The 65,120-nt window shown below is 43.5% G+C and overlaps 3 protein-coding genes across 3 annotated transcripts; all 3 read right to left on the bottom strand.

Moving 5' to 3' along the window:
• Positions 1–8,844: 8,844 nt before the first annotated feature.
• LOC134396958 (vomeronasal type-2 receptor 26-like) lies at positions 8,845–20,743 on the bottom strand. The gene is made up of 6 exons (XM_063123571.1): positions 20,625–20,743; positions 18,019–18,310; positions 16,098–16,931; positions 15,381–15,608; positions 10,626–10,752; positions 8,845–9,749 (listed from the first exon to the last, which is right to left on the bottom strand). The coding sequence occupies exons 1-6, from the start codon at positions 20,741–20,743 to the stop codon at positions 8,845–8,847; spliced, it is 2,505 nt and encodes an 834-aa protein (XP_062979641.1).
• A 5,979-nt stretch (positions 20,744–26,722) lies between these two features.
• LOC134396957 (vomeronasal type-2 receptor 26-like) lies at positions 26,723–39,349 on the bottom strand. The gene is made up of 6 exons (XM_063123570.1): positions 39,150–39,349; positions 35,039–35,330; positions 32,030–32,869; positions 29,960–30,187; positions 28,651–28,777; positions 26,723–27,627 (listed from the first exon to the last, which is right to left on the bottom strand). The coding sequence occupies exons 1-6, from the start codon at positions 39,347–39,349 to the stop codon at positions 26,723–26,725; spliced, it is 2,592 nt and encodes an 863-aa protein (XP_062979640.1).
• Positions 39,350–42,841: 3,492 nt separating this feature from the next.
• On the bottom strand, positions 42,842–50,474 carry LOC134396885 (uncharacterized). The gene is made up of 4 exons (XM_063123489.1): positions 50,412–50,474; positions 48,193–48,594; positions 43,460–43,581; positions 42,842–43,088 (listed from the first exon to the last, which is right to left on the bottom strand). Exons 1-4 carry the CDS (start codon positions 50,443–50,445, stop codon positions 43,002–43,004), a joined length of 645 nt encoding a protein of 214 aa, XP_062979559.1. The 5' UTR covers positions 50,446–50,474; the 3' UTR covers positions 42,842–43,001.
• Between the last annotated feature and the right edge of the window lie 14,646 nt (positions 50,475–65,120).

Genomic DNA, 65,120 nt, shown 5'->3' with positions numbered 1-65,120 from the left:
GAGAGCTTGTGCAGCGATGAGCATAGCAGATATGATCTGTACACACTGTCATCAGCAGTCCTGGGAATGACACAATAAAGATGGAAAGGAAGAGTAGGGAAGAGGGACCAGCAAGGGGGTGATAAACTAACTCCTTATTGTGCTTATAAATCCAGCTCCATGACCTGCTGAAGTTTGTTGCTAAGAATCTTGTGCCTGAAATTGCTTTCCCCCCTCATCCCTCCCAACCCCCTTTCCTTTTATGTTATGTCTTTTGGTTTTTAAGCCTGCAGGAAGAGACTGCTTGGTTTCTGATCTTTGTAAGCTGGAGCCTTTATGGTTGAAGAACAGGGTGAAAATGCTTTAAATAAGTAAAATGCTGGCCCACCGGCTCCTGTAGCTCAGAGACTGATGAAGGCCTTTGCTAGACCTACCGCATATTCCAGGATGGAGGAGGGGTGATCTCGCGTTGTGAATAACGCGAGATCCCGCCCTCGTTTACACGTCAGGCGAGGCCACCTCAACAAGAGAGCCGTTGCGCCCGGCATTAAAAAAAAACTTTTAAAGGGTCGACTGCGCACGAGCGGACAAGTGACAAACAGTACGTGTGTGTTTTTTTAAAAAATTGATTCCCCTGCTCCCCCCACCCTGCCCCCGATGCGTGGCTCCCGGCTCTGCACGTGTAATCGCACAGAGCTGGGAAAGGCCACGGAAATGGGCCACAGGCTCGCGTTCTCGGGCTCAGCCTGAGACCGCGGCAAAAAGTGGGGCCAAAGGGGTATTATTATTATTATTATTATTATTATTATTATTATTATTTATTTATTTATTTATTTATTTATTTATTTATTTATATAGCACCATCAATGTACATGGTGCTGTACAGATTACACAGTAAATAGCAAGACCCTGCCGGCTATGGAGGGTTGATCCTTGCCTGAGCCTGGGATCCCCTGTGCATCACCTGGATGCACAGGGACGATCCCGGCTATCAGCCCGGGATATAGCCAGGGCCAGATCTACACATCGTTGCGAAGGCGCCTTTTTTAAAGACGTACCTAAAAGAAGCGCCTCTTTCTTTACTGTGTGTACTGTGAGCTAGGCAGCACCGCCTGCGGAAGAATCTCTACCCCATTCAAAGGCGCTGCTCGGGCCGCTTCCCCCTCACGTGTTCTTCCATTCGAATAATCCCCCCTCCCACCCGCCGGCTCTTCTGGCGCGTCCCGGCGGCGGAGCCTCCCGCTGAACACTTTTCTCCCTCGGTGTGTTTGTATTTGCGTTTGCGTGTGTGTGTGCGAGCACACACCGAAGAGAGTCCCGGGGAGATGACACCACGGGGGAGAGCGAGAGGCAGGAACTGAACTCGTCCGCCGCGCGCACGCAAACGCAAATACAAACACACCGAGGGAGAAAAGTGTTTTGCAGGAGGAGCCGCTGCCGCCGGGACGCACCAGAAGAGCCGGCGGGTGGGAGGGGGGATTATTTGAATGGAAGAACACGCGAGGGGGAAGCGGCCAGAGTCTTTGAATGGGGTAGAGATTCTTCCGCAGGCGGTGCTGCCTAGCTCACAGTACACACAGTAAAGAAAGAGGCGCTTCTTTTAGGTACGTCTTTTAAAAAGGCGCCTTCGCAACGACGTGTAGATCTGGCCCTGGTCTAGCAAAGGCCAAAGTGAAGGAGAATACAGAGCCAGGGCTCCATTTAATGTTCATAGGCATTGTGCAGATCTCAAATGGTTGCAATAAACATCCTTTATCAATCTGTTCCATGATGAACTTCCATCCGTAAAGGCATACCCTCCCTGTACTCTGCACATCGTTAGACTAACAGTTTGAAAGGGGCACATTATTGCGCTTTTTCCTGTGACCAAGCTCTTTCTTGAGTTCTAGTTTTGTTTACTTTCCATATAAGCCAAATCTGGCGAGTAAGCATACAGGTTAAATTTGATCTTATTGAGGGTTATCGAGCCCACATCTGTCACCACCGGGAAGTTGTTGTTTAACACCCACATCAGCTATTAGTAAGAATTTGCTGGAGGCCAAAAAAAGAGGGGGCTTTCCAAAATAAGAACGCTCATTCTGCGGTTTGACCTTCTTTAAAAGGATTTGGTACCCAGTGGGAAATCAAGTGATTTTCAGGTCCACCATCCAGCATGATGGGATGATGTGGCCATCTTGAGGCAAAACATCATTCTTTTTTTTTTTTTTACAACTATCCCACATATTAAACAATAAATCCTTGATTTGGGGGTTGGATCCAGACTTATTAGGCCCATTGAAATCAATAGGACAATAAGTCACAACCAATTTCAACCCCATTGGTTTCAATGGGTCTACTCCAACCATGTCTACGTTGGAAATTGGATCAACTTAAAATCAGAAAAAAATGCTGATTACATCTTTTCTGAAATCTACATAACTATTTCTCAGCTCCTTGAAATTGTAATGTTTTTATTCCTCTTTGGGTTTATTCTACGCACGTCATGTTTATTTTGGAATACACTTTGCTTTTATAATTGTTAATAAAATGGGACGTATAAAAGAAGTTCCTGGACTGTTGTTTATCATTATGATTTATATAGTGCCATCAATCACAAGATGCTTTCCAAAGCTTAATAAGTTAGGTACCTGCCCTGGAAGGCCTACAATCTATAATTCAATGTGGGGAAGGCAGAATAGGCAGGGGGGTAAACAAGGTAAGAACTGTTATTAGACTAAAATCCACACATGTATTCAAAACATGCCACATGGCACTTTGTGGTGCATTTTCTACATGGCACTGCTACACAAGGGAAGTAAAGGCCCAATCTTATGCATATTTAGACAGAAAGAAGTACTACAACTCCCAACATTCTGGATAGGGAATGCTGGGTGTCGTAGGACTTTTTTGTGTCTAAAGATGCATAGGATTGTCCCCTAAGTAGTCCTGTTTAGAGAGGCACATCCTCAGTGTTATTTTCATGGGCCTGCTCTTCCAGGCCAGCATTTTGCAATGTGGTGCCCTCCAGATGTTTTGGACTTCAGCTCCAATCACCCTCAGGCAGCATGGCCCCTGGTCAGGAGTTGTAGTCAGCAAAGCATCTGGAGAGCATCAGGTTGGGAAAGGCTGTTCTAGGGTCAGAGCTGGCCCAAGAGATTTTGCTGCCTGAGGCAGAGCAGCAAATGGTGGCCCTCACCCACCCAAGTCAAGGTACATAGGATGCAAAGCCAGGCAGGTTATTTGGACACAGGAGGCAGAAAATCCCACAAGCTCCATTCCTCATCTTTAGCAGTAAAAACACAACATTTACAAACTGAATAGCTAACCATTTGCTTCTCTTTTAAATCTGCTGCCTGAAGTGGCTGCCTCACTCTGCCTCATGGAAGACTGTCTGGGGTCTCTCAGATCAATCTCTTCGGCTTTGGAACACCCTCATATAGGAGTATTCTTCATGTCCCAAACTCTCAACTGCAGAAACAGAGCAGGTCCCTAAAACCAAGGGAATGTTCTTCTGTCTCATGGGCCGTTTCTACACCTGCCTTTTTCCCCAGTGATTGTCCCGGGATCATCTCTGTGCATGCAAATGACACACAGGGGATCCCCGGAGCAGGCAGGGATGATCCCTCCATTTTCCTGGGATAATCTTTAGGTGTAGAAAGTGCCAAGGATTAAGCATCAGCTCCGTATTCCAGTGATAAAACAAGAGCCAAGAATGGATCCTCTTTCAGATAGTTTTGTTTTTGGAAAAGTGAAGAGTTGAGTGTCAGTATCTCCAACCAAAAATACTACCAGTCTCTCCAAATACTCCTGATGAACCTGGAACCTCCTGGGGTTTGCACAGTATCACAAGGACAAATTCCTCCAAGGATGAGAGATTGCCTGGTATTGCCCATCAATATACGGCACTCCTCAACACCTCCCATCCAGGTGAAAGAACAATTGGCCCATTTCTGTTTGCAAACTCCCTAACAATTCCTTCTCCCCACCACTCTCCCCCTTCCACCACTTCTACTACCAAGCAAATTCTCCCTGAGGTAAAGCCCTCATGGCTTAAGATGCTGGCCAAAATATTATATCTTATAGCACCACTGTAAGCCTGTTGTTTCAGGCTTTTCCATTTCACACTTCTCAGATCATCAGATATGTTTGGATCCAGTGTCAGGCAGGATCTACACTACTGCTTTATGACAGTTTTGAAGTGCACTGACAAAAGTTGGGGCCCAAGACACATTCCATCTGCCATTTCCAAACCGCTTTCTAAATGTTACATCCTGCTTGGTGTAAATCTCGCCTCAGGTTTGCTGTCAAGAAGAGAGAGTGAAATAAAGAAAGGATCGGAATCTATTGTGTAGTACTTTTATTAGGAAAAGGAAATAATAATATTTATTAACAACAATGCTAGTGCACCGTGTCCTGCTTGTGGTTCCCTGTCAACAGCTGGTTGGCCACTGTAAACAGAGTGCTGGACTAGATGGACCCTTGGTCTGATCCAGCAGGGCTCTTCTTACGTTCTTATGTTCCTATGCTTTGAAAAAATACGTATTTGGTGTTGGAGGTCAGGCCCAAAATCAAATCACAGTTTTCAAAAATGAACCACCCAGAGAGCGGTTTTGTGAATTAACCAGAGAGCTTCGGATATTGGGTGGTATAGAAATGTAATAAATATGTCAATATTATTCTAATATAAGATACATAATATGATTAAAATCTATTGTGACTGCATAAAAGTACAGTCATACCGAGTTGGTCTCTGTGGGAACTTGTAAAGTTTCCAGTATTAAAAGGCTAGATATCAAATACTTTAGTTTCTACTTCTCCCCCCAGCTGGGAGTTTCGACTCAAACGTTCACTACTGATTTTGTTCACACTTCTTTCATCTTAACTGCTACATCGCCAATCATTATGGTGATCAGTGTGAGTTTCACTATGTCTGGACTCATTATACTTAAATGCCATAGAGGAAGAGCCCGCCCGCCCTTTCTTTCTTTCTTTCTTTCTTTCCTCCCTCCCTCCCTCCCTTTCTGGCTTCCAGAGTCCTATCAGTGGTCTCCATCCATCCCAGAATGCCTCCAGCTTAACGCCAAAGCAAGGTCACACAGTGGAAGGACCATGGTGACCTCACTTCAAAGGAAAAAGTCAGGGTAAGTCCCCAACTTTTTAAAATGCGGAGCTTGAGGGAAAAACCCATGGTGGCTGCGAGTTGGTGACTGTGTCGTATAACCGACGCAGCACCAGTGCGCAACCACCACAGGGCAAATAAGCCATATAGAGAGCCTCTTGGGATATGAAGTGGTACAGATTATGGAGGTGAAGTCCTACATATTTTGTCCCCCTTTGGGTTTATTTATTCATTATTTATTTATTTATTTATTACATTTTTATCCTGCCCAATAGCCGAAGCTCTCTGGGCAGTTCACAAAAATTAAAAACAGGAAGAGCATAAAAACAACCAACAAAAAACAACCATCTAAAAACACAAATACAAAATACAATATAAAAAGCGCAACCAGGATATGTTCCCAAATTTATCAGTGCGGAAGACTATTATTTTAAGTCAACAACTCTATGCATGCTTACCTGAGAGAAATACTGCTGAATTCTCTGGGATTTCTTTCAGAGTAAACATGCTTAGGATCACATTACAATTATGTTTTAATATTTAATTTATACTTATGACAAGATTCATGAGGCTTGTGCATCTGCCCTTTTCTAACCACCTAAAGGTCTTTCATCTTTATTCCACAGTGATACAAGTCTGAGTAGCATCAAACATAGCTGTGGTAAACCTACCTGTCAAGTTGGTTTATGTGGCTTGAGCCGCAAAAGCCAACTTAAGAACAGAAGAACTTATGCTATCAAATCAGACTGAAACACCCACACCCACACCTGTCTAATGAAGAGCCATTGTGAGGATTTGTGCATACAGGTATTATCTGTAAAGCTAAACAGCTGCAGAACCAAAATCGTCTTACATCTGCATCTGATGAATGGAGGGGAACTGAGAGTGAAGACGACATGAAAGGCAGCTAATGTGTGTATGGTTTAATTGGATCTATATTTGAACTATTTGGCTGGAATCTCAGCCTTAATGCATCCTTCCCTGGCCAACTAGTGGAATGGATTGCAGCTGGGACAACTTTATTGCACCCCTTCATATTTCCTCATTATTAACCTCTAGGTGGTGCTGTGCTATAGTAGAATAACACAATTACACAAGTAGAAAAAAAATCTTTTGCTTTCACAAATAATACTGTTTTCCGCCCCGCCCCCCAAAAAACTATGTGAAAGCGCTGTTTAAAAACAGAAGTGAAACTAGAGTGTCATGATGTTATCTAAAGAACATATAAACAAGCATGAGTAAGGAATGTTTAGCACACAATACAAACTCCAAGTGTCAGGGACTTGGCCAAAACTATTTCCTCTTAGAGGAAATAGGTGACAAGTGCACAAAGCCCTAGAAAAGTGAATGTGTGTGTGTGTGTGTGTGTGCTCACTTCGGATAGATATTGTCTTCCCTTCTTTGTTGCTATGTGACTGTGCACTGGGAACCGGCCCAATCAAACTACCTTGCCTTAGAATAAATCCCTCCCCTCATCCTTTCCCTGCTTTCTATGTTTACCCTAAGCCTTTCTTTTTCCTTCCCCTATTTACCTAATCCCATCCTGCTCAACCTCTTACCCTGACAGAACATCCCAACTGCAAGCTGAACAGTCAGCACATATCTGCTAGGGGTGTGCAAAGTGAGTCTTCTCCGCCTTGAAATTTGAGCCAGAGCTCCATTCAGGTGATTCTCTGCCCCAATTTCAGAGAGGCTCCCCTTACTCTGCTCCATCAGATTACCCGTCGAAGAATCACCCCTTTTCAGATAACCAGTCTAGGCAGTGGAAATTAATCACAGCTCCCTCATTTTAAAAAATAAAGAGATACAACTTCGCTCAGTGATAGCTCTTAAGGAGGGCTTTAGCACCACCAAGGTTGAATCAGATCCATTTATGCCTTGATTTTTTTCAGCCTTCTCCAAATTGGTGCCCTCCAGATCTATTGGATGGAGCCCCCGCCCCTGCACAGGAAGCCCAGCCACTGAAATAAAGAGCTTGCCTGTGCCTGACTCATGTGTAGAAGCTTTCTCACTCACCATGCAAGCCAACCCAGCAGCACTTTCACACTGTGGAAATGTGGGTGATTGACTTCTATGAGTCTGAGCCAAAACACATTCCCTCTCTCCCTCCCCTCCCCATGGCCAGAATCAGCAACTAGTTAGTGTTTCCCACTCCCTTGAACACTGCAATTGGAGGGGGACACAGACACGGACAGCACTGTGGCAATTCTTAATTGGTTAGCCACAGGTCAATATCAAAGCTACCCTTCACCCCACTCAGTGTCTTCCAAATAGGGAGATATTCAATTTAGACACACACACACACACACACACACACACACACACACACACACACACACACCAGGATCATTTCAGAGACTTTAGAAGCTCCAATTGGGCATGTCTCTGCTCTGATATTAATCAATGGGTTTGGAAGTGGCCAATCTCTGCTCTGAAAGATCGAATGCTCTGCACATGTTTGCGGTTACCCAATAATTCTGGGGTGGAGTGCACACCTCTAATATCTGCCTTTCAGCTTTGCAATGAGCCTTTGTGAAAATCCATCAAATTTCCCCACAATCCAAGCTCTCATTGCAGGGTTCAGTGATTTATTGATACATATACATTGCAATTGTTCTTTCCCACAGTAATAATTGTATATTTTAAGTTTTTGCTTATGGTTAATGAAGAGTCCCCATTCTATACAGATGCTTAGGTGCATGTGGATTGTTTTGGGTTCCCCTTTTTGCCAAACACATACTATTGTCATTAGGGGTGTTCACTCCACCCTGGAATTAGGTGGTAATTCACAGAGCATTTGATCTTCCATAGTGGAGATTGGCTACTTCCAAACCCATTGACTAATATCAGAATGGAGACATGCCCAACTGGAGCTTCTAAAGTCTCCAAACTTATCCTGCGCTCTCTCTCTCTCTCTCTCTCTCTCTCTCTCTCTCTCTCTCTCTCTCTCTCTCTGTGTGTGTGTGTGTGTGTAAATTGAATATCTCTATATTTGGAAGATGCTGAGTGGGGCAAGGGGTGGCTTTGATATTGACTTCTGTGGCTAACCAATTAGGAATTGCCACAGTGCTGTCTGTGACCATGTTCCCCTCCAATCACAGTGCTCAGGGGAATGGGAAACACTAACTGGCTTCTGATTCTGGCCAAGTGCGTTTCCGCTTGGACTCATAGGAGTCAATCACCCACATTTCCACAGTGTGAAAGTGCTGCTGGGCTGGCTGGCATGGTGCTGGAGAAAGCTTCTACACCTGAGTCAGGCACAGGCAGGCCCTTTATTTCAGTGGCTGGGCTTCCAGTGTGGGGGAGGGTGGCTCCAGCCAATAGATCTGGAGGACACCAGATTGGAGAAGGCTAGAGTGGGGTTTTTTAAAATATATTCCTAAAAAAATTAAGGCATGAAAGACTCTGATTCAAACTTGTCATAGCTAAAGCTGTCCTTAGGAGCTATCACCTTGCCATGTTTCATCTCTTTATCCATAAAAATTACACAGATGTAAGCATTTTTCAATTTCCATTTTTAAAAATCCTAAAAACCAATGCACAAACAAAACTGATTCAAACTTGACAGGGCTAAAGCCCTCCTACCACTGAGTGAAGTTGCATCTCTTTATCTTTAAAAATGAGGGAACTGTAAGCATTTGATTAATTTCCATTGACTAGAGTGGTTCTGAAAAGATTCAGATGGAACGGATCATTATCATCATGGCTTCAAACCATGTCCATGTTATTGCTACAGGCATATTTTGCAGAGAATATCACAGGACCAGCTATTTTTTCCTTTTCATCATGAGGTGCTCCTTCGTATTCAGATGTGGCCTCAATACAATTATGTAGCATTTGGGAAGGAAGGTGCAACCCAGTAACCCAGCACTGGAAGCCACGATAGAGAAGACCTGCACAGCTACCACGTATTTCCCTTTGGTGCTCAGGTAGGTTGGCACAAAGGACACCCAAACACTGCAAAAGACCAGCATGCTGAAGGTGATCAATTTGGCTTCATTGAATGCCCCGGGCAGCTTCCTGGCTAGGAAAGCCACCATAAAAGAAACGGCAGCCAGAAAGCCCATGTAGCCAAGGGCACAGTAAAACATGGTGACAGAGCCTTCATTGCACTGCAATACGATCTGTCCAATCTGGGAATCCATGTCAAATTCTGGGAAGGGAGGAGCAATTCCTAACCAGACGCTGCAGATGCCAAACTGAATCATGGAACCGAAAAGGACGATGACGTTTGCTAAACTCTTCCCCACCCATTTCGTGATGCTATTGCCTGGCTTCGTGGCCATGAATGCCAGCACCACGGTGGCCGTTTTTGCCAGCACCGAAGAAACGGCGACTGAGAAGATGATGCTGAAGGCAGTTTGGCGGAGAAGGCAGGTCACCTTTCGAGGCTGGCCGATGAAGAGGAAGCAGGACAGAAAGGAAAGCAGGAGGGAGACGAGGAGGATGTAGGTGAGGTTGCGGTTGTTGGCTTTGACAACTGGGGTGTCTTGGTGCTTAAGGAAGGTTCCTAAAACAAAACCTGTGGTTAGGCACAAGAAGAGAGCAAAGAAGACCAAGGTGATCCCCAGAGGTTCTCCATGAGACAGGAAGACTATAATCTTGGGGATACATTGATCTTTGCCATTGTTTGAGTATTGGTCTTCAGGGCACTCGAGACAATGATCTGCATCTGAAAGAAACAATGATTTCAGTGGCTCAGACTTCAATAATAAGGTTCCACCATTAGAAGTTTTACCTTCTAATAAAATGTCCCCTATTTAGCTAATAACACAAAACTTGGCACCCATAATGTACCTGATAAATTCTACAGTTGTGCAAACTTTCAAAGTGGTCTGATCAAAATTGCCTCAGCACTAAAACTATGTTCAAAATTGACCCATTTGTACTTTTTAACCAAGCAGCAGCTCGGCATATCATATATATTTATTTCAAATTTTGGTGAAAACGACAGATGTTGTTGATGTGCCTTTCATTGGTTTGGTGAATTTCTGAACAGGAGTTCAAGGTTAATAAGTTTTTTTCTGCCTCATGAAAGCCTGTGGCAACAACTGCTGGCAAAGTTCCGTCGGGCGTGCTCAGTTTCAATCTGAAGCTAGAACGCGGCCTGTACTACAGTGTTCTGAGAGGAATTCCAGTGTTCCTGTCTGCATTCTGCCAGAGGGGATTGGCTCCCTACCCACCACCCACCCACCCATTCTAGAGTCCTGATCCATATGAGGCCCCATGGACTTATTTTTTTAGTAAACAAAAGGGGGGAACCTAGCTAGATTGTAGCATGCCATTCAACCCTAAAAGAATTTGGGAGGGCTGGGGATGAAATCCACAGGGGTAGAGAGCAAAAGGCTCAGGGACTCACACCGCTTTTATGAATTCAGGAATATAGTACAAGGGCCCTCATGCTTGCTCTTATTTTCTGTGTGGTGGGAAAAGGCCATAATATGACCACACTTGGTGCAAAATTGCTTTCTCAGACCTAGCATCATGACTTTCGCAGTGAACCTGCTCATCTTTCCCCAGCTCTTGCCGTTTCTTTGCAGCTACCTACCGTCATGGGTAGAAACTGTCCCTTCCACGCATGGGTCACAAACATAGCAGCAAATTGGCTGTCCTTCTTGAACCACCTTTCTGTATCCAGGTGCGCAGCGCATCAAACAGACAGAATGGGGCCTTGTCTAAAGGTCATCAAGAAAACAAATAGGAATTGAGGAGTTTGTACCTGGTCTGTACAAATGGACGATGAAGGAACTACATCAGTGGTTCCCAAAGTAGGCGGTACTGCCCCCTGGGGGGGGGGATTGCATAGGGGGGCATTAAGGGGCAGCAGGGGGGCGCTCGAGGTGGTCTTTTCTGAGAAGCGCCTCTCCAGAAGGTCTTAAAACCCAGGGACATTTTTATGGGAGAAGGTAGTTTGGTCCCAAGCCATATAGGGAAAGAATCCATGCATGTATTAATACCGTTTAAGAAGAGTCCTTTTAACGGTGAATTGAAATGTTTCAAAAGCACAAAAATGCTAATCAAGAGACATACCCTGCTTGGTGTGCCCTGCTATACTGCACTATGGAGAGTGGTTCAGAAGCTCCTGGTTGCATTTCCAACATCATATTTGGTGGAATGTGGTTTTAGTGTGGTCTGCCTACTTCTCTCCAAGCAAAGAAATCGACTCCAGATTACTAAACGCGGTGATTTAAGACTTTAAACTAGACATTATCATGCTCATCCATCACATTAAGAATTTACAGAATAGTGAGGTACTCTACCCTAGTTACTAAATGTGATATCTAATATTCTTGCTAAATTACTATCAGACTTTGAAAAGATGATATCACTGGATCAAGTTAAATTGAATAAACTAAAAAAATGTAATTAGGTTTTGAATAAATATTCAATTAATTGTTACTGGTTTGAATGTTATTGTTATTATCTTCCTTAGTGGGTCATTGAAAACCACTATTCTGAATAAAGATTTTTATAGTGTAGGGTAGGGGGCACTGGGCATGAGTTTGTGGAACCAAGGGGGCGGTTACCTGAAAAAGTTTGGGAACCACTGAACTACATCATTCTGTGCTGATGGCTTCTATGGCTTGCAGAATGACTGACATTTCTCCTCCTCTCCCTGTCAGCCCACTCTCCTTTTCTATTGTGTTCAAAACGCTTCTCTCAGAGGCATAGCCATGTTAGTCTGTTTCAGCAAAAGCCACAAGTCCTGTTACTCCTTAAAGACTAACAAATTTAAAGGCTTCTTTCAACAAAAGGTAGCCTCCACCCTACAGCCTTCTCCGTTTTCTATAGTGTGCGCACTCCGATCTGGTTTCATTTTGAACTGGATTTGATCTTCTTAGTGGCCACACACGAAAGTTTGCAAATGTTTTACATGACATTGTCAACGATTAGGATGTCTCCTGCAGTATTCCCTGGAAATTCTGCTATGAAAAGAACCACTTTTAAAGTGGCAACATCCTGAAAAAAGCAGCATCTTTCACTAGATGGCACTGTCTCGTTGAAGTGAATGGAGGGGAAGTATTCAATACAATTTAATTCAATTCAAATCACGTGGTCGCCCCTCTGCACCCATGTAATGTAGCCCATAACCATTGTGCCAAAAAGCAGGAAGCACAAAAGCCCTGGGGAAGCAACACCATTTCCCTTTAATGTAGAGACTCCCTGAGACAGTTTGGTACAGCCTTCCCTAGTGTTCCTGTGGCAATGCCCATGGACAGGGCTTCTGTACTGTTTCTTTCCTTGTCAACCCAGGCTCTTTGAGATGCCTAGGTTGGACATCCAGTGGTAAAAGGTTGCACTCCTCCTGAAGGAGCAGGTTCGTAGCTTGGGGGTTCTCCTAGAACCATCTCTGTCACTTGAGGCTCAGGTGGCCTCGGTGGCATGGAGTGCTTTCTACCAACTCCGGTTGGTGGCCCAGCTACGCCCCTATCTGGACAGTCGTCCATACTCTGGTAACCTCCAAATTAGATTACTGCGATGCCCTCTACATGGGGCAGCCTTTGAAGATGGTTCGGAAGCTGCAGTTTGTGCAAAATGCAGTGGCCAGATTGATAACTGGAACCAGGAGGTTCGAACATAAAACACTGATTCTGGCCTGCTTGCATTGGCTGCCTATACATTTCTGAGCCCAATTCAAGGTGCTGGTTTTAACCTATAAAGCCCTACACGGCTTGGGACCACAAAACCTGATGGAACGCCTCTCCCGACATGAACCTACCCGTACACTGCGCTCAACATCTAAGGTCCTCCTCCGAGTACCTACTCCGAGGGAAGCTCGGAGGATGGCAACAAGGGAGAGGGCCTTCTCGGTGGTGGCATTAAACAATGCTAAGTTTTTTTGTTTTGTTTTTAACAGACCTTAGAACTGTTGTTTTAAAATGGATACCGCTGTTTTTATACTATTGTTTTTATGTTTTTGTATACTTTTTAATGCTCACTGTTTTTAATGGTATATAAATGTAATAAAATAAATAAATAAATAAATAAATGATAGGCTATCTCTGTCTAACTACCGACCTGTCTCTTTGTTGCCGTTTGTTTCAAAGATCCTGGAGCGTGCGGTCTATTCTAGCTGTCTTGACTTTCTTTCTAGTAACTCTGCTTTGGATCCCTTTCAATCTGGATTCCGTCCTCTGCATTCCACCGAAACAGCCCTTACTAAGATCACCAATGATCTCCTTACTGCCAAGTCTAAAGGCCATTATTCCGTTCTTATTCTCCTTGATCTAACTGCAGCCTTTGACACGGTTGATTATGATCTTCTCTTAGATTCCCTTCATGACCTTGGATTTTGTGGCTCTGTCTATAACTGGTTTGCCTCCTATCTAGCGGGTCGCTCTTTCAGCATGTTGGCTAATGGCAACTCGTCTTCCTCCTTTCCCCTTTCAGTAGGGGTTCCGCAAGGCTCGGTACTTGGCCCGTTGTTGTTTTCCTTATACATGTTGCCCTTGGGCAAGCTTATTCAATCTCATGGCCTCCAATATCATCTGTACGCCGATGATACACAACTATATCTGTCATCTCCGGAACTTTCTCCTGATGTTCACGATCGTATCTCGGCATGTCTTTCAGATATCTCAGCTTGGCTGCTTCATCGTCGTTTGAAACTTAATATGGCAAAGACTGAATTGCTTGTTTTTCCTCCTAAACCTTCTCCTCATCTCTCATTCTCTCTTACTGTCAATGACGGTCAAGGAAGCTTGTAGCCTTGGCTTTATATTTGACTCCTCGCTCTCCTTTATTCTTCATATTGAGGCAGTAGCTAAATCCTGTCGTTTTTTCCTGTATAATATTGCCAGGATTCGATCATTTTTGTCTGTCTCTTCTGCCAAGACGCTTGTTCATGCACTGGTTATTTCTCGGTTGGACTACTGCAACCTTCTTCTCTCTGGCCTTCCTTCTTCTCACATCAGTCCGTTGGTTTCTGTTCACCACTCTGCCGCAAAGATCATCTTCTTGGCTCGCCGCTCTGACCATGTTACTCCGCTTCTGAAATCTCTTCATTGGCTTCCAATTCACTTCAGAATCCAATATAAACTTCTCCTGTTAACCTTCAAAGCTTTTCACGGTCTAGCTCCTTCCTATCTCTCCTCTCTCATCTCACACTATTGCCCCGCTCATGCTCTTCGCTCCTCTGATGCCATGTTTCTCGCCTGCCCAAGGGCCTCTACTTCCCTTGCTCGGCTTCGTCCATTTTCTTCTGCTGCCCCTTACGCCTGGAACGCTCTTCCAGAACATTTGAGAACTACAAGTTCAATCGCAGCTTTTAAAGCTCAACTAAAAACTTTTCTTTTTCCTAAAGCTTTTAAAACTTAATGTTGTGTGGACTTTATACTGTTAGTTTTACCCTACCCTGTGCCTGCTTACCCTACCCTGTGCCTGTTTGCATTCTCTTCCCCTCCTTATTGTTTTACTATGATTTTATTAGATTGTAAGCCTATGCGGCAGGGTCTTGCTATTTACTGTTTTACTCTGTACAGCACCATGTACATTGATGGTGCTATATAAATAAATAAATAAATAAATAAATAAATAATAATAATAATAATAATAATAATAATAATAATAAAAGAGTCCAGGGGGAAAAAACAAATGGAAAAACTAGGAGTCCTATAATTTGGAAAGAGTGCCATTTGATATCTAGAATCTCTACATCTCTTTTTATTATTGCAATTGCACCTCTGGATCAGCCTGAGCAAAGCATTTAACACTCATCTCAAACCTTTATTTTCCACTCATAAGTGTTAGGAGCTCTGATTTATTCTTTCTGAATTACAATTTCTCTACCAAGTTACTTTCCCCAAGTTACATTTTCATTTCTTGCTTGGGTTTAATAAATATCCCATTGTTTGAAGAATCTTGTACATGTGTGTAATACTTGCCTTGCGTATGGGTGTAATATTTGCCAAGACATGCTTTTGCCAGAGGTTAATATATCCTTTAACAAAGAATGTAGGTCTGTCTCTCCCTCCCTCCCTCCCTCTCTCTCTCTCTCTCTCCTGACAATGGTCATCCTACAAGCCTAATTGAAATGGAACTAGAAAATTCATTTAATCCAAGAGTCTCTGGTTCAAATCAGCTACTACCAATTCTCACGCTTTGCCCAGAAAGGGGATTTTATTTATTTATTTTATTTTATTTATTACATTTTTATACCACCCAATAGCCGAAGCTCTCATACAGGTGAATTTTAGCCATTCACCTGTAATTATTCAGATCTTCCAGGTCCAATGACGCTTTCTGTAGGACCCTCTTAGTTACTACCATACATGATCTTGTAAAATATGAATACGTTTCCCACCTGGTTAAACCACTTGGGCCACACAATGGCCTCTTCATGAATGGTCATCTCTACACCAGAGGAAGCTTGGATTTGTAGATTCCCAACTTTGACTCTTATAGCAGACTTGTTAGGAAATATGACCAAATTCACAATATCATAGTCAGCCACCAACTTCCCATCCTCATCAAAATACACTTCATTCATGGTAGTACTGTTAAAGCGGATGTTTTTCAGAAAAGGGTGAAGCTAGAGAGAGAGAATATCAATATTTGCAAAATGGGTAAATTAATTAGGTATGTTGCTTCTTCTTTTCCAAATGTAGCAGCTTAACACATTTTGAAGGAAAATAATTAATCCACCTGCTCCCTGCTTTCATAAGACCATTACGTCCAGAGTCTAAAATTACTTAACAGCACCACTGGGTAAATCTTCTGGATTAGCAGGAATGATTGAATGATCCAGGGAATCACACCTAGTGGAGAGATGTGGTGGAATGACCAACCCTCAGTGAAGACTGATTGGAAAGTTCAAAGGACAGAACAGAGGAACTTATCAAGCAATAGCAGAGAAGCACCTCTGTGAATGGGTAGTTGAGGGTCAGATCTCAAAAACTGATTGAGAAATTCCTAGACTCCGAGTGAAATGAAATTGTGCCTGATATGACCAAGAACAACAACGTCTACCGTTCATTTCGGTTGTGATTTCAATGGATCTCTCTTTCTCTCTCTCTCTTACCTCCCATGGTTGTGTTGTATTCAGAAGTCTGCCTACGCCTGAAGGAAACATGCGGCTAGATAAGGCTGTGATCATGGCATGGAAGGCATGTGCCACAACATAGACGGTGTTGTAAATGTTGTAGCTCTCAGCAGTCATTACTTTGTTCACCCAACCTGGGGGAAGGCCCTCTAGCATCCCTCTATCTTTGCATCTTTTCCAGATCTTCCTTGACAATCCATGGTGGGAATCGTAGCAGTCAAATGTTTCTGACAAAAGCTTTTCAAAGGAATGTTCATCTTGGGTCAAGAAAAGTTCCTGGAAGTTTGATTTCATGTTTGTTTGGATGATGAAGGACAATGCTCCATGGAAGAACTTGATATCCCAGTATCCAAAAGATGTGCTCAAGGTGAAACCCCACAAAGCTGTGGAGATCCAAACCTTCCCTGAGGAGGCATAGTTTTCTTCTTCAATTTGAAATAGCACATGAGGCAACAGAAGCATTGAGTCAGAATCCCCATAATGAATAAGCACATTGGCTTTCCTCTGTGTAAGGGTTGCAATAAAATATAAAAAATCATCATAGAAAGTGCGGAAGTTGTCATTAGATATTAATGGAACCTCTTGGGTGAAGGCGATGCAAATACCACTGTCTAAGACCATTTCCTCCATGGTTCTCACAAACCGATCGCCACCATCATTTTTTGGAGCAATGAGACCAACCCAAGTCCACTGAAAATGCAGGAGCAACTTAACTATTCCCATGTACTGAGGAGTGTCCTGTGGGCTCATCCGGTAAGTAGAGGGGAACTGAGTTTTAATGCTCAGAATATGGTTGACTATGCCGTATGTGAGCTAGTAAGGAAAGAAACCAATGCTTAGTGCTTTTATTTATATTTTAAATCCACCCAATTCACCTTGGAGACCAGTTCAGGAGCTCATGCCAAGGTGCAAAGAAGCCAGGTGTGGGTGAGACCATCCATCCCTAAATTAACCAGGTCTGCCACTGATACCAGTAACACATAGATGAAGGCATCCCTGCTAAGCTATGTTGTGCTGCTTCCAACACTTGACCAATCCATTCGTGGCAGCCTTCTTTCATTTCCAAGAATATATTCCACTATCCATAGATATCTCATAACACATACATACAGAACTAGTCTCACAAACAAGATACACTACATTCGTATCAATTCTACCCACAACAACGCATATTCCGCAACACATCTATCTTACTTCCTGGCAGTGGGCAGGGATGCATGAGGGAGAGACCATAGGATACTTTGGATCCTGGCCTCTCCTCTCCAAACTCAACTGTCCCACCCCCTTTTCACCCTCCCCAAAGCTGTCCAAGATTGTTGGGTTTAGCGACCTGAAAAGTAAGTGCTACAGTTCTTTCTACAATGTCTGCAAGAGGACAGGGTGAAGAATCAGTTCTGAGAGTTGCCTTCTCGAGGTCCTAGGAATGACTATGGCCTTGCAAGGGGGGACTGTGAAATGTCCAATTGTCGCTGGGACATTCTCCCAGGGACCATAGGTTTGCTCTCATACATTTAAAACTTAAAAACAGTTTTAAAATTGTGGGGGTTATAACAATGGGCACTATTAGGGCGACCATATGGAAAGGAGGACAGGGCTCCTGTATCTTTAACAGTTGTATGGAAAAGGGAATTTCAGGAGGTGTCATTTGTATGCATGCAGCACCTGGTGAAATTTCCTCTTCATCACTACAGTTAAAGCTGCAGAAACCCTGCCCTCTTGACCAGATACAGAAGAGGGCAGGGCTCCTGCAGCTTTAACTGTTGGGATGAAGAGGGAATTTCACCAGGTGCTGCATGCATACAAATGACACCTCCTGAAATTCCATTTTCAATACAACTGTTAAAGATACAGGATTCCTGTACTCCTTTCCATATTGTCACTCTACCACTGCCATATTTACCTGAGGGATCTTGTAAATAGTTAACATGGTTGCCATCTGAAAAAAGGTTTCAAAGTCCCCTCCTTGAATAACAGCCAAGAGCTTTTCTTGACTTCCACACTGGAAATTAGGGACCATCCAATATGCAGAAGAGAGCAGGTCTATTGTGGCTTCATAGACTATCCTGAAGCTGAAACAATTTTCATAGATGTTGTAGCCAAGGGTAATATTGGGTAAGAGTTGTGGGTTTCGATTGATCTCATTAACAGCAAGCAAGATGGCCAGGGCATGCTGGTAGTTCCTCTCCAACAACCTGGAAGGAAAATTATGTGGAATATCACCCAACTAAAAAGGCAATGTCAACTTCCTTCTTCTTGAACTAAAATGCCACTGGCACGTAGATTGCCAGTGCATTGAGTACTTGGAGAACAGACCTATAAACAGTTGATCAGGTACCTTTCTTAACAGATCATGGAAATGCTGTGGACATAATATATCTTGACTTCAGCAAAGCATTTGATAAAGTGCTCCATGCTATTCTGATCAGTTAGCTAGTTAAATGTGGGCTGGATGGCACTACAGCTAGCTTGATCCATAGTTGGATGGAGAACTGCACTCAGAGAGTGCTCATCAATGGCTCCTCATCAAACTGGAGAGAGATATCATGTGGAGTGCTGCAGGATTCACTCCTGGGCCCTGTACTCTTCCACAATTTCATTATTGATTTGGAGGAAGAAGTGGGGAGAATGCATATCAAATTTGCAGATGACACAAAATCGGGTGAGGTAGCTAGTATCTTAGAAGGCAGAAACAACATTCTAAATGATCTTGGCAAGTTAGAAAACTTGGCAAAGAATAAAAGAAATAAATTTAACAGAGACAAATTCAAAATTCTTGATTCAGAAAAAAGAAATCAAATGCACAGGGATACAAAGAGGGATGCCTGACTTGACAATAATACATGGGGGGAAACCCTATAGAAATAGATTTTCAAAATCATGGAAAGTAATAGTTCCACTCACTGCTGATCAGAACTCACCTTGAATACAGTGCTCAGTTCTGGACATGACACATTCAAAAGAATTCAGATAAATTGGAACGAGTTCAGAAAAGGGGAGCAAACATGATCAGGGGACTAGAAACTAAGTCCGACGAGGAGATTAAAGGAACTGAATATGTTTATCCTTGAGAAGAGAAGACTGAATATGAAATATGATAGCAAGTACCTAAACGGTGTCACACAGATGAGGGCTGCAACCTTTTCTCCATCAACTAGGACTGTAGGACATAGAGGCTTAAGTTACAGGAAGGCAGATTTCATTTGAATACCATGAAAAACATCCTTACAGTTGGAGCAATCAAACAGTGGAACCAACTGCCTAGGGAGGTGATGGGTTCTCTGTTGATGGAGGTATTCATGCGAAGACTAGACAGACATCTGTCTGCGAAGCTTTATACTGGATTCTTGTACTAAGCAGGGTTTTGCTATAACAGCATGTTAAACGTCTAAAAGGATAAGGAAAGGTCTTGTTCTAGAATTTATCATGGTTCATTTATATCTACCATTAACTATCTGGTTAAAAGTATCAAGAAGCAAGCCAAATAATGCATAATAAAAAAAAAATACTTCTTTACCATACAGTTTTTGTTGTTCTCCTGATGACACCCTTTTCAGTTTCCATGAGATATTAACATACTATTATGGGTAGGGGGTGATGAGAATGACAACAGCAAGGGCTTCAGAAATACCTGAATAGGGTTATACGTGTATTGGTTTAGGTTTGGTCTGAATGACCGGTTAGGGTCCCTTTCAGCCCTGTGCCTTTGAATGCAAAAAGATTCAAAATCCCTTCCAACTGTGTAATACTTGACTCTTCCGATTTCTGTAGGTAACACTATCAATGTGGGTGTCTTGGGGCAATGCCTTTTAACACCTGAAAAGGGCAGTTGACAGCCAATAACATTCTGATGATGTGTTTCAGTGGGAGCTACGATGGCCCAAGAACCCATAGGTGGTGGGTGGAGGTGACTCATCTTTCTCCGCTGCCATTACAGTGAGTAAGATCTGTACATAGCAGGAGGTCAGCCTGTATTGGAACTAAAGGGGCAGAGAGCTGAATTTGCCCTCTGCAATAAATCCTTTGTGATTACAGGTTCTCTTGGAAATCTGGGGCTAATGCTGTGAAACTTTACCTTATGCTCAGCCTGTATCGAGTTGTAATTAAACATCATATCACAGAAATGCCATCAGTCCAGTGACCTATTTCACCCTTGATAAACGCTGGAACCTTGGAAACATCTCACTGCTCGGTGGGGGAATGCACGCTCCTAACAATACTTCACTTCTCCCCCTTCCAAATATACCAAAGAACGCTGCAATGGTATGCATGTAAAAGTAAAAATAAACAATATCCTTTGGAGAGCATTCATTTTGAACATGTCATTCCCTGTAGCCTGAAAGTTATTTTATTCCGTTCTTTTAGATTTGAGCTGACCCTGGGATGAGGGGATTTGAAGTTCAACACATTTGGAAGATACAAGATTGGTGAAGGCTGATGCATACTGCAACAAGCTAAGAGCAGAAGTGGCTGAGAGCAATAAAAAAGTTAACCACAAGTACCACTTACTGGTAGAAGTCACGGATAGGGTCACGTGTGAAAGCATGTGTTGGATGCAAGGCGGACCTTGTGGGTATAACTCCAGCTATGACATAATCTCCTGGCCTATAATAATCATGCGGATACATCTGGTTATATTTTTTTGTCACTATCCCAAAGGGCAAATGAAACAACAATACTAGTAGCAGCAGCATTTTGGGGTGATGGAGGTACGGCACGTACATGCAGCAGCTATCCTTGAACTGGCCTTATTGTACCCAGTTAGAGCATTTGCAGAGACGTCTGCCAGGAAAGAAGTACAGATACAATTCCCTTGCAAGCCCCATACTGAAGCTGACTTCAGAGATAAAGAGCCCAAGTCTGACTTCTGCCCTAAAGGAGATAAAATCAGACACACACACACACACACACACACACACACACACACACACCCTCCCAGCTGATTTCAATCCCAGCCTTGGATTTAGTAGCTCAGAATATATCTTTATATAGTGCTCTTTCTAAATTTGCTGTGGGAAATATCAATGGTAACTGATTCTGGGTTCCAATGTATCATCGTCATCATCATAATCAAAAGTGACCTCTGGAAACCCAGTGGGACTTTGGTACTCGGGACACAAATCAATCACAATGATCTTGATAATTACAGGGGAATTGTAATCAGTTCCCCAAAGTTGTAGACTCTCTTTGCAGCTACTGGCGCAGGTGCACGGCAGGCGAAAACATGTTTGCAGAAGTCCATGCAAGCTATGACATGCTTTGCTATGGGACACTGGAGTGGCTGTGAACTTGGTCTAATGCCTAGTCGGAAAAAAGTTCTCAGAAGGACCAGGAACATGGTCTTCATGTATATTCCTGCCTCGCCTGGAACAGGGGTGGGAAACTTCTGGCCCTTCATATTTTAGTCGTACAACTTCCATGGCAGGGTGTTGCTGTTTTATTGTTTTACTATGAACAGCACCACATTCATTGATAGTGCTAAATAAATAAATAATGAACCGAGTGCCATCTTGGGTGCCATTTTTTGGTAGAAGGGTGGGTTACACATTAGATAAATAAATGATCCCTCACCATTGTCTATGCTGGCTAGGCCTGATGGGAGTTGTAGGACAAACATCTCGAGGGCCACATGGCCTGAAGAATAGAGTCCTGTTTGACAATTAATTGTTTGACACCGTTATGCAATTAATATTCCCATGAAGGGGAGAGTCTTGCCCACTGGCCTACACTAGGGCTGTGCATGGATACAAACACACCCAATTTGCTTTGGAGGCCGCTTCAGACCTTCTGAATCGGCCCCAATTCAACTCGGGCTGCTTCGTTTCATAGCTCTAAGGTCGCAAAATACAGTGGCCATAAAGGGCCATTTCCCGAAACATTCAATCTGATGCCATCTTGTACCTCCAGATTCTAAGCTGTTATCTCACCCCCCACACCCCATTTAGGTTTCTATCCCTCTCACACTTGTACATAAAAAGAAGAAAATGTCTGGGGAGTGTAGCCTCAGTGTTAAGTAGATCCCTTCTCTCATATCATCCTTTAGTTGCACACACACACCCCAATGTAAGAACCACCCCATGTGTTTGGTTAACATGTAAAGAGGTTGCAGGCTTGTGCCAACAATGCCCCAACACTGGCTTACCCACTGACTGCTACATGTTAAACTCGGGGCCGGCCCTAACATTAGGCATAATGAGGGGGCTGCCTCAGGTGGTGCATGTTGGGGGATAGGGGAACAGTGGTGGCAGCCCCCCTTAAACACGTCTTCCTAAATCTCCCCCCAAGCTGCCCTGTCCAAGTCCTCCAGCTCTGCCCATCCTCCTGAACAAGCACCAGGCAGCAGGGTTTTGGGTTTTTTTAGTGTGCAGTTGGACACAAAATGTACAGTTGGAAATCTGATAATGTGTAGTTGAAAAAAGTGGTGGGGGAAAAACAAGACACATGTAATGTGTATGTGTTTATTGAGAACTTAACAACAGACAAAGTCAGGGATGGCATGTAACACAAATGATATAAGGGTGCAGGTGAAATAGCCTTTGATGGTGTGACTGATGTTGTTGGGTTCTGTGACAGTGTTGCCTGAACAGATGTGGGGGCAGAGATGGTGCTTGGGTCTGTTGCCCTCTGCCTGTGTCTTTGTCCTGTGTACTATTGCTGGTTAGCATCTGTTTCAGGTGGGGAGGTTGTCTGGAGGCCAGGACCGGTCTGCCTCCCAAGGCTTGTGTGAGAGAAGTGTCTGTGCTGAAGATGGGTTGGAGTTCACTGATGATCCGTTGCAATGGTTTCAGTTGGGGGCTGTAGGTGACAACCAGTGGTGTACTTTTCTTGGTCTGTCGTCCTTCCTGGGTATCCGAATGGCCCTGACCATCTGTCTTTAAGTTTAAGGTGCTGCTAGAGCTGGTGATCATCTGTCCAGTCGTGAAAGAGAAATAATGTGTTTGGCTTGGGCAGAGGAGGTGAGTGTGAGTCTGACAGGGCATTTGTGCAGTTGGAAAATTTGCTTTTAAAAAACCCTCCCAGGCAGAACTCTAAAGGAGCTGTCCAAGGGTCTGAAACAGGTTCAGCACCTTGGATAGCTCCTTTAGAGTCCTGCCTAGTGCTGGCTCAAACCCAGAATGGATTCACAGTTCCCAATGAAATCAGAGCCATCAGCCTCCATGGGAAACAAGCAAACTTTAAACTATTTTACACCATAATTAAGAATCTGCCATTTGGATTTGGACATAATGCTAAGCTGTGGTTCATGAAAAAAAAACCAGATACAAAAGTTTCCAAACTCCTTCTCATGGTCATGCTGGAGGAGGAATTTTGGCAGCTTCTGCTTCCATTTTTAAACTAACCGTAGCTTAGTGTTATGCAGTTTATATGTTATAGTGCAGCCTTCCACAACAGCTGGTGCCTTCCAGATGTTTTCTACTTCAACTCCTTGCATGCTTGATCATTGGCCATCTTGGCATGGGCTGATGGGAGGTGAAGTCTAAAACATCTGGAGGATGTCAGGGTAGGGAAGGCTGATTTAGCATTACATGAAAAGGCAGGAATTGTTCAGCTCCTGCTTTCTATGCAGCAAACAATTTTTTAGATTGTAAGCCTATGCGGCAGGGTCTTGCTATTTACTGTTTTACTCTGTACAGCACCATGTACATTGATGGTGCTATATAAATAAATAATAATAATAATAATAATAATAATAATAATAATAATAATAATAAATGTCATCTGACTACTTCTCCTCCTCCTCCTCCTCCTCCTCCTCCTCCTCCTCCCTCTCTCTCTCTCTTTTGTTGAACAGCTAGGTTTCCTCAAACTCCCCATCCCTCTAACCATTGCCCCTCCTTCCTTCCTCCTTTGTCATGTTCTTTGATCTGACAAACCCTCTGTGCTTTTCTCCCTGCTTATCAAACCAGTTGTTTGCGAAGTATGAAGTGTTGGTTATTACCTTTAAAGCCTTAAATGGTTTGGGTCCAGGCTACCTGTGGGATCGCCTTCTCCGTACAATCCGCCCCACACACTCAGGTCCTCTGGGAAAAATCTACTTCAGCTAGCAAAAACTAGATTAACAACTGTTACCCAGAGGACCTTCTCTTCCACTGCTCCCAGACTGTGGAATGGCCTGCCGGAGGAGACTCATCAACTTAACAGTCTACTAGCATTCAAGAAAGCTATAAAGACTGATCTCTTCTGGCAGGCCTATCCAGTGGAATTTTAAGATGTTTTTAGACTGTTTTAGGACTTTTTAAGGATGTTTTTAACAATGTATATTATGTTTTAATTCCGTTTTATGTATTTTATTGTTTATTGTTGTTCTCCGCCTCGATCAAAATGGAGAGGCAGGTAAGAAATATTATTATTATTATTATTATTATTATTATTATTATTATTATTATTTCTCCTCTTATCCATTAAATATGGCTGGGATGGGATGTTGGTGAGCTGAGCAAGAAGCCACTCTTTATAATTTTCTTTCCAACGTCGCAGTAGAAGCAATTTATTTCTTTATTTATTTCCTTCCCATACTGCCCATTACCTGAAGCTTTCTAGGCGGTTCACAAAAATTTAAAAAAAAAATACAATTTGAAATATAATATAAAATTGAAAAAATAAAACTACAGTATAAATGTTAAATCAAAATATAACAACACATTTAAAACAAATTTAAATCCACCAGCCTGCAAACTGCCTTGTTTTAATTGGATTTTACCATTTTAAAATTTCATATTGGTTTTAACACATTAATGGTTTAATTTGTTTTAGAATTGTATATTTATTCTATTTTATCTGTATGATTTTATCTGTACGCCGCCCTGAGGTCCTTGTGGTCTAGGGCGGGATATAAATGCTTTAATGAATAAGTTAAAAACAGTAAACATTAAAAGTATACAAAATTTAAAAACATAAAAACAACGGTATAAAAAAAGTATCCATTTAAAAACAACACTTCTGGGGGTCCGTTAAAAAACAAACTTAGCGTTGTTAAATGGTGTTAAATGCCTGGGAGAAGAGAAAAGTCTTGACCTGGCGCCTAAAAGATAACAATGTTGGCGCCAGGCGAGCCTCATCGGGGAGATCATTCCACAGTCGGGGGGGCCACCACCGAAAAGGCCCTCTCCCTTGTTGCCATCCTCTGAGCTTCCCTCGGAGGAGGCACTCGGAGGAGGACTTTAGATGTTGAGCGCAGTGTACGGGTAGGTTCATGTCGGGAGAGGCATTCCATCAGGTATTGCGGTCCCAAGCCATGTAGGGCTTTATAGGTTAAAACCAGCACCTTGAATTGGGCTCAGAAACATATAGGGAACCACTGAAAAGAGCACAATGTAGGTGCCAGGTGAACAGCTCTGGGTGCCGCAACAGAAAACACCCTCTTCTTGGTAGCCACCTTGCCCCTCACCTCCTTTGGCAGGGGCTCCCAGGAGAGGACTGCTGAAGCTGATCTTAGGGACCAGGCAGGTACACATGGGAGGAAGTGATCCTTCAGGTAACCTGGCCCCAAGCCATTTAGCACTTTCAATGTTAATGCCAACACTTTGACATCTGTACATGGACTGGCAACCACTGCAGATGGAAAAGACCTGGCATAATATGATCACGTTGGCCAGTCCCCATTAACAGTCTCGTTGATCTATTTTGAACCAGGTGAAATTTCCAGACCATTTCCAAAGGCAGCCCCATGTACAATGCATTGCAGTAATCCACGCAAGAAATTATCAGAGCAGGGATAACTGTAGCTAGGCTATCTCTGTCCAGATGAGGATGTTGTTGATATAGCAGCCTAAGCTGTCCTGCTGTCTTGCTACGCTGAGCTTCATAAATATTGTCCCTACCGTGTGGCAGAAGAGGACTGAAGCTGAATGACCAATGGAAAGTGTGGCTACATGAAGCCCAGGTTGTGAGAATATGTGAGATAGTACAAAACCTGTTACGGCTTGCATTAGTCATAATTAGAATAGTTATTCCCATTGAAACCAGTGCCACTTCAGATGGTCATAACTGATGATAATTATTATTTATTTATTTATTTATTTATTTATTTATTTATATAGCACCATCAATGTACATGGTGCTGTACAGAGTAAAACAGTAAATAGCGAGACCCTGCCACATAGGCTTACATTCTAATAACTGATTTAATTCAATTGATTTCAGGGGGTTTCCCCTAGGCATGACTAAGTCTGGATCTTACCCATTATGTAGAAGGATGTAAAGGCAGGGTCCTTCACTTACAATGTCCTCATTTGGGGGAGCTGAATTTGTAAAAACTTCAACCCTTCTCCTGGAGGTGTTTGTTTTGTTATTGTATTTGTACAGCATGTATACTATCCATGACGTTTACAGAGTAATACATCAACAAAAAGCAAGGTCCCTGCTCCAAGGATCTTGCCATTTAAATTGTCATATTGATGCATTGCATCACTCACAGTGATATGTCCATTACATTAAAAAGTGAGAATTGTAATTATATCATTTGACTGATATACATTGAGAATATCTAACAGGCTTTCTTTGTGTCAGCCAAAGACTCAGATGGGAGGGATTATTATCATCATGGCTTCAAACCATGTCCATGTTATTGCTACAGGCATATTTTGCAGAGAATATCACAGGACCGGCTATTTTTTCCTTTTCATCATGAGGTGCTCCTTCGTATTCAGATGTGGCCTCAATACAATTATGTAGCATTTGGGAAGGAAGGTGCAACCCAGTAACCCAGCACTGGAAGCCACGATAGAGAAGACCTGCACAGCTACCACGTATTTCCCTTTGGTGCTCAGGTAGGTTGGCACGAAGGACACCCAAACACTGCAAAAGACCAGCATGCTGAAGGTGATCAATTTGGCTTCATTGAATGCCCCGGGCAGCTTCCTGGCTAGGAAAGCCACCATAAAAGAAACGGCAGCCAGAAAGCCCATGTAGCCAAGGGCACAGTAAAACATGGTGACAGAGCCTTCATTGCACTGCAATACGATCTGTCCAATCTGGGAATCCATGTCAAATTCTGGGAAGGGAGGAGCGATTCCTAACCAGATGCTGCAGATGCCAAACTGAATCATGGAACCGAAAAGGACGATGATGTTTGCTAAACTCTTCCCCACCCATTTCGTGATGCTGTTGCCTGGCTTCGTGGCCATGAATGCCAGCACCACGGTGGTCGTTTTTGCCAGCACCGAAGAAACGGCGACTGAGAAGATGATGCTGAAGGCAGTTTGGCGGAGAAGGCAGGTCACCTTTCGAGGCTGGCCGATGAAGAGGAAGCAGGACAGAAAGGAAAGCAAGAGGGAGACGAGGAGGATGTAGGTGAGGTTGCGGTTGTTGGCTTTGACAACTGGGGTGTCTTGGTACTTAAGGAAGGTTCCTAAAACAAAACCTGTGGTTAGGCACAAGAAGAGAGCAAAGAAGACCAAGGTGATCCCCAGAGGTTCTCCATGAGACAGGAAGACTATAACCTTGGGGATACATTGATCTTTGCCATTGTTTGAGTATTGGTCTTCAGGGCACTCCAGACAATGATCTGCATCTGAAAGAAACAATGATTTCAGTGGCTCAGAGAATTAATTACCAAAATTCCTCTCTCTCCCACCCACCCCCAAAAGAACCAAATATCAAGGTCAATAGTGTGAACAGACCATATGATGATGAGTGAAATGCAAAGGAATGAAAATGAATGGAAGTGGATGACAAGTGAATGCAAAGCAATTCTCCTCTGCATGCACATAGGTAGCAGAACAGGCTATCAAGCTGCTCTCTCACGTCTTGCTGTTGGCAACATGATCATCCTAAAACTGATGCATAAGACTTCATTATTAAATTTTAAATTGGTTGGGGGAAAACTTCGTTGTGAATTCCTGGAGCTGGATTTTGCAGAGATGACCATGTTTGGTAGAAAATTTCTTTTTCAGACCTAGCATAATGATATTTATTTATTTATTTATTGCTATGTCCTATCACACAGGCTCTGCCTGGCCGATCCACGGAGACCCTGATGATTAGTCTCCTCCAGGGCCAAAATAAAACAATTACCATACAGGTCGCCAAGTTTTTGAACCTGGCCATCCTTACCAGACCACGCATGATTGTATAACTGTTTGAATATATTCAGCTCAAGGCCTAATGGATCCTCCTCTTGATTCTGCTCCCTTCCACACTTGATCCCTATGCATTATTTCCATATATGTTTTAATGGTATGTTTTCTGTAATTCATTCAATGTTTTGATTCCCTGTTGAAACGATTTGTATTTTTCTCTTTCTCTTCAATTGACTGCAAATAAAGATGATGATGATATTTATTGCATTTACATCCTGCCTTTTTTCCTCCAAGGAACCCAAGGCGACGTACATAATCCTCCTCCTCCATTCCATTTTATCCTCACAACAACAACCCTGTGAGGTAGGTTGGGCTGAGAGTCTGTGACTGGACCAGGTCACCCAGTGAGCTTCCATGGCTGAGTGGGGAACTAGAACCCGGATCTCCCAACTCCCAGTCCGATACTTTAGCCCTCTTCATTACCCCATGCCTGCGGTTTTTTCAGAACCACCTACCTGTGTGGGTAGAAATTGTCCCATCCATGCATGGGGCACAACCATAGCAGCAAATTGGCTGCCCTTCCGGAACCACCTTGCTGTATCCAGGTTGACAGCTTTCAGTACAGGCAGAGCAGGGCCTCGTCTGAAGGCCATAAAAAAACAAATAGTTTTTTTTTTGTTTTTGTTTTTTGAGGACTTTGTGTTGCAACTATACAAATGTCATTCTGTGCTGATGGGTCAGGGGCTTGCAGACAACTGACATTTCTCTCCCCTATCCCTCTCTTTTTGTACTGTGTTCAAAAAACTTCTCCCAGGGTTAGAGCAGCAATGTTAGTCTCTTGCAGCAAAAATAACGAGTCCCATAGCAAATTAAATGGCTAACATATTATGACATAAACATTCATGGTCCAGCATTCACATCCTCAAATGCATCTGACCCTAGTCCACAAAAGCTTATGCCAAAAATCTTTTAGTCTTTAAACTGTTGCAAAATACTTCTTATATGTGATCCAAGTAATAACCTTTCATAACCCACTATTATCATCCCCATATTACGATATTAATTATCTATTTTCTAAGATTGATTAGTAGTGCTGATAGATTTTAGGGTGATAGAAATTAAAAACCCAGTATTGGGGGAAAGACGTCATATAAATTATTTATTTATTTATTTATTTATTTATTGCATTTCTATACCGCCCAATAGCCGGAACTCTCTGGGCGGTTCACAAAATTAATAATAATAATAATAATAATAATAATAATAATAATAATAATAATATAATCCAAAAGCCACAGAAAAACAAAAAACACTCAAAAGCAGCAGAAATTAAAAGCAGGTATCACAAGGACAGCTAAAAATACCAAATATATAACTACTTTAAAAACACAGCAGAAATAGAATAAAAGGCCTGAAAGAATAAAAAGGGGGTTGCCTGGCAGTGAAAGGATAACAATGTAGGTTCCATTCAGACCGCACTGGGGAGTGTTTTCCACACTTGGGGGACTACTACTGAAAAGGCCCTGCTCCCAAGTAGCACCTCTGTATGGGAGGAGGTTTGGTGTAGGGCCTCTGATGACAGTTTCAGGACTTGGGTAGGAATATACAGGAAGATGTGCTTCTTTGTATCCTGTGGCCCAAAGCTGTGAAGAGCTTTGTAGGTGACTTGTTACCTACCCTGCAATGATGTGAACTAGGTTAGTGGTGTGACTAAGGATACCTGCTGGTTTCACCATTCATTTGAACTGGAGATCTCAAGGATCACAACTCACACTCTTAGCTACTATCTTACATTAACTTGTAAAGTATGAGTACATTTCCTACCTGATTAAACCACTTGGGCCACACAATGGCCTCCTCATGAATGGTCATCTGTAGACCAGAGGAAGCCTGGGTCTCTAGTTTCCCAACTTTGACTCTTACAGCAGACTTGTTAGGAAATATGACCAAATTCACAATATCATAGTCAGCCATCAACTCGCCATCCTTGTCAAAATACACCTCGTCCATGGCAGTACTATTAAATTGGATGTTTCTCAGAAAAGAGTGAAGCTAGAAAAAGAAATAAGGTGGCAACATTTACAAAACGGATATTAGATGTGTTGCTTCTGGCTTTTCAAACATAGCCGGGACTGGCTTACCACGTTTTGACGTAAATGATCCTCCCCTTCTCAACGCAGACCTTAAGACCAGAATCTAAAATTAGCTACCTACACCATTGGGTAATTGTGCTGAATTAGCATGAAGGATTGAATGAACCAAGAACTCACACCAAATACAGAAATATGGTGGAAAGTCTAGCCCTCGTTGGAGACTGATTGGAAAGATGAAAGGGCAAAACCGTGGAACATACGGAAAGATAAGCAGGGAAGCATCTCTGTGGGTGGGTAGTTTGGATTGAATCTCAAAACCCTTTCATTCCTTTCTTTCTCTTGGCATTCTAACAAGTCATTTTATGCCACATGAGTGCCTGGCACACAATCTTGGAACTACTGATTTAGCTAGATAGCACTTCCATAGCCAAACATGGCTTAGGAACGTAGGGATCTGTCTATACCAGGTCAGAGATTAACCTGGTTCACATGATCACCACTGCCCAAGTTGGCTTATTTAAGTTATGATGACCTGTAGTATTCATGGGTGCCACTATTGAAGCCCTGGCCAGTGCTTGTTGTCTTATATGAAGCCAGGTGGCATGGCTTGTTGGAGGTGGAAACAACTCTCCAGTAATCATGGGCTATGGCAGGGTTATTGGAGGGTTGTTTCCCCCTCCAACAAGCCATCCTGCTTGAGTTCAGATGACATCACAAACCATGGTGATTAGCTTTTGAGTGTTCTGGAATTTCTTGGAACCTATAGCTAATGACCATTAGCTATATGATTTCTGAAGTGTGTAACCATTCAGTTTGCTATGGGATTTCCTGCAATAGAAGAATAAAAGGCCTGAAAGTCTCACTGATTTCGGTGTCCTGTGTCAGTTTGCCAGAATGAGGGATCAGGAAACCTGACATGCCCCTGTTTGTTCACCTAGGACTGTATTGTCTATTCTGACTGTCAACTGCTCTCCATGGCCTCAGGCGCAGAAAGGATATCCCCAAAATTTGCTTACCTGGATTCTTTTCACTGGGATCTTCTTCATGTAGAGCATGGCCATAGCTAGACCTAAGGTTTATCCCTGGATCATCCAGGGGTCAAACCTGTTTATCTAGGTGACACACAGGGGATCCAGTGCTCAGGCAGGGGTGAATTCTGGATGATCCCAGGATAAACCTTAGGTCTAGCTGTGGCCCATGTGCTCTATCTACCATTCAATGCAGTCATATATAACTGGAGCAGCAAACTGTGGCAAACTGGTCAAGGGGTTCCCAGAGTCTGAGCTAGACCTACCTGATAGTCCGCAACAGAGGAGAGAAGATCTCACATTACGATTAACACGAGATCCCTCCGTTTACATGCAAGGTGCGACGACCTCAGGAAGAGAGGCGTTGCACCCGCCATTTTTTATTTTTAAAGAAAGAGGAGTGCACAAACGCTCGTGTGCTAAAGGTAGGTGCTTTTTTTTTTTTAAAAAAAAAATCATTTCACCGCTCCCCACACTCGATGGGTGCAGCTCCCAGCTCTGCACGAGTAATCGCGGCAACGGGCCACATGTTCCACGGTCTAGGGCTCAGCCCAAGACCGTGGAAAAACCGGGCCCAAAGTAGAGGGCTCTATCCCAGGGCAAGGGAGGGATCATCCCTCCCTGATCCCAGGATCCCCTGTCCATCATGTGAATGCACAGGGATGATCCCGGGGTTCGCTCTGTGATAAAGCCTGGTCTAGCTAAGGCCTGTGTGAAATAAAATGGTGCCTGAAATGAAAATAAGAACAACATGTACCACTCATTTCAGTTACCTTCCATGGGTGTATTGTTTTCAGATAGGCAACTCTGTCTACTCCTGTAGGCAACATGCAGCTAGATAAGGCTGTGATCATGACATGGAAGGCATGTGCCACAATGTAAACTGCATTATAAATGTTGTAGCTCTCAGCAGACATAACTTTGTTCAGCCAACCTTGGGGGAGGCCATCCAGTGCTCCTCTGCCCCTGCATCTTTTCCATGTCTTCCTTCGCAACCTATAGTTGGGTTCGTCACAGTCAAATGTTTCCGACCAAAGAGTTTCAAGGGAATGTTCATCTTTAATCAAGAAAAGGTCCTTCAATGTGGACTTCTTGTTCGTTTGGATGATGAAGGACAACGCACCATGGAAGAATTTGATATCCCCATATCCAAAAGATGTGCTCAAGGTGAAGCCCCACAAAGCTGTGGAGATCCAAACTTTCCCTGAGGAGGCACAGTTTTCTTCTTCAATTTCGAACAGCACAAGAGGCATCAGAAGCATTGAGTCAGAATCCCCATAATAAACAAGCACGTTGGCTTTCTTCTGTGTAAAGGGTGCAATAAAATATAACAACTTTTCATGTAAAGTGCGGAAGTTGTCATTAAATATTAATGGAATCCCTTGGGTGAAGGCGATGCAAATACCACTGCCAAAGACCATTGCCTCCATGGTTCTCACAAACCGATCTCCACCGTCATTTTCCGGAGCAATGAGACCAACCCAAGTCCATCTAAAATGCAAGAGCAACTTAACTATTCCCATGTACTGTGGAGTTTCCTTTGGGCTCATCCAGTAGGAAGAGGGGAACTGATTTTTATTGCCCAGAATATGGTTGACAAAGCTGTATGTGAGCTAGTAATAAAAGGAATCAACGCTTAGCGCTGGAAACAAAACTTGGACATTGCTAGCTTGAAAAGATTTCTGCCTGACGGCATCATTCTATTTGGCAGTAACACTCAATGAGTTCAATGTGGCTTGCTCCCAAATAACTGGGCATCAATCCTATACCCACTTTCCAGACAGTAAGTCTCATTGAACTCAATAGGATTTAGCTCTGAGTAGTATAGGAGCATAAAATAATTGAGTATAACTTAGTTGTAAGTTAAGAAGACACATTTAATTGTAGTGCAGTATAAAAGTATGCATCCTTTAGTTTTATTTGCATAATAAATATAAATATATCCAGTGTTACAGATGGGGAGATACACTACTTTCAGGTAACATATCTGCACATGTGGGTCCAGTAACAGAGGTAACAAGTCTATGTACATCAGTTGCTGGGGAATATGGGTGGGAGGTGCACCATGGGAGGTGCACCATGTCCTGTTTGTGGGTCCCTGTTTGGGAGCTGGGTGGCCACTGTGTGAACAAAGTGCTGGAGTAGATGGACCCTTGGTCTGATCCAGCAGGGCTCTTCAGATGTTCTTAGGTAAGCACATCCTTTTGCCAGATTTTTTTTTTTAAAAAAGTTTAAAAACGAGATAAACAACCTGGGTACTTTTGCCATACAAAATCAGAGTAATTTTTGCATAATTAGCAAACAATTTGTATAATACACACATTAGGCTGACTAGATTTGAAGAACCTAGATATAGCATTAGCAACCTGCATATAGGCCTCAATGTTATTACTAGGCCTCAATGTTATCTCTTCCGGCAGGCCTATCCAGTAGAATTTTAGGATGCTTTTAGGATGCTTTTTAACAGTGTATGCTATATTTTTAATCAGTATTTTACGTATTTTATGATTGCTGTTGTTCCCCGCCTCGATCCAATTGGAGAGGCGGGTAAGAAATAAATTATTATTATTATTATTATTATTATTATTATTATTATTATTATTATTGAGATGGCTGCTGGAGGGAAATCCAGACCTTTTAGGGTGTGCCGGATTTCTCGGCAGCTTGCATTTGTGAGCCAAGCCAGGGGCTTTCCCCCCACATTTTGGAATTTTCTCATTAAAAAATGGCACTTACACAAATTGTGGTCATAATTTGCATAATTTATGCAAATTTCAGCCATAATTTGCACAAGTTGCAGCTGTAAATACACTTAATCTGGGTAAATTGCTTAAATGTGCTTAACTTGCACAAATACCTCACCAGTCAACTTTCTGGGTCCTAGTATCAATCCTGGGTTCTATTATTGATTGATTGATTGATTGATTGATTGATTGATTGATTGCATTTCTCTACCGCCCAATAGCCAAAGCTAGTATGAGTGAAGGAGAATGCATCATTTTGTACACTTCTATCATGTTTCCCCTTTCTCCCCAATTTTCTAAGTTAAACAGTCCCAGACACATTCACCATTCTGATGCCCATTCTCTCAGTTTGGAACTCCTAGCAATCTCCCCACTTTTAAGCCACACTAAATAGCTAGAGTGACCGGATTCGAAAGAGGGCAGGGCTCCTGAAGCTTTAACGGTTGTGATGAAAACGGAATTTCACCAGGTGCTGCACGCCTAGCAAAGTCACCTGCTGAAATTCCCTTTTCTATACAACTGTTAAAGATACAGGAGCCCTTGTCCTCCTTTCCATTGGGTCACCCTAAAGGCTTTTTGTACAGTACGAATGCGCGTTGAAAAGGCGTTGGGTTTCGTGTCGTTTTGGTGGGTGGTTGTGTTTAGTTTGCTTCGTTGCGCTTGCTTTATACATTTCAATTGTTTATGAATACATGTAAGAGTTTTACTAGGGATTTTTGAGTGTTGAAAGTTTGTAATGTATTTGTGAACGTACATAGTTGATAAATCCATAGTATTTTTTGTGCTGTATATCTTGCCTCTGTATGGGTATACATCTGTGGAAGGAGGAATTCTCTGAAACATTGGGCAAGCTGGCCCCAAATAAACTGGCACCCATATGATCATGTATCATTTTTGTTGTTGTTTTGGCCTCTGTCAATTGGGAAACCAGGACATCCTATATGAATGACCCCCTCCCCTCCCCAAATACTGCAATTACAGCAGTATTATGAATTAGCTCTGAGATTTCCTCAGCCTAGTCCCCATTGTTGTCCTTACCTGAGGGATCTTGTAAATAGTTAACATGGTTGCCATCTGAAAAAAGGTTTCAAAGTCCCCTCCTTGAATAACAGCCAAGAGCTCTTCTTGTCTTCCGCACTGGAAATTAGGGACCATCCAATATGCAGAAGACAGCAGGTCTATTGTGGCTTCATAGACTATCCTGAAGCTGAAACAGTTTTCATAGATGTTGTAGCCAAGGGTAATATTGGGTAAGAGCTGCGGGTTTTGATTGATCTCATTAATGGCCAACAAGATGGCCACGGCATGCTGGTAGTTCCTCTCCGATAACCTGGAAGAACAATTCAATGGAATATCAGCCAACTAAAAAATGCCACACCCACTTCCTACTCCTTGAACTAAAATGCCATTAGCATGTAGATTTACAGTATGTTGTTTATTTAGAGAACAGACCTATAAACATTCCTTTTATAATTGAAGTTCTGCCATCCTAAATTTCCCAATGGAAGTATTTGAAGTTCTGTCAAATACTTAAAAGGTTGTCACACAGAGGAGGGCCAGGATCTCTTCTCAATCCTCCCAGAGTGCAGGACACGGAATAACGGGCTCAAGTTAAAGGAAGCCAGATTCCAGCTGGACATCAGGAAAAACTTCCTGACTGTTAGAACAGTGCGACAATGGATTCAGTTACCTAGGGAGGTTGTGGGCACTAGAGGCATTCAAGAGGCAGCTGGACAACCATCTGTCAGGGATGCTTTAGGGTGGATTCCTGCATTGAGCAGGGATTTGGACTCGATGGCCTTGTAGGCCCCTTCCAACTCTGCTATTCTATGATTCTATGATTGGTCCACCTTCATAAAGGCACCTGGTTAGCTACTGTGAGAACAGAGCATGAGACTAAATAGGCTTTTGGTCTGATCCAGCATGATGCTTGTTAAGTTATGTTCTTCTGTTGGCCAACATTCAGTGTCTGATAGCATCTGCCAGATGCCTCGTAGCAGGAAAGCAGACGCTCTGCCCTCTTTTATCCTCACCATCTGGTCTCAGGGATGCCTAATTTTTGCTGTCACGTTTAATGGTTTTTGATGGACATATTCACCTATGCATACTGTCAGCTTCACCCTACCCGGTGCCTGTTTACACTTGCCTGTGCCTGCTTGCATTCTCTTTCCCTCCTTATTGTTTACTACAACTTTATTAGATTGTAAGCCTATGCGGCAGGGTCTTGCTATTTACTGTGTAATCTGTACAGCACCATGTACATTGATGGTGCTATATAAATAAACAATAATAATAATAATAATCAGGCATTTTAAAAAAGAAAAGAAATAAGGCTGAAGATGAATCAACCACTTGCTCATCCATTACTCCTGCCTAGTTCCCACCCTGAGTGCTTCAGGGTGATTGCCTGCCTTTTCAATGTTTCAATCCCCCTTTTTTATTACCTTCAAGAGAGTTAACTTAGCCGCTTAACACAATTTGTCTCTAGTATGGTATTAACATTAGGAATATTTACAGTTAACTGCAAATGGAGACCAAAACCACCTGGTGATTACTATGGTTCAAAATATATGTGCTTCTTCATATCAAGGTTATATCACTGTCTATAAAACAATAGTGCCCCATTTTTTCTGAGACCCCCGCCATCACCCTGGCTAGGACGAATTGCTTCTCCCCGACCGCACCCCTAAAACTGCTTCCTGCAGTGGTCATGGTGCCTTGCGTTGCTTATATTCCTACTTGTCCCTTTCCCATTTTGAGGTATGCTTATTATGTGATAAGCCATGACAATAATAGCTCAGAATAATGGGCATTGAAATAGTCACTGTGAACTGCCTTGAGGGCATTAACAGGACAGTGTTGCAGGGCCAGCATCAAAGGCAAGGCACAGTGGGGCACTTGCTGAGGGCTCAAACTCCAGCAGCAGCCCTCCTGACAGTCCCTTGGAGTTGCTCCTCGTCACCACTGCAAACTGCTTGTTCACCTGCCTCTCACACAGGTCCAGACAATGGTGGTGGTGAGAAGAAGGAGCATCAGATGCTTCTGCCTAGTTGCTCACTACTCTCTGCCTGTCAAATAAGCAAGTGGAAGCAATGATAAGAAACAGGATGAGGAGCAATTGCATCTGGTGACTCTAGTGGTGACAGAGAAGGTCGACTCACTGAGGGAAAGAGTCCATTGAGAGTGTCTTACCCTCCAAAACCTGGAACTGGCCCTTGGGTAAGATACATTGAAATGGTGTAGAAATGTAGCGAACAAACAAACAAATAGGTGTTACGAACCTAAGAACATAAGAAGAGCCCTGCTGGATTAGACCGAGGGTCCATCTAGTCCTGCACTCTGTTCACACAGTGCCAGGACCCACAAGCAGGACAGTGCAACAGCACCCTCCCATCCATGTTCCCCAGCAACTGGTGTATATAGGTTTCCTGCCTCTGATACTGGAGGAAGCACATAACCATCCGGCTAGTAGCCATTGATAACCTTCTCCTCCAGGAATTTATCCAACCCCTTTCTAAAGCCATCCAAATTTGTGGTCATCACTACATCGCGTGTTAGTGAATTCCATAGTTTAACTATGCGCTGTGTGAAGAAGTCCTTCCTTTTATTTCTCCGGAAGCTCCCACCAATCAGCTTCATGGGATGACCCCATTGGGTTCTAGTATTATGGGAGAGGGAGAAAAATGTTTCCCTATCCACATTCTCCATACCATGCATAATTCTGTGCACTTCTATCAGGTCTCCCCTTTGTCTCCTTGTGTTAAAATCATTTATGTGTCATTTTTATCACAAGATAGAGCTACTATAATATCTAAAAAAAAGAAAGAAAATAATAATAAATAGCAAAACATATTAATAATTCAGTTACACTAACAATTTAGTTAAGAGGTGATGCCAACAATTTATAAATATTTTGTCTAAATCTTGCAAGTTTCTTTTTTTCTTCCCCCAACTGGACTACAACTCAGTTGTGATTGCAATATTCTGGGCCTGAAAATTAATTTGAATCAATTCCAAGCTCTCCAGGTTGTCAGTATTAAAATGTTTCATATGAAATTATAGTTGCCAAATCCTGTTGTGAATTGTCCAGGTGGTTAAGGAGAGATCTTATTCTAGAATTTATCGTGGTCGCACATACATCTAAGATTAACTATCAACTTCACATTTTCAGAGAGTGAAAACAGTAACATGTAACAAACATACAGATCCATTTACCATATACAGTAGGCTTTGAACTCTTTGCAGCATTGCAAATGACACCCTTGTCAGTTTCCTTGAGATATTAACATACTTCGGATGGCTTTAAAAGGGGGTTGAACAAATTCCTGGAGGAGAAGGCTATCAATGGCTACTAATCCTGATGGCTATGTCCTACATTTGATATCAGAGGTAGTAAAGCTATATACCAGTTGCTCAGGAACATGTGTGGGAGGGTGCTGTTGCACTCATGTCCTGCTTGTGTGTTCCTGGTTGACTGCTGGCTGGCCACTGTGTGAACAGAATGCTGGAGTAGATGGACCCTCTTACGTTTAGGGTCGGTCTGAATGACAGCCCAGTGCTTCTAATTGCAAAGAGATTCAGGATCTCTTCCAGCTCTGTTATACTTGACTGTAAGATTTCTGTAAGTAACACTATCAGTGTGCCTTGAGGTAACACATCTTAAGACCTTTATTCAACATTAGCCAAAATATTGCAACAAATGTCCGTGTGTGTCCTACAAGATATAAATGTTCAAGAGAGAGATAGCATTATCATGATGGGATTATAATGAAATGACACAATATCAAACTCTGGTTAAGCACTAGAACCTCTGAAACTTCTCAATGTTCAGAAGTGGGGTGCACACTTTTAGCAATGCTTTGCTTCCCCCACCCAACTGATTCTAAATATACCATAAAAAGCTGTATTGATATAGTTGTAAAAATAAAGAACATCCTTTGAAGAATATTCATTTTTACCATGGCAATCCCAGTAACTAGAAAGTTGTGAATTTATGCCATTCTTTTACATCCTAACTGGAACAGGGATGATGGGAGTTGTAGTCCAACCAACGTTGAGAACACCAGATTGAGAATGCTGATATTGACTACACAAGGCAAGACCAAAATCGGCTGAGAACAGTGAATAATTAACAGCAAGGAATACTTACGGGAAGAAGTCATGGACAGGGTCACGTGTGAAAGCATGTGTTGAGTGCAAAGCTGTCCTCGTCGGTATAACTCCAGCAATGAGGTAATCTCCTGGTCTGTAATAATTATGTGGATACATTCGTAGATCTGTGATATCTGAACTCACTTCCCTCACTATCCCAAATGGCAAATGAAGCAACAGTAGTAATAGCAGCAGCATGTTTGGGTGAGCAGCTACCTTCCTTGAACTGGCTTTATCATGCCCAGTTAGGGCTTTAGGAAAGAGATCTGCCAGGAGAGATGTACAAGTGCAATTCCCTTGCAGCATACTGAGGTTGACATCACAGATGAAAAGCCCAAGCCTGACTTCAGCCCTAAAGGAGATAATATCAGACTGACGGACATATACCCTCCCAGCTGATTTCAATCCCAGCCTTGATTCTTAGTAGTCCAGGATATATCTTCCCATTGTTCTCTTTCTAAATTTGGTGCAAGAAATTATAGATGATTCTGTGTTCCAAAGTATCAGTATCATCATCATCATCATCATCATCATCATCATCATCATCATCATCATCATCATTATCCTCTGGAAACCCAGTGGGACTTCGGTACTAGGAACACAAATCAATCACAATGATCTTGATAATTACAGAGGAATTGTAATCAGTTCCCCAAAGTTGTAGACTCTCTTTGCAGCTACTAGCGCAGGTGCACGGCAGGCGAAAACATGTTTGCAGAAGTCCATGCAAGCTATGACATGCTTTGCTATGGGACACTGGAGTGGCTGTGAACTTGGTCTAATGCCTAGTCGGAAAAAAGTTCTCAGAAGGACCAGGAACATGGTCTTCATGTATATTCCTGCCTCGCCTGGAACAGGGGTGGGAAACTTCTGGCCCTTCATAATTTAGTCGTACAACTTCCATGGCAGGGTGTTGCTGTTTTATTGTTTTACTATGAACAGCACCACATTCATTGATAGTGCTAAATAAATAAATAAATAATGAACCGAGTGCCATCTTGGGTGCCATTTTTTGGTAGAAAGGTGGGTTACACATTAGATAAATAAATGATCCCTCACCATTCGCAGGAGAAAACACGTTTGCAGAAGTCCATCCAACCTACATCATGCTTTGCTATGGGACTTTGAAATGACTGGGAACTTGAACTAAGATGGAATTTCCTCCTTATGTGGTTAACACGCATCCTCACCATCTCGCCCCTCCACTATCCACACAGTGTGTGTGTGTGTATGTTGTAGAGTGGAGTCTGTTCTACATGTAGGGCCACCTGTGATGTGGGATCTTGATTGTGCAAAGTTCCACATTACAACTGTAGCCTAGGTGTATAGATCCAACTCCCCTCTACAGATGTGCCCCCAACTGTGGGCAGTGGGAGGGTATGGATGCAATGGCATGTGAGGGGTAACCCCTGAATAGGAACTAAATCTGTGAACTACTCAGATTCCAGACTTTCAATCTGATGCCATTATGTTTCTAAGGTTAAAGTTACCCCCCCCCCTCTCCTGCCGTTGTAGCTTTCAGTCCCTCACAGTTGTGGCAGGCCTACCCAGATGAATTTTAAGATGTTGTGATTGTTATTTTAATACTGTATTGGTTTTATATGGTCTTTTAACTTATTTTATGTATTATATTGTATTTAATGTTGTTTCCCTGCCACGATCCAGAGGGAGAGGCAGGTAATTAATAAATAAATAAATAAATAAATAAATAAATAAATAAATTATTAATATTATCATTATTATTGTAGAGGAAAATATCTGAACACTCAGGAAAAGGTAGATCTGCTCTCTCATGTAACAATTCTTACATGGACATGTATGGAGGGAGCAGGGTTGTGCCACTAGTCAGGCCCTGATGATGACATGTTCACTGGCCCCACTCTTGAATGCAACACATTAGGCGTGTGGGCCTAGGGCTGCCCCTGTCATAAGGCACAGTGCGGTGGCTGCCTCAGGTGGTGAATGTTGGGGGTGAGGGGAGAAGAGAATGGTGGTGGCAACCCCCTAATTTATTTATTTATGTATTAAAACATTTGTATCCCGCCCTATGTCATTGGGATCTGATAGCAGTGTACAGATAAAATCAAACAGCATAAAACAATAAATAATGTATACAGCTAAAAAAAAGTATTAAACCATTGACAAGCGAAAACCAGTAGAAAATTTAAGCCCCTTGGACCATGCTTCCTAAATCCCACCCTTTGAGGCATACAGCTCTTCTCAGCCTTTTGAGCCCTGCAACTCAGCCGTGCCAGTCAGGCCAGCTTCTGTTCATGGGATGGTTTGTGGGTGTCCTTTTGCCTCAAGCAGGAAACTGCCTTGTGTCAGTCTTGTGTCAGCCTTTTTCATGCCAACTGTAAACACACAGCTGCTGGGGGTGTCGCTAATAGAAGCAACCCAGCTTCCTCTCACATGTTCACTGACTGTGTCGTGTGCGGCCCTTTCTACACCTAAGGGCTATCCCAGGAAAATGGAGGGATTGTCCCTGCCTGCTCCTAGGATCCCCTGTGTGGCATTTGGATGCACAGGAACTATCCAGGGACAATCCTGGGGGGAAAGGCAGGTGTAGAAATGGTGTGTGTGTGTGTGTGTGTGTGTGTGTGTGTGTGTGTGTGTATAAACATAACCCTTTATGTTCTGTCCACAGTCATGGGGCCTAATTGAAATAGGAGAAAAGCAGTTGTCTTGACAGTACAAGAGAAATTAGAATAGAACAGCAGGGGTCGCTAAATCCTTCACAACGGCAACGCAGCACATAGAAGGGAGTTGTTGCCAGTTTTTGTCGCTCTGGTGGTGGTGGTGGTTATAGCCTTCATGATGGCTTTTGAAGTGATTACAGCACAAAGTAGTGCAACGGAACACCATTGCTGAATTATGGCCACGGCTAGATGAGGGGTTAGGAGGGCGCCGATCTAGCGATTTTATGATCTTGAGATCAGCGCCCTGGTCTACACGTGGCACGCAATATCGTGGCCACCATTTTGGATTTGGTTTCTGAAAGGAAAATGAGCGCAGGAGAGCTCGTCTGAAAAAATGTAAGGTTTTTTTAAAAACAACAACACCTTGCCCTCCGCCCACCCTACCCCTGCCTGGGTCCCGGCTCTTCGCGGTTACTAGCAACAATCAAATATAATAGTAACAGTCGAAGAACGTACTGCCAGATGCTGTAGGAATGATTTTGGTTTGGATGATAAGGAATCGAAAACCATAGACAGGTTTTGTCTGCGTGCTGTACTCTGTACAGCACCATGTACATTGATGGTGCTATATAAATTAATAATAATAATAATAATAATAATAATAATGCATGTGAGCATCTGCAGGAGTTTACATTTGTGAGTTTAAAGGATGCACAACCTGAGCGAAAATTGTATATACATAGTTTTAGTCAGTCAGTTGATTTTTATACCTCGTTTTTTTACAAGTAAAAAGTTTACAAGTATCCTGAAAACAGTTCCTAGAAAACAGACGATTTAAGTAGAATTGTTACAATTCATTATTCACATTATAATACCATTACAATATAACCGTGGCAGTTCAACAATTAACAGCTCTTTTAAACCATAACAAAAAAAGAGAGAGCATAAAACATACTGATAGGTTTATTAACACTATCCAGTTCCAATAAGAGCAACACTATATCCACATTAATACACTTCATTCAGTTCAAGGCATCCAGGAAATTCCGGATCAAGTCTCTGAGTGGCTGAGAGCTCTAGTAACTCTCATGGCGCAATCCTGCATAGTGGCTTGATGACACAAAGGCAGCCAGATGCATCATGGGCATTTTGCAACTTCTGTTATGTGTCCTGCTGCACTTCTTGATCCACAAAGGACCATTCGTAACTTGTCAGCTCCAGTCAAGAGTGGATCTCCCACGTTGGCTCACAGCCTTCTTTCCTTGGGGGGTGTTGCCATCTTCAAGCATATGAACATGCTAGGAGAAAAGGGGGAAAACTTCAGACCCATCTGGCCCTCAAGCTGTAAAGGTTTCATTATAGATCCTGAATATTTTGCAGCAGGGGGATCTGCACTGCGTTGGTTAGATGGCTCAAGCACAGCTTCGCAGCCACTGAAAACATCAGGGATTTACCCTGACTTTTTTAAATGGAGAGACAGCAATACTGCACTTCCACCACCTGACATCACTCTGGGGCCAGCCCGGAGTCAACCCTGGGGCAGTGCCTCTTTTGCGCAATATGGACTATGGCTCGGAATGGATATCGGAACATGTTTTTTGTGGAAGTTTTGTTGTTCCAACACCTTTACTCTTTTTTCAAATGATGCTGTTAGCAATGTAACACTCACCTCCACCACCAGCAGCCAAAGAAAGCACAGGATAAAGCAGGACACGATCATTCGCATCATGTTCTCAGTGATGACTCTTTCCAGGGTGAATAATTCTACTCCTGGAGTAGATGTGGAGGTGACTAAAAGGATTTGAAAAAGGAGAAGGTGGAAATGAAAATGTAGCCTTTTAAATAAATAAATAAATAAATAAATTGTAATTGAAAGGCATATTGGTCTTCACATCTCTCAGCAAGTCCAGCATCCAACAAAGGCTCGGTCGATGTCAGGATTGGGCCCAGGCTCCCTGCAGAGACTGAAGGATTAGAATCAGAAGAGGTGGAGTTGGAAGAAGAAGAAGAAGAAGGTGGGCCAGTAAGCAGGGGAGGAAATTCTCCAAGAGACTCTAGGAGTCAGAGAAGAGAAGAATCTTCCCAAGGACATATTAATCAGTTGGGGCAGGCGCTGACACTGCTTCTACCTTCTGTGGAAAGCAGCAACTCACAGCAGCGGGGGTGGGGAGACTTAGCCTGCCACTGCTCTAAGAAGCTGGAGAAAATGGGGGAATTAAGACGCTCTGCCAGAATTAGCCAGTCCATGGAGGCTGTTGGGGGAGGAGTCTTGTTGAGGGCAGGGCTGAGGAAATCTTTCTAGTTGTTTCTTGATGGGTACATAAGAACATCAAAAGAGCCCTGCTGGATCAGACCAAGGGTCCATTTAGTCCAGCACTCTGTTCACACAGCAGCCATCCAGCCGTCAACCAGGGACCCACAAGCAGGACATGATGCACACCCTCACAAGGTAATGTTACATCAACAGCAACTCTCTGTCCCACTGTAGTTCCCCTTTCATAAAGAACTCAAGATCAGCCAATTAGTGCCAGGTGGTTTAGGTAAGCACTAGAACTATATTGCTGAAGACTGGCTATTTTGCACAGTAAAGTAAGGCTGTGGACTGCTTCAGATCTCAATTCCGAAACAAAGTGGAATGATTCAGACCGAATCAGCCCAGATTCGAAGGAGGTTCAGATCAGTCTGAATTGCTTCGGGCTGATCCAGATGATTCATGAGGCCAGATGGGTGGCCTTGCACCCAGCCTTCCCAGGAGCCTGACGAGCAGTCATGAACCTCCACAGCCATCCACCTCTTCGAGGGAGTCACCATTTCCTTTTAAAATGGTGAGTTGTCTATTTCTGTAAAACAAATCTTATGCAAATGGTGGCCATAAGGCCGCCATTTATGCAACATTACAAGGCAACTCCTTTGAAAAGCCAGACAGCTGCAGGTGTTTGCGATGGGTCCAGGTAAGGAGCAGGGTTTATTTATTATTTATTACATTTCTATACCGCCCAATAGCCGGAGCCGGGTTGGGTGTGTCTTGGGGGGGGGGGTGATTGGGGGGCAGCTGCCCAGAAGAATGGACAGCTGAAGTGAGTTGGATCTGGTCTGAATTAGGCCAAGGTGGATTGGGACTGATTCGGAGCAGCCTCCAAAATGGGTTGCAGGGCTCTGTGCACAACCCTACAACAAAGGCCTATGGATTTGCAGGTCTGGTGATTGCACAGGAGGGATCGCATCCCTGGCACTTGGATCAATTGAGCCACATGGGTTCCTCTTCCACAGACTGTCGGAACCAACTAAAGTCCAAAGTCGATCCTGCAGGACCTTAAAGGAGAAGCAGATTGTTTTTGACCTCTCCACAGCATAGCTGACATGTATTTGCCAAAAAGAAAGTTTTGTGATATAGGCAATGGCTGAGATGCTCTCACCTGGTGAAATTCCCTCTTCATCAGAACAGTTAAAGCTTCAGGAGTTATATCAGAGTGAGCAGATACAAAAGAGGGCAGGGCTTCTATGGAGTGAACAATTCAAAACCAACCAACCAATTGATGCAGTTTCTTTGAGTAAGATTATGGCTTTGACTTCTGTTTTGTGCTTCTTTATTCTCTTTCACTTTTGCTTTTGTTTTGAGCAACTGGGTCTATTCTTCCTTTTCTTGTGCACCTTTTAAAAAAAAACCAATGCGTTTTTGTTTCTACTTGTCAACCACAAAGTTTCCCTTCTTCTCTTATCGGTTACGTGGGGAGGAGAGAGGTTGCTGTATAAGAAGTAGCATTCTGTGTAAAACTGTGACTTCTCTTCTTGGCTATGCCATCTAACAAATCCCCCTCCTATTTGCTTTAACAAAGGCAGGGAGGAAAAATGGGACACAGTGAAGCCTTCGCCTTAAACTGTGTGTTTTTTAAACTTGGGGCTTTATCACACCAGCGTTATACTGTGCAATCACTGTGAATTGCGTGCAAAGGACTCCAAAGTTTTCCAGCTTTTAATCCGCTTTTATTGTGAAGTACTCCCATGCATCCTGCTTTAATTGTGCTTCAAAGGCAAAAGCCTCGCCGTATTTTGCTACTAGTTTTCGAGCGTGTCATTTGTTGTTTTCCGAGTGGCCACTGGAGAGCAGGAGCAGGATTTGAAGAAAAATTAAACAACTGCTTACATCTGTGTAAGCTTTAAAGATAAAGACATCAAAATTGGCACAGTAATAGATATTAAAGGGAGCTTTAAGCTGATTCAAATTTGAATCAGATTGGGTCATCCGTTGATTTTTTATGATTTTTTTTACATTTCTCCCCTTAAACCCATTTCCTGGTAAGCAAAGGATCTAGCCGCCCGGTAGCAACAACAGCGACAGCTTAGCACTGTAGGGGATAATTCGAGGGAAACAGGTACGTGGGATGAAGCTCTTACTGTAAATGAAGAATGCGGTTTTTAAACATCTGGCCTTTAGAGGTTTACCCATACTATCTGGGAGGAAGGAAGTCTCATTGATTTCCATGGAGTTGTTCCAAGTTCGCCCTTAACACAATTTACAGGTCATAGCCAACACTTTGAATTAGGCAGGCCACCCTAGAACCAGCCCCAGTCATTCTGAACCAGAGGAAGTTTCTGAACACTCTTCAGAGGCAGCCCTATGTAGAGTACATTGCAGTAGTCCAAACAAGATGCAGAAATGACACGCCAGATCTGACATTTGTGGAATTGGTACAGTTGCCAAACCAGCCTCAACTATGCAAAGACAATCCTATTCATGTCAAAATTATTGGGAATTAATTTGGTATTGCTGCCTGGGCATCCAGAATCGGGGAAGGAAGCAGGAAGGACCCAGGAGTTTGGAGGGGTGATATTTGACATGCAAACAGAATGGACAAGAGGATATCCTATGCGTAGGTATTCTGGAGGAAGTCTTACAGAGAATGTGGATAAGGAGACATTTTTCTCCCTCTCTCAAAATACTAGAACCCAGGGTCATCCCATGAAACTGAATGGTGGGAGATCCAGGACAAATAAAAGGAAGGACTTCTTCACACAGCACATAGTTAAATTATGGAACTCATTGCCACAAGATGTAGTGACAGCCAGCAATTTGGTTGGCTTTAAAAGGGGGTTGGATAAATTCTTGGAGGCAAAGGCTATCAATGGCTACCATTGTATTTATTTATTATTTATTGATTGCATTTTTATACTGCCCAATAGCCGAAGCTCCCTGGGCAGTTTACAAAAGTTAAATAAGCCTACAAGTTAAAAAAAGATAAATAAGCCTACAAAGTTACTAGCCTACAGGTTTTTTTTACTAGCTGTATTTCCGTGCTGGCTGTAATGGAGAAGATGGGGGATTCCACACGTCGTACTGAGGCCGCTTCCATGCGGCCCCAGTGCGACGTGAAAGCGATCGTATAACTTGCCTGGCGAAGAGACGAGGAAGAGGCGTCCTTGCCGCCACCCACCTACCTCCTCGGCGGCCGGCTCGGAGAGCTCGGTGGAAGAAGGCGGGGTGGAGAGCTCCACCCCGCCTTCTTCCGCCGAGCTCTCCGTCCCGGCCAGCAAGGAGGTAGGTGGGTGGCGGCGTCAGCAAGGACGCCTCTCCCTCGTCTCTTCGCCAGGCAAGTTATACGATCGCTTTCACGTCGCACTGGGGCCGCATGGAAGCGGCCTCAGTATGACGTGTGGAATCCCCCGAAGACTCCTCCACAGCCAGGATAAAAATGCAGGCTACTACTCCCTTAGCAGACTAGTTAAAAACAACAACACTGACTTTTATCAGGCAGGTTGGCAAAGGTGGGGCGGGGGGTTGGGATGTATCTGAGGGATGGGCTTCATTTTCTCCATGGCCTGCATGGAAACCAGGTTGTAGAGGAAAAGAAAGATGCATCCTCCACCACACAACTTATTTGCCTGCATGGACTTCCTTGTTGCCTATGGCTACTAGGCATGCTGTTAAAGAGAAGATTGCAGTAAATCTTTAGTTCTCCAAAATACGCTGTCTTTCAACCTTCTTTGGAAAACAGATAATTTACCAAACACACACACACACACACACACACACACACACACACACACCTGATTTAAAGCATATAGAGCCACTCCTGTTCACACTTCACAGTGTGCTGAATAGTGTACTAGCCCGGATGGTTGTGTGCTATCTCCAGTATTTGAGGCAATAAGCCTGTGTGCACCAGTTGCTAGGGAACATGGGTGGGAGGGTGCTGTTGCCCCATGTCCTGCTTGCTCATCCCTGGCCGACGGCTGGTTGGCCACTGTGTGAACCGAGTGCTGGACTAGATGGACCCCTGGTCTGATCCAGCAGGGCTCTTCTTATGTTCTTAATTTAAGCATGCATAGGATTCCAGCCCTAGCAATCAAATTAGAGCACTTGGGAGAAAGCACTATTTATTTACATTAATTTCTATCCATTACCTCTTGGTCTTGTCACTGTTAGATTGACTGTTCTGCTGACTTTTACACCAAAGGTTCGTATTGTTGCTTGGTACATGCCAGCATCCTTCACGCCCGCATGATGAATCATCAGTGTGCCATTCTTGAGGATATCAGCTCGCTGAAAATACTCCTCATCCACCTCCTTGTCAATGTTACATTCTCTTTCCCACCATTGGAGGGAGGTTCCATTTCCCCTGCAATTGACTAGTAGGTACACCAGTATAGGGACACTCCCATTGGTGCTGATAAATTCCCATTTGATGCTAATGAATTTCCAGGAAGGGCTTGGAGGCTGAAAGGAGAACGGCAGCAAAGCTGTCTGGTGGATGGTAACATTGACCAAACTTGGGGCTGTGGAAAGGGACATTGCTGGTGACATACCTGGAAATAACAGAGAAATGTACATGTTGGCAGGCCGTAGACCACTTAAAAGCAGAATATGTGTTTTATGACCGAGACATATTTCATATGATCAGCATGAATGTATTCCCCCATTTTGTTAATTAAAAACTATTCTGTGGAATGGCCTGCCGGAGGAGACACGTCAACTTAACAGTCTATTAGCATTTAAGAAAGCACTTAAGACCAATCCCTTCTGGCAGGCCTATCCAGTGGAATTTTAGGATGTTTTAACAATATATATTATGTTTTAATTCAGTTATATGTATTTTATATTTGCTGCTGTTCCCTGCCTCTGTCAGAATGGAGAGGCGGGTAAGAAATAAATTATTATTATTATTATTATTATTATTATTATTATTCCTAAGAGAAAATCATAAACAAACATGGGTATGCTATTTAACAAGGTTTATAATATATAGACTTGATTTTACAAATTAAACTCGGGTTTTCTGCCCACTGGCTTGTTCCCTTCTGTTGTAGCAGATTCCCTCTCTGAAGTCTGAAATATTTTGCAAATTGCAAGAAGATTCCTCATCTCAAGGAGGGGGGGATCCTCACGTTGCTCCCAGAGCACTTCCATGTGGTCCCAGTGCACCCCGAAAACTATAGTGTGACTTCCCTGTAAAAGAAACGACGAAGAGCCGTCCATGCCGCCACCGCCGCCGCTGCAGAGGAGAGCTCTCCGCCAGCGAGGAGAGCTCGGCAAAAGAAGGCGGGGTGAAAAGCGGAAGAAGCTCTCCACCCCGCCTTCTTTTGCCGAGCTCTCCTCGCTGGCGGAGAGCTCTCCTCAGCAGCGGCGGCATGGATGGCTCTTCGTCGTTTCTTTTACAGGGAAGTCACACTATAGTTTTCGGGGTGCACTGGGACCGCATAGAAGCGCTCTGGGAGCAACGTGCGGATCCCCCGGGGAGACGGGAGCATTAACAAGATGTCTAAATGAGTAGAGAAAAATGTCCCGCAATTTACATCCCATCTCTATGCAAACATAGGCAGAGATCAGTGTGTGGGGTGATCTACATGAAGAACCAAGAGACAGCACTCACTGCTAGTCATTTGCTTCTCCTGCATCTCAGGAGGTACCAAGCATTTCATCCGTGCCTCACTTACCCATCTGTAAAATGAATCATAGAATCATAGAATAGTAGAGTTGGAAGGGGCCTATAAGGCCATTGAGTCCAACCCCCTGCTCAGTGCAGGAATCTACCCTAAAGCATCCCTGACAAATGGTTGTCCAGCTGCCTCTTGAATGCCTCTAGTGTGGGAGAGCCCACAACCTCCCTAGGTAGCTGGTTCCATTGTTGTACTGCTCTAAGAGTCAGGGAGTTTTTCCTGATGTCCAGCCGGAATCTGGCTTCCTGCAACTTGAGCCCATTATTCTGTGTCCTGCACTCTGGGATGATTGAGAAGAGATCCTGGCCCTCCTGTGTGTGGCAATCTTTCAAGTATTTGAAGAGTGCTGTCATGTCTCCCCTCAATCTTTTCTTCTCCAGGCTAAACATGCCCAGTTATTATTATTAATTATTTATAAAGCCTCATCAATTTTCATGGTGCTGTACAGAATAAAACAAAATAAGATAATCTGCCATATGGCTTACAATCTAAAATCACCATAACAGACAGGGGAGGGAGGGGTAGAGGACATTAAAACTAACTAAGTTCTTTCAGCCTCTCTTCATAGAGCTTTGTTTCAAGACCAAATGCTTATAGAAATAGTAATAGCTCGGGTTTGTCTCACCAATTCTGTTCCCAAAGAAGCAATTTCTAAAATAATAATAATTTTTTTTGCTTTTACTTACCTACAAAAGCCCACAGGAGTGCCACACCAATCATCAGGACGGAGAGTCCAACAACTGTGTATCGTTACAATTACAATCTCCGATGCTTCTCAAACCAAATTCCTTCAAAAAAGGGAAGTGAGTTGAATCCTTGATTTAATGAAATCTTTCGAATTTGTTTCCTTGCTACCGTATTTTCCTTTGCGTGCTAAGCGCCTGGCCTCCTAAAAATGTGAAACTTAAGTGCCTCTTGTGAGACGTGGTCATCAAGATATAATTTATGATCGACAAAGAAAGGATGTGGTCTAGAAAACTAGAGGCCTGACGCTTGCTGAACAATATATCTAGGCTGGGCAGTGAGGATGAGAACAGAAACAGTCACTTGCATCTTTTCAGTGATCCTATGCACACTTACTTGAGAGGCGGTGGCGGCGGCAAGGACGCGGCCGGATACCCCAGCCGCCTCCTTCTCCGCCTTTGGATAAAACTTAATGCATATTTTAAAAAATCCTTCAGCATGCGCAACACCCACCCCACCCCCATCCTCTCTGCTAGGACTGGAAGACGTTGTTTAGCAGTGAGCTAAATGCCAAAGGAAATAGGTAGGGGAGTCACAGGGCGGATCTTGCACATTTATACCTCGTAGCCCACACAATGACATCTACTGTGGTATTTGCAATTGTACAGAATAAAAAGTGGGAAATAATGCTACAAAAGTGGTATATGGAGTGTGTAATGTGCTCTAACTGTTCTCAGTGCTCTTCAGTACTGGCAAAAAATCTTCCCTTGTTGTTGCAACAAATTTGGGGAAAGGAGACTACTCTATGTGCAATGATTTTTCAGAGGAATAGATCTGTTGTAGCAAAACCAAACCAACCCACCCATCTACCCACCCCACAAAAAACAAAGGATTCTTGTGAAACCCAAACTCATTTCTTATGGTGTCATAAAGTTTCATGGGCTATGACCCACTTCATCAGACACGTGGGGTATTCTTGTGAGTTCACACACACACACACACACACACACGAAGTACCGGGATTGGGGGGTGGGGATCATAAAGATTAGGGTTAGAGGGAAATGAAATGCAAGAAGTACAGTCTGTGACAATTATGTTTCAGCCTAAATGTATGTAAAAATTGTTGCACTGACCATTCACACAGCAGTAAAGATGGAGCAAGCAACCTTGCATCAGGTGGAATGGTTCCCTCCGCCAAACCAAACATGTTTTAAATCTCCAAGTTTAAAAGTTTACTGGAAAAAATGTTAATAAGAGAAAAGTGTTTTTTCTCAGTGGATACAACACACTCACACATACACAAAACACACAAATGCAAGAATAAAAGGGTAATAAAATAACCAGGGATAAACACATCCAGCTAATCTAGCTAGGCAGGGACCCTTCCCAGCAATAGCTTTCTCTCATGGTTCTTGCATTCTCTTTGCCTTTCCTACAACTCCCTCTTCCACGTGTGCTTTGCTAGTTGGAGCAGGGCCCGCTGGGGCGTTGGATGTTTCCGTACGTGTAGCTGCAATGCAACGTGTGGTTTGCCATTCAAGCCACAGATGTGGAGGAGATTAGGGTTTGTCTTCTAAGTCCTGTGGTGGCTGCGAATCGGCGCTTATCCCCAAAGCTGCACGTTGCAAATGTCGGGGACTTACCCCAACTTTTCCCAAAGAAAGGAGATCACTTTGGCCCTTCCGCCATGTGGCCTCACTCCGGGGTTGACCCAGGGACATTCCTGGGCAGATCCTGGGAAGATGGCAACTGGTGGTTGCCAGGAAGAATGCAGGGGGTGGGCTCCAGTACTCGGATCACCGCTGGGAAATGCTGCACTCCCTTCTGGCATGGGGATTTCCCACCTCCACCGCACAGCAGTGATATTGCAGGTTTCAAGGGGAAGGAGCGATGAAATGGCACCATGAAGACAGGCCCTAAAGCAGGCAAGCAGACATCAAACAACTGAAGTATTGCAAAACAGCAACTCTTGAACATCCAAGAAAATACAATGCAGGACACAGAATAACGGGCTCAAGTTACAGAAAGCCAGATTCCGGCTGGACATCAGGAAAAACTTCCTGACTGTTAGAGCAGTATGGCAATGGAACCAATGACCTAGAGAGGTGGTGGGCTCTCCCACACTAGAGGCCTTCAAGAGGCAGCCGGACAGCCGTCTGTAAGGTATGCTTTAAGGAGGATTGGGGGTTGGACTTGATGGCCTTATAGACCTCTTCAATAATCAACTGTGGGGTGGATTAGGATCAGTGCTGAGTTGACTCACTCATATAAGGTTAAGCAAAATGCAGAAGGGGGCACTTATAATTGTTCTGGGTTTCAGGATTTACTGCCAGTTGTTAACATGTTGTGAGGATTAGTTGACAGTCTGTTTACTGTTGGATGTGTCAATAATTACTTAGAAATTATTTGACAATAATCATCTGACCATTCCATGTTCAAGAAATTGAAGCCTCCTACATGCGTTAGACGTCGACATCCAGGGCAAGGAAAAGCATGTGTTGTCATGACCCTGCAGCCCTTTGTCCACACTTTGAACCTTCATACAAGTAATGTGTGAAGGGAGACAGAACCAGTACTTGAACTTCTCTGCTAGGACTCAACGCAGGCAACCTTCAAAACATTCCCTGGGTCTAGGGGCATGTCTACACCAGCCCTATATCCCGGGATCGTTCCTGTGCACCCAAATGACACACAGGGGATCCTGGGAGCAGGCAGGGACGATCCTTCCTTTTTCCTGGGATAACCCTTAGGTGTAGAAAGGGCCTAGGAAAATTGCTTTGGAGAAACTGAGGCCACATCTACACATAGGCGTGCGCAGCACATTTCATTAGGGGGTTCAGCCAGGGATTTTTTTAAAGGTAAACATTGATTAAATATACAGTAATAAAGGACTTTTTTTCATTTATCAAACAAACAAAATAAACGAAAACTGAAGTAAACTGTATTTTTTTAATTAACAAGTAATCTGTACTTTAAAAATACACATTTTAAAATGGAGACTCTGAATACTATTTTTTTGCTGTAGTGATAACCAGGCATATATAAAGACACAGTCAATTTTCACCATCTTTAAATTTAATCAGATAATGACCTAATCCAAACTTACTAAAACAGATTCACATTGAAAACAGATTCTATCACATTAACAACGAGTGTCATCTTAAGTTCCAGCACCATACAGAGAATACACCATACATCAAATGCCCTAATAATGATTTTAAAAGATTGCCCTGTGTGCTGCTGAGCAAAGAATTTGGAATGAGGTCCAGGAGAGAGACTTCTGGGGTGCATATAGTGAGGACGAGGGGTGGCTGCGAGCCTAGCATAAAAGAGGGCTGGCTGGCAAGATTTGGAGAACTTGGGGGAGTGTAGGAGATCTGGAACTAGGGACATCTCTGGAAGGCCGCGAAGGGGCTATTGGCAGAAGACAGGAGATGAAGGAGAAAAGAGAGGATGGGAAACCGTCACAAGGGCACATCAGTCTTCTTTACTGATCAATTGTAAGCCGCTCCGGGAGACTTTTAGGCTGAGGTGTGGGATAAAAATACTCTAAATAAAAATACTCTAAATTAAATAAGGGCAGAAGAAGAGGATTGGCGTAGGGGGAGCCCTGGGGAAAGAAGAGAGAGAAATGCCCCTATGTGTGGGGGTAGAAGAGGGAGAGACGGTGCAGACAGGAGAGGTATGAGTGTCCCGGAGGGGAGAGGAAACAGAGGTAATGTTTAGCATTGAGGAGAAGCCTGAGGGGAGACATGATAACACTCCTCAAATACTTGAAAGATTGACACACACAGGAGGGCCAGGATCTCTTCTCGATCATCCCAGAGTGCAGGACACGGAATAATGGGCTCAAGTTACAGGAAGTCAGATTCCAGCTGGACACCAGGAAAAACCTCCTGACTATTAGAGCAGTATGACAGTAGAACCAGTTACCTAGGAAGGTTGTGGGCTCTCCCACACTAGAGGTATTCAAGAAGCAGCTGGACAACCACCTGTCAGAGATGCTTTAAGGTGGATTCCTGCATTGAGCAGGGGGTTGGACTTGATGGCCTTATAGATCTCTTCCAACTCTATTATTCTATGATTCTATGAAAACAGTAGTGTAGATCCTGCCTGAGACACCTGGGCCCTGTACACCTAGGAAACCCAATGCATGTTGTTCAGTATCTAAATTATAGCCAGCTCTTGCCAGGGCTGGCCCAAGACATTTTGCTGCCCAAAGTGGAATAGCAAATGACATGAACCCCCACCCCACCCCCAAATTCACAGTGCAAAGCCAGTAAAGTCATTTTGGCACTTGAGGCCAGTGGACAACAGCTTATTATGCCATAATAAAGTTGTGAGTCTTCCAGATTTCACAGGATACTTTACGGCTTTTGAACACAAAAGAAGAAGAGGACTATACCACAACCTGGCCTTGTGGGTCATGTAACCAGCAAGTACAGTCCAGAAAGGAAATCCAGACACAAGCAATTCAAGCCAAACCACACCACATACTCACATACTGTATTATTTTGCCCCAGTCCAAACATTGGTGCTCATATCCCTTTTTGCTGCAGTGCCACTTCTGCCCCCTTGACCCAGATAAGGGGCCTGGGCAGCTTGGAAGAAGCAACAAGTAAAGAAGGCCTATGGCACTCCACTGAACATGTCAACAGCCAGTCTACCCACTCCTCCCCTTGCCAGGAGCCACACTGTGGGGAAGGCCAGCTTATAGGATCCTGACGGACGATTCCTGTCAGGGGGCGAGAAAACCAAGAACTTGCTGTAATCCCATAACACTAAGAAAAGAAAGAGTTCCAGGGCACATACAAGTCAAGGTATTGTTGCTTCCTCCCACTGTAACATCAAGGCGGGAGACAGTATAAAGCCTTCATGTGGAAAAGGAGGCTCACGCCTCCCGGTGACAAGCTGCTGCTTCCTTATGTGCAGAGAAAAGATTCCCATTTCCTTGCTGGGTTTGTCCTTCCTTTTCAGGTCCCCACAGCTGTACCTCTCCATGATACAGAGCGCATGTCTGCACCAGGCCTACATCCTGGCATTGCCCCGGGATCATCCCTGTGCATCCAAATGACACACAGCAGTCCTGGGAGCAGGCAGAGATGATTCCTCCATTTCCCTGGGATAATCCTTAGGTGTAGAAAGGGGCAGAGATTCGTTTTCAGGGTTTGGTTCACTTCTCTCTTTCTTTCTTCTTTTGCATTTCGTGTACAAACAAATCGCCAGAAATGCCGTTGAAATTAGGGACAACACCACACCTATTGCCCAATAGGGAGAGTAATAGGTGCCTTCTGAACCTAAAATAGAAAAGTGCAAGAAGTCAGCTTGCGTATAACCAGTACCTTTAAAGCTGTGCCTTCAAAGTCCCACATGCAGCACTCCTCAGCCTTATCAAGACAGCTTGAGCTCAGCCTATATGGCATGAAAGCCCACCCATCAAAAAAGAGGGGGGGGAACCCAGTTGCTGGAAATAAAACTTATTTCAGGCCCAACGTGGTCCAGGAAAAAAATGATTCCATTGGGGATATTTAACTGCATAAGCAATATATATATTTTCTTCATTCTTCCTGTTTGTGTTTGTTTTCAGTTATCAATTCACTATATGTTTATTTAAATCTGGGATCCTTTATGCCAGTAAGGGGTTAATAGTCATTCTTAATTTCATTTCATTAGCCTTAAGCACCTCTTAAAAGTTCTCCTTTCCAGCATTCTGTTTCATTGGTAGTGGCAATGGATTTAGTGGATATAAAGGGTTTCATTCTGAATGCTTCTTATAACAGCAGTCACTGACTAGCTGCATTCAGACGACTGTGAGGCAAAAGAAGCCATTGTGGCTTCTTCCCCCACCCTTTGTGTGTGACCGCAAGTTGCATGATTCTCCACGATGCAGCGGGGATTGCTCAGTCATCTGAACCCAGTGCAGTGCTCAGCGGGGGTGTCTCCTTCCCAATGCCACATTCCTTACTACAAGCCATGGGTTGTGGCGTAGATAAGAAGCTACCCCTCCCAGAAAACACTGGGTTTGGATGACACAACAAGTTGTGCTGCATCACAGGCAATTATACAAATCGTGGTCACATGCATAACATGAGTCAGGCAGGGGAAGAAGACATGATGGCTTATTGCTCCTGTGATTGTCCAAACCCTGTTACTGTGTTTACACAACAACCCACCACGGGCTGCCAGCCATGGTAGGTTGTTGTGTCCTGTGAATCTAACCGTTTTCTGCATGGTGACTTATTTATTTTTCAGCAAACAAGCCATGCTGTGAACTCATGGACCCTGTTGAGAAGACCCACCAAGCCATGGAGGTTAAACATTTTGAGCTAAATATTATGGCTTCGCATGTCGTGTGAACCATCACTTAGTGTGCCATGTGAACCATTCCTATCCATAGTGGCTATATATAACCACATTTTAAACATGCTCACTATTTGGTTCACATAGGGCCTTCTCGGTGGCTGCTCCACTGCTTTGGAACTCTCTTCCCAGGGAAGCTAATCTGTCTTCCTCCATGATGGGCTTTCGGAAGCAGGCTCAAACTGGTTTGTTCCAGCAGGCCTTTGGAGAGTAATTTGGTCCTCCATCTATGTTAATGACTTATAATTTTGTTGTGTATTTTAATCTTTTTTTTTTTTACATTTCTTTTCCTGTGTTTTAAAATGTATGTTTTAAACTTTGTAAGACTGCCTTGAGGCCCAGTATTGGGCAAAAGGCGGGATAATAATAATAAAATAATAATAATAATAATAATAATAATAATAATAATAATAATAATAATTGCAAAAGGCTTAGCATGTTTGAACAGCCCCATGGCTTATTACAGAGTTGTTTGTGCCCATGGTGAGTTATGTTGTCTGAACCCAGGAGTGATTTTTTTTTATCATGGATTGGCTACACAGCGACTTCACAACAACAGCAAAACAGCTCCCGTACTGCCTCTCACAAGCTTGCCAATGCCGTCTCCTGCCCCCTTTGCCCATGACTGCTATTTCATCAATGCAAACATGGCAATGTGGAAGAACTGTTATTCATTTCCCAACGTTTTTTCTTTTCAGCGCCTCAAAATTGCGCAGATAGGGCCATGTGTTTTGGTGGGGTTTTTTTGGTGTTCCTTCGCAAGTGTTCAATTACAGCTCTCAGATGTGTGCAGTTTTGCCTGGTTGTTTTTCTTGTCTGTTTCAGCTGTAAAAGGGAGCAGGGTGGAGCAGGTAACACACAAGGAAATTGACAAGATGAGGCTGCATCAAGGCTAACTTCCACACAACTGTGAAGGACTAGGGGAGAAATAATAGTAAGCGAAAGGAGGGACCTTTCAGACGCAAAGAAAATGGGGAAAGGGGTGAATACAGAAATTGCACCAAAGAAGGGGGCAATTGCCAATATGATCCTCTCAGTTCTAAATGTTGCACTGAAACTTCTCAACATCACCTTTTCAGCACTTCGAGTCTCCAACTTGTCCAGAAAAGGGAGATATCAACTCTCCCCACCCCCGCTTTCTGCTGTTCCTTTTCAGAGCAGTTACTGAGCTGCACCAGATGGGCACAAATCTCCCTTTGAATTTTGGGAAAATCTTGAAAAGGTGGTTGCATGGGATGGAGTGAATGGCCCCATGGGGACCAGGGCAGGTGGAAGTATTGAAGGTGCTGGTGCCCTATTTTTATCCATCCCATTCAGTCACCTTTTTAAAAAAACCCACTGCCAGGAATATTTCTATACCACCAATAGGCAAAGCTCTCTGGGCAATTTACAACAATTTAAACCATAAAATATTTGTGCAAGCTAAAAGCTGGGAAGTAAATGGAGGGGAAATTTGTTCAAATTAAAGGGCTGAGAAGTACATGGGGGGATTTGTGTACTTGCAGTAACTGTGAAAGGAGCAGCAAAAGTGGGGCGGGGAGGGATAACCCCCACCCCACCACAATGTCCCATATATTTGAGAACTGCTGCTGGAAATGGTTAATCTGGACCTCTTTCTGGCCAGTCAGTGTCAGCTCAGAACCTATCAGAGTTTATGTGAAGTTAGGATTTTTTGCTCTAATGTGTGTCGCTTTACACTTATTCACATTTCAACCACATTTGTCATTTAATGCCTATTCGCCCAGTTTGGAGTGATACTTTTGGAGCTCTTTGCAATCCCTTTTTGTTTTTGCTGCACGTCATCCACAGTCTCCGCTACCTCACTGCTCACCCTGAAGTCCAGATCATTTATGAGCAATATAAAAAGCAGTGGTCCCAATATAGATCCTTGCCCCCAGACTCACCCTGCACCCCATTGCGGGAACTGTAATTTATTCCTCCTCTTTGCTTCCTATTGTGGGAGATTCCTGTGTAAGCACCACAGGGCAACTCCCTAACCACTCAGGCCTCGGCTGCAGACAGGAAACAGACACATTGTGGGTCATCTGTCTTCCTACCACCCCTACCCTCAAAACCCAATCAACCATCCCCTGTAGCAGAAGACCCTCCCTTGTGCAGTTCAGGAAGTGGAATATGTAACATCTTTTAGGAAAGGAAAGGAACCTCTCGTGCAAGCACTGAGTCATTACTGACCCTTGGAGGGACACCAGCTTTCGCTGATGTTTTCTTGGCAGGCCTTATAGCGGGGTGGTTTGCCGTTGCCTTCCCTGGCCGTTATTACCTTTCCCCCAGCTAACTGGGTACTCATTTTACCGACCTCGGGAGGATGGAAGGCTGAGTCGACCCGAGCCAGCTGCCTGAAACCAGCTTCTGCTGGGATCGAACTCAGGCCGTGGGGAGAGTTTCAGCTGCAGAAACTGCTGCTTTAGCACTCTGTGCCACACGAGGCTCAACATCTTTTAAACGCCTCCTTAAAACATTTATTTTCATACAGGTGTTCCCTGGGGTATAACTACTACTGGGTTTATTTCGGTTTTACGTGGTATTTTAAAACTTTTAAATCTTGTTATGTTTTTATCTGTTGTATTTTATGGTTTTGATTGTGAACTGCCCAGAGAGTTTCGGCTATTGGGCAGTATAAAAATGTAATAAATAAATAAAAATAAATAAATACATGCCAGAGCACATTATAATTCATTTCAAGTATATCTCACCTTTCTGCCAGGAAAATGGCACTGAAGGCCGTTAAATCCAAATTAAAACACAGTAAAAGGAATGAACAGTATCCAACCAATTAACACACACCCCTTTTAGCAACACATCAATTTATATGCCCAAAGCCTGCTTGAATAAAATGTCTTTACGTGAAGGAAGAAGGACAATAGAGAGGGAGCCAAGCTATCCTCCCTTGACTGGAAGGGCCTGGGAGCGGCCACTGAGAAGGCCTTCTCTCAGATCCCCACCAGACATGCCTCTGATGGTGGCATTACCAAGGGAAGAGCCCTAGCCTGGTGGAACCCAGGTCTAAGATGCAGGAGGTCCCAGGCTTGAATCCAGAGTACAACTCCACATTAGCAATGGTGGGAAGGGGCCCCTTACTCAGATGTAGCTGAGTCAATCAGGAAGAGTCCTACATGGGCCTATAGCCTGGCTACCCATAAGCCCACCCCTCTTAGGCCTGTTCTGCCAAGTGGCATCCTACGATGCCTTATTTCCCCTCCTCCCTCTCTACCTCCCTCCCTGCCTCTGTCAGTATCCTTTTGCATCCACCCCAGTTGTCTGCCCTGACAGTTCTGCCTTCTTCGGTACAGAGGAATTAAATGAACAGTCTTACCTCGAAAGTCAAGAAAGAATTGATGTGTGCAAGAGTCATTAATGTAATAAGCAAGTTGATACTGTCCAGTGAGCTCTTTACTAGCATTCTTGATAGCAAGACCATGGTCTGATATATAAAAGTGCCTCTTGGCTCCACTGTTCATTTCAGTCAGGTCTCCTTTGTTTATGAGCAGAATCGCGTTCCAAGCAGAAGAGGGATGATTCTTTTTACATAAAACAAGAATATTGGACATGGCTGAGATATTAGGAACAATAATCTTAGAGCCACCTTCGGATAAGGAGAAGTTAGCCGGAGGACAGGGCTGGGTACCTAAAAGTGGGAGGAAAGACATCTTTAAAGGAACTGTTGATAAGCTAAGAGTACAGCATTACACATTGCAAGAAATGACACCTTTGCGCATCTGTTTATTAAATTGTCTTACCCTCTCACCAGACTCCTTGAACCTAGCCTGGAAAACCCACTGGGACCCATCAACCTTAGGGGCAGACCATCCTAATTTGGCATCCATCTTTACAGGGCTTGGGGTTCCTGTACTTGCTGGATAATGATTTTGATTATTACCAAGGTATCCACAGACAGCCACTCTTACATGTACAACAGAACACGACATTCAATGTATGACCTGCTATATTTTGTACAGGTCCGTGTAAAAATTTGGAGAGCCTCATGGCTGTCATAGTAGCCATGGTCCCAAACTGCACCTGATAAGACATGTCCCTCACCACCGAATGGAAGACAACCTCTAGTGATCAGTTAGGGAGTTTGTTCTGCAGTAGCATGGAAGGCACACCAAAAGTTTCTTCATCACCATGTACACATACCCTCAATAAAAAAGGGGACCTGTGATAGAATGTCTACTGAGCAACTCTGCCTCCCTAAACCCCAAAACCTAGCCTTATCAAAAACACGTTTGCAGGGCCACAAATAAAATACAAAGGGAATCAGAGGTTAACAAACAAAATCCAGGCATTAAAATAACATTGGCCCTGTTCAGAAGACACCTTAAACCATGGCTTTAACCATGGTGGTTAAGCCAGAAAGCCTATATTCACCATGGTGAAAGCTGTAGCTTAAGGTGTCTTCTGAACAGGCCCATACTCATATGGTGAGCAAAGCATTTTATTTGCCTCTATTAGAGTTTAGAGTGCAAGCTTACAATTTACCTAGTATGTGTTTTCAAGAGGAAGGCTAATAAATACGTTCCTTTCCCAGGGCATTGTGAACTACATGTTAGGGTATTTTTTAATTGAAACAGAGTGACACAGCAGGTTCACCCTTTAAACCTACGTGCTGGAACAAACTTCTTGCGTTAGGTTTAAGGATGAGTAGCTTTACTTTTCATATTAGCAGCCTATGAACAACTTGTATTCCTTTCATACATACAGGTCTAAGTTACATTCTTTTCCTCTGCAAAGAGTCCTTTTTCCTTCTTTCCTTTGTAAAAGTCTTTTTTTTAAAATACCTTCAGGCTGAACTTGCTTGAGGTCTTCGCTCTCGCAGCCACCGAACGATGAGATAACAGCTTCCCAAACAAACTCCCACAGCAGCATGTACATTCCACCTCCTGTTCACTTCCGCCCACACCTCTGTTTGAGACCCTCCCCTATTTAAATGGTTACCAGGCTAACACTGAATGATTCAGCGTTTCTTGTGCCTTAATTTTAAACACCTGCTTTTAGATCATTACAATCTTTTGCCTATTTCATTCTTCTTCAGTGAATTTATTCTTTGTAAAATTACACATTTTAATACATACAATTCAAATACTAACACTACACACAGGCCCCATTCAGAAGACCCCTTAAACCACAGCTTTAACCATGGTGGTTATGCCAGAAAGCTGGGCTGTGTTCAGAAGACACCTTAAACCATGGCTTTAACCACAATGAATAAAGCAAAAAGCCTTATTCACCATGGTTAACGGCATCTTTTGAACACAGCCCAGTGTCTGTGTGTGGGGGATGGTAACTATGTACTGCCTTGAGCTTTGTGGGGGGGGGGAAGGTGGGTTATGATATAAATGTAGGAAAAAAGAAAGGTCTAAAGATATTTTCAGTTCCGAAACAGAGCAAACACAGGAGCTTTGAGAGAAAAGAATAAACAAATAAACAAGGAGGACTCCTTACTAAGCAAAATCCAGGGTTTGCTTTTAAGAACTACTTTTATTCTGATTTTATTATGATGCTGTTTCAAGTTGTTGTTTTTATTTAAGTTTTTGTATTTTTATATTTTATGGGTTAAAAAAACAAATTGTACTTATTGTCAATGGGTAGTATAAAGGTGCTGTAAAATGAATGAATCAACATCCACATGTAAATTCAAAGAGCCCTCTCAAAAGTTACAATACATCATTTGCTAAAGTTGCAATGAAAAGCAGCTAAACAATGCAATCCTACACATATCTACTCAAAAGCAAGCCTCACTGAGTGCAAAGGGACTTAACTCCCAGGTAAGTCTGTCTAGGACTTGTAGTAAGAGTGTTCTTTGAATAAAGAGTTGGCATTGGGAAAAAAAAAGGTGTGAGAGAGCTAGGAGTTCAGGTGTCAGAACTCAGCCATGAAATTGGATGAACCAATTTCACCCACCCCACCCATGGCTTCCAGATTTGTTGTAAATATGTATGTTTACATGGGGGGGGGGGGTAGAGAATATGTATGGAAAACAATCTGTGAAGCACAAGCACTTTATGTCCAGTATTGTTTATCAGTCACAGAATTTATTACTTATTTATCACTGACATTTATAAGTTCTACCTTATTTCATTTGCTAAAAAGCCACCAAAGCGGAATACAACAAGGTAAATCAAAGAATCCTTCCCACAAGTCAGTATGTGTAATTCTGCAGCCCTCTGCAGAATCCCAAAAACATCAATTCCCTTCTAGGGGGAAAAGCTGGGAGATGTGTGGCACCGATTACTGCTTGGCCACGCTGGTTGGGCTCATCTGTCACTCACACAGCTGCCCCCCTTTCTTGAAATCAAGAGGCTGACCTGTGAAATCTCGGCAGGCAGAAGAGACCAAAGCCAGGGCAAAAACTATCCAGCAGGACACCATCTTTTCTTTAGTTTCTCCTTTTTTAGTTCCAAAGCTCCTCTTTCCAACGCTGTTTTTAGAGGCACAGTCAACTTTAACTACACAGCTGCAATGGCAGAGTGGCAGCTTTTGCCTTCCAGTTTACATATTTGTTTGTCCGGCACCAGCCAGCCTTTCTCTCCCCTCCCCCCCCACCCCCTGCATTCACTTTCCTGACACACCCGGCTTTCCTTCTCACCTTAAAAGGTAACAGTGTAAAAGCAGGAACAGAATAGGCTGGAATGACCCCATTAAATTAAAAAACTATACCAAAAACAGTGGCATGTGTTAGCAGTACTTGGGAACAATATTTTAGGACTAAAACCATTGCAATATTATATCACTGCTAACACCAGAACTCCCAAAACAACATCCAGAACAGAATGGGATGGCTGGAACGGCCACTTCTGTACAAGCGATATCAACCAAACTCACCAGTCATGCATAACTCCATGGCAGGGATGCAATAAGCCACAAAACGTGCAAAGAAACCGCGTTCCGATACCCATTCCACGCATAGCGCATATTGCGCAAACAGGCCGGGACAGCAGCTTCCAAGTGAAGTATGTTAACCAAACTCACCAGACGCACATGACAAGGTGGGACAAATATAGAAAGCTCCAAATGTTGCCCCGAAACCACGTTCAGATACCCGTTCCGGGCAAAAGTCTGTATTGCGTAAAATGAGCCGTAACAGCAGCTTCCCAGTTAGGTAAGTCAACCAAACTCACCAGATGCACATGACAAGGTGGGACAACTATAGAAAGCTCCAAAAGTTGCCCCGAAACCACGTTCAGATACCTGTTCCGGGCAAAAGTCTGTATTGTGCAAAATGGGCCGTAACGGCAGCTTCCAAGTGAGATAAGTCAACCAAACTCACCAGATGCACATGACATGGTGGGAGAAATATAGAAAGCTCCAAAAGCTGCCCCGAAACCACGTTCAGATACCCGTTCCGGGCAACAGTCCATATTGCGCAAAACGGCCGTAACGGCAGCTTCCAAGTGAGGTACGTCAACCAAACTCACCAGACGCACATGACAAGGTGGGACAAATATAGAAAGCTCCAAAAGTTGCCCCGAAACCACGTTCAGATACCCGTTCCGGGCAACAGTCCATATTGCGCAAAACGAGCCGTAACGGCAGCTTCCCAATGAGGGAAGTCAACCAAACTCACCAGACGCACATTTGGAAGCTGCTGTTACGGCTCGTTTTGCGCAATACAGACTTTTGCCCGGAACGGGTATCTGAACGTGGTTTCGGGGCAACTTTTGGAGCTTTTTACATCTGTCCCACCTAGTTATATGAGTCTGGTAAGTTTGGTTGACTTGCCTCACTTGGAAGCTGCCATTACAGCCCATGTTGCGCAATATGGACTTTTGCCCGGAACGGGTATCTGAACGTGGTTTCGGGGCAACTTTTGGAGCTTTTTACACCTGTCCCACCTAGTTATATGAGTCTGGTAAGTTTGGTTGACTTGCTTCACTTGGAAGCTGCCATTACAGCCCATGTTGCGCAATATGGACTTTTGCCCGGAACGGGTATCTGAACGTGGTTTCGGGGCAACTTTTGGAGCTTTTTACATCTGTCCCACCTAGTTATATGTGTCTGGTAAGTTTGGTTGACTTACCTCACTTGGAAGCTGCTGTTACGGCCCATTTTGCTCAATATAGACTTTTGCCTGGAATGGGTATCGGAACGTGGTTTTGGGGCAACTTTTGGAGCTTTCTATATTTGTCCCACCTTGTGATGTGTGTCTGGTGAGTTTGGTTAACATACTTCACTTGGAAGCTGCTGTCCCAGCCTGTTTGCGCAATATGCGCTATGCGTGGAATGGGTATCGGAACGCAGTTTCTTTGCACTTTTTGTGGCTTATTGCATCCCTGCCATGGAGTTATGCATGACTGGTGATTTTGGTTGATATCGCTCGTACAGAAGTGGCC

Source organism: Elgaria multicarinata, chromosome 3 (assembly GCF_023053635.1).
Source record: "Elgaria multicarinata webbii isolate HBS135686 ecotype San Diego chromosome 3, rElgMul1.1.pri, whole genome shotgun sequence".
Taxonomy (NCBI): Eukaryota; Metazoa; Chordata; class Lepidosauria; order Squamata; family Anguidae; genus Elgaria; species Elgaria multicarinata.
This window is presented reverse-complemented; position numbering and strand designations above follow the sequence as displayed.

Excerpts from the sequence above, each read along its gene's own strand:
- LOC134396958 (XM_063123571.1), bottom strand. The coding sequence starts at position 20,743 with ATGTATCCGCATGATTATTATAGGCCAGGAGATTATGTCATAGCTGGA. Across the intron at positions 15,609-16,097 it reads ATACAACACAACCATGGGAG|CTTCACCCTTTTCTGAAAAA; the intron begins GTAAGAGAGAGA and ends CTCTCTCTCTAG. Across the intron at positions 9,750-10,625 it reads GACAGTTTCTACCCATGACG|ATGCAGATCATTGTCTCGAG; the intron begins GTAGGTAGCTGC and ends TGTTTCTTTCAG.
- LOC134396957 (XM_063123570.1), bottom strand. The coding sequence starts at position 39,349 with ATGCTGCTGCTATTACTACTGTTGCTTCATTTGCCATTTGGGATAGTG. Across the intron at positions 30,188-32,029 it reads AAACAATACACCCATGGAAG|CTTCACTCTTTTCTGAGAAA; the intron begins GTAACTGAAATG and ends TTCTTTTTCTAG. Across the intron at positions 28,778-29,959 it reads GGCCCAAGTGGTTTAATCAG|ACGAGGCCCTGCTCTGCCTG; the intron begins GTAGGAAATGTA and ends TATGGCCTTCAG.
- LOC134396885 (XM_063123489.1), bottom strand. The coding sequence starts at position 50,445 with ATGATTGGTGTGGCACTCCTGTGGGCTTTTGTAG. Across the intron at positions 48,595-50,411 it reads ACTCCTGTGGGCTTTTGTAG|GTATGTCACCAGCAATGTCC; the intron begins GTAAGTAAAAGC and ends TGTTATTTCCAG. Across the intron at positions 43,089-43,459 it reads TTTGGCTGCTGGTGGTGGAG|CATGTTCATATGCTTGAAGA; the intron begins GTGAGTGTTACA and ends CTTTTCTCCTAG.